The sequence below is a fragment of the Neltuma alba genome, unplaced genomic scaffold (genome assembly GCF_004799145.2).
Source record: "Neltuma alba isolate B1F8T4 unplaced genomic scaffold, ASM479914v2 tig00007387_pilon, whole genome shotgun sequence".
Taxonomy (NCBI): Eukaryota; Viridiplantae; Streptophyta; class Magnoliopsida; order Fabales; family Fabaceae; genus Neltuma; species Neltuma alba.
Genome location: NW_021634769.1, coordinates 57,489 through 126,644, shown reverse-complemented (window position 1 = coordinate 126,644; position 69,156 = coordinate 57,489). Strand labels below are relative to the sequence as shown.

Here is a 69,156-nt window from a genome sequence, read left to right as displayed (position 1 = left end):
AAAATTGATAAATATGAGAAAGGGCTCTTATATTTAAGACCAAAAACAACTCAAGAATTGAGTCCTATATTAGGACCGGAGGAGTATTTATTTTTACATCATTTTCTCAACCTATATGTTTCTAAACAGTAAACATTATTTGACTTAATGGTTGTAATAAACATGGTCGTAATATTTTTACACCATTTTAAAAAATTCATATATACTTTTACACCTAAAATAAATTTATGGTGTTAGATACAGTACACGCGCGGCGAAATACTCCACAAGTAAATATACACATTAACCCTTTAATTAAATAGAAGCAGAACCCATATTAACAAAATTTTAAGAAAATTGTCCGAATGCTCCTTCCAGAAAACACTGTCTGTGTGGTGGAGATAAATATCACAAGTGGCAGCGCAATCTGTGAAATATTTGTCAAGAAATTCATTAAAAAATGTCAAAATGTTAAAGTGAATATGAATTAACATATAGTGTTATTTCTAAGCTGAAAAGACGGATGAACAATCAATTTGATACTTGAAGCATGTGAACTATATAAGTATCGAACCTAAAAGACTAAAGCCAGGGCTGCATTCACAACGTCACCATGACTTTTCGTGATGATCACCAAGATTTCACAAAAATTGAATCTTATTCATGAATTTAGAGATAAAAGAGCTTGAAAATGTAGTTATGACCAACATATATCTAGTTTAAGATACTTCAATTGCCATGTTTGACCCCAAAAAAATGACAATTTCCATTTTTGAAAATGATAAAAAAGTTTTTGTTTGCGGATGAACAGTATTCAAATCAATTTTTCTATAAAATATTTAAAAAATTAAATTTACATATGTAAGATATTTTTAAGTGTACACTTAGAATGCGATGTTTTGCTTTGCAAAATGAAATTGACACTATTTATAACTTCATGATGATAGAGCTTTTATAAGATTTGAATTTGAAAAATAAATGCACTTTTTGTTGGAAAGGTGGCAGTTAAGAAGGGGGTAAATTGAGTCTCCTTAAAAACTTTTTTGAATTCTTATTTAAAAAAACTTCTTTAACATGTTCGCAGGAATAAAACTCATCAATCGGACAATAAACAAGTTGAACAACAGAGCAATAAAAAATGCGTTTTAAAAACAAGTAAATACTACATCCGATCCTTAACATAAGACCTGTTTAATTTTTATTTTAGTCCTAAATATAAAATCCTAATTCATTTTGTCTCTCATATTTACTCAATTTTTTTCAAGATAATTTTTCTAATAATTATAGTTCTAGTTAATACACTTGATCAATAAAGATATTTTAGAAAAGGCAATACTTATCTAGGACAAATAACTAACTCAACTTACTTTCTTAATCTTCAAATTAGTCAACTGGCTTTTATAATTAGGATCGGTACCTACAATTTATTACTATAATAGCAGTTATGGGACAAATCGCCATTAAATGGTCAATTTTTGACTTGCATAAGATGCGGGCAGTGGTGATGACACTTGTAGCAGTTTGGCAGGCAAAAACATTCACTACTTTACTAGGGTTAAAAGATGACCACAATTTTATTTCAGATTGCCCAGCACCAAAATTTGTGGTAGAAATTAGAAACGGTTTTGTCAAAACCACCATCAATGAATATTTCAAGGAAAATGACAAGTGTGAAAATACCAAATTTTAAAAAGAACTCAACCCTTATTAATAATAGAGAAGGAAGTAAACTTAAAGAAGTGGTTTTGGAATTTAAGAAAAAACACAAAAATATTCTTTTTTAAAAAAGAAAAAAAGCTTTGAATTCCCTCGCGAGACTTGCAGGAAGTCATGGCGAAGGATAGGCAATATATGTATTTGGACACTGGATAATTTTGTACCAGCGTGGGTAGTTCGACTTCTATCAAAAAAAAAAAAGAACTCACCAGCGGCCGGTGTTGGTCACCAGTGCGGTGGCTACTGACGAGAAGAATTTTTTATTTTGTTTTAATAGGAAAAAAAAAAATTTAAGAACACGGTGTGGTGGGATACTGAGATTTGAAGATCCCACCACCAATTGGTGAGTTGGGCCAAAAATAAGAATAACCATCAAGTCACTAATGATTTATTATCATTATAATATAAAACAGTGTATAATTTAACTACTTAATACCGGTAATTAATAATCATATGGATATTGATAATATTTTAATGGGAAAATTATAATCAAGTCTCATAAAAAGAGAAATAATTACCAAAATGTTCCAATAACAACTTCAGTAACTTATAATAACAAATCTTATAGTGTGAATGACAACATCTAAGATTTGTTTTTTAATATTTTTCTTATTTGGGATCTCATTATAATTCTCTCTATTTTAGTAAGTATTACAGTCCACATCATTGTGGTGACTGTTTGCTAATTTATTTTCTAATATATTCCAATTTTTCCCTGAAAAGTATTACTCCCTCCGTTCCTTATTATAAGAGACGAATCGAATTACGTTGATCAAAAAAATAGTTAAAATTAGTTAAGAACAATCAATGTGTAAAAGGTATAATTTTTTTCCAAAAAGGCCTCATTAATAAGGAGAGAGAGCATGAGAGAGAATAATGGTAAATTATTCAAAGAAGAGAGTGGGAAGGAAAGAGAGTGTGAGTTGGAGACAATAAATATGGGTAAAATAGGAAATCAACATAAAAAATAGAGACAACCTTTAAGTGTCTCTTATATATAGAAATATGTCACAAACATCAAATGTCTTTTTAATAAGGAATGGAGGAGTATTAGTTTAATGACTTTAATAGAGAAGCGACGAGTAAGGAAGGGTAAATTGATTGAAAGGGGCAATAAGGCAATGACGGCCACTTGATAAGGCGGGTCCCACAAGCCCGGACTCTCGTGTGTGTTGTCACTTTTTAACACGTGTCTCCTCGTGCCCTGCCCTGTGCTCATGCGGTCATGCTCCGTTTCTTTGGTTTTGCCCTCGCCACGGGTGGAAGTAGGACAATGACTTGTTAACAAAGCTTTTGTTTGCGATATTTTACAAATAATTGTAAATATCACCAAAAATCCATGACGAAACAACATTAAAAAAACGTACTTCTAAAATTCATTTCTTTCTGGTAAAAAAAAAATTCTTTCCATTCACCCAAAAAATATAGAAAAAATTGGGATAAATTTTTCATTGAAAATTTAATTAACGAATAGGACCTAGAATGATTGATTATACAAAGAAAGATTAGTTACACACAAAGGAAGATAAGTTACATAAAGAGAAGATAGTTTGCACAAAATATTATTTGGATATAAAAAATTAGTTTGTATATAGGAAAGATAACTTACACATAAAAAAAAATTTATTTGGATAAAGAGAAATTAAATTACATATCACACAAAGGAAGATCATTACACACAAGAAAAGATAAATTTCCATAAAAGAAGTTAAATTGCACACAATGGAGGTCAAGTTACACAAAGTTTTAGGTTCTATTGTCTAATTAAATTTTTAATGAGAGGTTTATTCTCAATTTTTCCAAAAACAAATTCATTTCTCTCTATCATGCAAGGATATTTTGATTACTGACATGTATTGATCAGTCATATCCATATTGGTTTTGTTGTCGCTTTCCATTTAAGGGGAAAAAAAATCATGCGTGCATGTTACCTCAACTCAAAAAATTGAAGAATAAGCTTAGTACTTTAAAGTATAAGTTTAGTCTAGTCCTTCAAACTTACATTAAGTTTTAATTTAATTCTTTTAATTAAAAAAGTATATTTTTATTTCCTTAAACTTAATGACGTTAATCTCACTAATAAAAAAATGTTGACTCAGCAATTTCGAAATGAAGACTCATCATTTAAATGCAGACATAATGGTTTCATATGAACGAATTTTCTAATATGGTTCTATAGTGTTTACTCTTAAATTTTCAAAAAAATTATACTTTAAAAATATTTAGAGTTGTAACTTTTTAATTTTTTTGTGACCAGCTTTTTTAAATAACGATATTGGTTTTAGTATAAAAATTAATGGTTAATATAATTTTTACTTCCTCAAGTTTGTTCTCATTTTAGTTTTAGCCCCTAAAATTTCAAATTATAAGTTTTGGCCTTTCAAGTTTCTTTTCATTTCAAAATTAGTTCATATAATTCAATAAATACTTGGACCATTTTGCCTTCTTGAGACACTCAAACTTATGGTTTAAAATTTGAGAGACTAAAATTAGAATGAGGGCAAACTTGAGGTATTAAAAATTATATTAGCCCAAAATTAATAATAATGCTAATATTTTAAATAATAATTTTTAAAATATTTTAATATAAATTCTGAATGTTTATCAGATAATTTTTTTGGTAAAATGACAGAAAAATGAGACTTAAGTTTGAAAATTTTTAAATAGTCACCTGAATAATAAAAATTCTATTTTAATCATATTTGACCAATTAGAAATTTTTTTAAGTTTACTAAAATAACCATATTGTCTTAAGTATTTTTAAAAGAAAAAAAAAGAAACGCAAGCACAAGTTACAACTCATTTAATATGGTCAACATATTTTTAACTCTATTAATAAGTTTGTTATCATCTTTAACAACAGGTTGCTAAAATTATAAAAGTGCTACTTTTTAATTTCTTGAAAAATCTGTTGTTAAAAATGATATCGAACTTATTAATAGCATCAAACAACTTGTTAATTGTATTACAGAAGTTATAAATTTTTCCACTTATGTTGTCATGACTAATCTCCCCGCAAATATAAGAAGAGATAACATCAAATGGTTCATCGCATCATGCAAATTGTTTATATCATTACATAATTTGTTAATAGTGTTAGTGAAGTTGTAAATGTGTTACTTTTTTAATTCCTTGAAAAGTCTATTAGTAAAGGCGATAATAAACTTATTCATAATGTTAAAGAACTTATTAACCGTGTTATAAGAGTTATAAAATTTTTCATTTATGATGTCATGTAGCATTACATGAGTTGTTCATATCATTACATGATTTGTTAACAGTGTTACTAAAACCAATGAAAAATGTCACTTTTTTAATTTTCTGAAAGGTAATAACAAAATTATTAACAGTATTAAAAAATTTATTAACCGCCTTACATGATTATGGGTGTGTATATTTGTATATATTCATATTCGTCGGTGCAAAAAATTAAATCAATGATGCTTACGTTAAACATATATGACGAGTCGAGTTACTCAATCACATCTGGCCCATAAAACATTTGTTTTCTTTGATATGGGAAAACTTTTAAAATAAGTTGAGGTTTTGCAATCATTAAACCATTACAGGGTCAGGCATTCAGGCCATGGGCATAGCTTGATTCTGTTGGAATGTTTGTTCTCCACACAATATATATACTCCTCTGATTTTTTTTAATAAAATATTTTCAGTATATTTCATACGGACAAAAAAGATAATTACCTACACTAATAAATGAAAGACACAAATAGTATATTCATGTTAAAAATTTAATAAAGTGATTTATAAATAAAACAAAAAAATTCTCTCTCTATCCTATAAATAGGACTAGATGAGTGTATATATATGTGTGTGAGAAATTAGTGTGAGGTCCAAAAACATTATACATAATTATCATAAAATGTTAATCAAAAGTGAGCAGTATAAATTTTGTTGTTAATTCTTATAATAGAATGTATTATTTATTATATTATCAAATTTTATGATAATTATATATATTTTCTGAGACGACATAGTAATTTTTTATACTCAACTTTGCAAGTGTATGTGCAAGAGAGAAAGAGAGAGATAGTCATAATTATTTATAATGATTTATATGCACACCTTTAAAAAAATTAAAGCTGAAATATTACCTTGACTCTTAGTTATAAGATTACATACGAAGAATCATAATTAGAATAGGAGGTTAGCTCCTCCAGCTAATTTACTTGGCTCAAGATAATAATACCCATTACCCATCTCATCTCATCAATTTATTTTGATAAGATGTGTTAATAATTGTCTAATGAAAGTAGATAAATTAATTTTACAAATAAGTTACATAAATTTAATAATGTTTTAAAAATTATTTCAACTTGTTATAAAATTGAATTAAATTTAATACTTGACGTTACAATCTAACAAATAAGTTTTCCTCAAAATGTTGAAAATGACATGATAGTTTGACCTGCCTTACTGGGTTTCGTTTGAGTGATAAATGCGAAATAAAACATGGATAATATTCAAGGTTTAAAGTGGTGTGTTAAAAAAACATAGTTTAAGCAGCTCTTTTCTTCCCAAGAGTTTGACCAGCCCATTAAGCTACATCGAGTTTCGAGTTTAAATACTAAAATTATAGTTTAATAAAAATTAAGTTTAAGCCGCCCTATTAAAGAACTAGAGCGAACAAGATAATTCGACCAAGAGAGTGTTTAGGTACCCCAATAATCACTTTTCAGAAGCACTTTTTCATAAATCGAGACAAACTATTCCACATATTTATCCGTATACCATAAAAGTACTTCTGAAACCATGATTTGAATCTTACCCAAACACTCCCAATTGGATCTGCTAAAGGCTTAGTGCCCGTTTGGATAATGTGATTGTAGATAAAATTATCTTTTATAAAATTTTATTAATTATTATGTTAATCAATAACATTTTCAGTTAACATACACTACTGCTTTTAAAACATTACTTCAATCATCAATTTAAAATAAATAATTGAAATTTTAAAATTATCTTACTGTAGTTTAAATGGACTAAAAAGTTAAGAATGTGTCATCTAACTTGACATAAAAAATTACTTATAACTCCCAAAAATTAGCTTTCATAAACATAAACTAGACTGGTTATCGAAGTGGTCCAAACAATTGTTTAAGGGTTAGTGATTCAATTAGAATTAAATCAATCATAATTAAAATAACATAATTTAATTAAAATCTATAAAAATATTCATGTATAACCGTAAAATAAGTAATATTTAAATAAAAAATTAATCAAATGAAAAAGTCATGCATAAATCACATGATCCAACAAAACGAAGTTATTAAATCATAAATATGATGAACTGGTATTTTTTTAAAAATTTATCACATCATTTCAAGTTTAATAAAGAAAAATTATATGAAATTTAGCACAATCAACCCATACAACACGTTCGGGTTAATTCTAGGTTAGCAGGGTTGATCATGAATCAATTAATTTCCAATTAAGCAGGTTGACCGGATTATTGGTTCAATTATCGATTCACCGGATCATTGGTCCAATTATACAGTAGGATATGGGTTTCAACTCTATAATTAAAATATTACTGGTTCGGATCTTGAATATGGAACCTAATTAGCGAGTTGTGCAAGACTTATTTCATATGTTTATCATTTTTTTACCAAATTAATCTTATTAATATTCTCCCAACAATAATCAAATAGAAGAGAAAAGGAGGAAATTAAGAAAAATATTTAGGGTGTTTTAGAAAAAACTTATCATATTAACTAATTTAACTAACATTCTTAATCTATACAAATTAATTAACTAAATTTATATCAAGGAAATGAGAAGTACTGGCTATCTTTTTTTACTTATTATTTATATAGTGCCTCCTAATGCCCGAAAAAGGCAAAACAAAACAAAATAGACATTTATATTATTTTTTTGAAAATTGAGAAAATCTCTTAAAAAACAATTAAATAACTTAAATTCTTATTTAGGTCATTGAATTTATCAAATTTCTAATTAGATCACATAACACAAAGAGGGATTTTCAAATTTTATGAAATGACTATAATTTCTTTTCATTACAGATCTAAAGAAATGAGAATTTTCTGTCATTTTCAATTTGTTAATTTAGAGTTAAAAAGTGTTAGCTGCATAATTAAACTTATTAATTTTTAAATTTGTATCATGATCATTTTTTATTCAAAGACTTCTTGAAAGTGTGTTTCAGAGACAAAAAATTGTTAATTTAGAATTAAAATATGTTAAATGTTAAATCTAAATATTACTTTTAATATTGTATTGTGATCAAATTTTATTCAAGAAACATTGCAAGTATTATGGGAACCTAAAACTATTAATTTAGAATCGAAACTTGTTAACTACGACCTCCAGTCTTTTATATAAGATTTTCTTTGACTTTTATTTTGGTTCTAAATATATGATCTTAATTTACTTTTTCTCATATTTATCCTTGTTTTTTTTAAGAGAGTCCTTCTAATAATCATGGGTCTAACCAATAAACTTAATTAGTAAAGATATTTTAAGAAAAATAACACCTATTTATTACAATAACTAACTTAACTTACTTCCTTAATTTACTCAAATGAGTCAATTAGCTATTATATTTAGGACTGGTGGTAGTATGTAATTAAACTTATTAATTTTAAAAGTTGTATATGGTGATAAAACTTTATTTAAAGACTTATTACAAGTGTTATAAAGACAAAAAATTATTAATTTAGAATTGAAATGTATTAATTGTTAAAAAAAAATTGGAAAAATTCTAGAAAAAGCATTTGGAATATAAGAAATTTCAGGTTGGGTCCTGGAATTTTAAAAATGATAGAAAGGGTCAATGACCCAATCTGTCATTTGCAAAATCAAAAGGAATTGACAACTTTGTCTTTGTTTGTATTCACTACAATGATTTAAGGAATCACTATAAGGGTTTAGGCATTACGAAAAAGTGAGTAGTTATTCTCTACACAAATCTAGGTAACAAATCTAGATAACGCCTAAACCCTTATAGTGATTCCTTAAATCATTGTAATGAATACAAATGAGGACAAAGTTGTCAATTTCTCTTGATTTTACAAATGACAAATTGGGTCATTGACCCTTTCTGTCATTTTCAAAATTTCACGACCCAATCTGAAATTTTTTATATTCCAAAGACTTTTTTTGAGATTTTTCCAAAAAAATTTGACTAGAAGTATTAACCGTAAAATGAAACATGTTAATTTAAAATTCTTTTTTAGTTTCTAATAAAATAAATATTAGAATCATTTTATAAAATTTTAAAATTATTTTTTGAATCATGTGACCTGATTAAATGTTTGATAAATTTGATGACTTAAATAAAATTTTTGATTATTTAAGTATATTTTCAAAAGATTTTCTCTTGAAAAATTCCCCAGATTGAAACAATTCTAGAAAGATTGCAAGATAGACGTATAAAAGCGATCAAAACATCTGCTTCACTTGCTACTCTCCTGATCGAGGCCCAGCCACATCCTCTCTACTCACACCTACCGTTCTTGCTCCAACAGAACAAGCAGAAAGAAAGAAGAGAAAAAATTTTCCATGGAAAATGAAACAGAAACATCAACGAATCATCATAATCTCTCAAACAAGTCGGCTTCTACTACTTCTGGATCGTACTTACCTTCCGATGGAGTTGAAATGCGAAGCTTCAGATCATACCTTCGATGGGTTTATGTCGATCATTCAAACATCTGCAGAACATCTCTGTCATGGTCTCTCTTCTTCTTCTTGGCCTTCGTCGTCCCTCTTCTCACACTTCCTCTTAGCTTGTTCCTCCACCTGCGACGCCGATCACTCTCGTCCCTATCACATTCCGGTTCAGATTTCTCTCTCCGTCTTCGCGACGCTCTCGTTTCTCAGTCTCTCTCGCTGGGATAGCAAGTATGGAATCCGCAAGTTTCTCTTCATTGATAAAGTCGGCGACGAGAGTCACAAGATCCGGCGAGGCTACGCCGAGCAGCTTCAGGTTTGTCTCTCTGTGAAATCTTTTTCTCGTCGCTTCTGGGATCTTCTTCTGGGATAAGAACGAACCATCAGCACAGTGAAAACTAATATAAGAACTAGCGAGAGAATATTTCAATTCCACATACAATTTGAATTCCATAGATAATTGATCGCAGAAAACACCACATAAGAGACGATAACGTTCTTCATCAAAAGATTAAAGATATATGAATAATCAATCTTCTGGGGAAATAATTACAACTTGAATCAGAGAGATGATAAGTACAGAAACCAGATTAAGAGAAGAGGATAGATCAAAGAAATTTTTTTTTTACTGTGTTTTTCAAAAGAGTAAAGATAAAAGGCGGATCAGATAACACGTTAGTTTTTTCCCTCCAGTTTTTTGGCCAAATATTTCCCCTCCAGTTTTACATGCTCCTTTCCATTTACTTGGCAGATATTATTTTGTTTTATTTATTGTAGTGTATATAATTATTTTTTTTAAAAGGTATAGATATTACATGTTGGAAATTTGTTATATTTTTTTTAAAAAAAGCTACAGATTAAAGCTTTTCTTAATTTACATAAAACATCCTGAAAATGTAAATAGAAGTAGAAGAGTATAAGAAAAAAATTACTTCTCATGATTACTAAAGTTAAAATTTTAATTAAAAATAAATTTAGAATAAACTAAATTATTTGTTATTAATTAAATAAATAATTAATAATTTTTTTGGCCAAAAAGTAATTAGTGAATTTTTTTTATAACTTAAAATATCTTTAAGTCATTTTAAACTTAAAACCAATTTTTATTCGGTTGAGATAAATCACCCTGGCTTGTGACCTTAATAGGGGGCTTAAGATGATGCTTGAATAAGCAGGTTCTAATGTGAAGGGACTCTTGTAATCGCAATTAATGAATTAAATTTAATGACTAAATTATTTAAAGGGAAAATCCCAGAAAAAGCCCTTGGAATATACCAAATCCCAGATTGGGCCCTTAAATTTCGAAAATGACAGAATGGGTCATTGACCCAATTTGTCATTTGTGAAATTCAGGCGAATTGACATTTTTGCCCCTGAGCAAAAGTGAGTAGTTATTCTCTAAACAATCTAGGTAACGCTTATACTGTTCTAGTGATTACAAGATTCGTTGTAGTTAATAATAAGGTACCTGACAATAATAAGATACCTGACTATGAAAAAATGAGTAGTTATTCTCTACACAAATCTAGGTAATGCTTACATTGTTCTAGTGATTACAGCATTAGTTGTAGTTAATAACAAGACACCTGACTATGAAAAAGTGAATAGTTATTCGCTATACGAATCTAGGTAACACCTAAACTCTTATAGTGATTCCTTGAATCATTGTAGTGAATGAATAAATGAGGACAAAATTGTCAATTCGCCTGAATTTCACAAATGACAGATTGGGTCAATGACCCATTCTGTCATTTTCGAAATTTAAGGACCCAATCTGACATTTCCCATATTCTAAGAACCTTTTTTGGGATTTTCCCTTATTTAAATGAATTTGAGCTTTTAGGATAAGATGAACCCATCAATGAGGGCCCAGCGAAAAATCGTTCAATACTTTTTCCTCATCTTAGTATTTTGCACCCGCTGAATTAAAACTTCCGCATATTTTGGGTTGGGAGATATTTTTTTATCTTTTAAAGATTTTACTTTGAATACAGCCCACCAAAGGGGGAAAACTATAATCAAAGACCAAATCTACTTTAATGGAGTTTAATCATTGTGGCGGCCAATATCCACCTTCTCAAAATTATGTAATATGATGTATACTAATTACCCTCAATAATCAATTACTCTATATTGTTTTCAATGCCACCCACTTTCTGTCACATATTACTACAATTTTAATGTTCACGTCTCATAATTTTTTGGGACATCACATATATTTATTACATATATCACAAACTTATTTTTTTTTTAGTAAAGGTAAATTGTTTTACGTATAGTATATTTATTTTTTAAATTTTTCTTAATCAAATTTGATTGATTTTAATGTTGAAGAAATTTTTAAAAAATTCTTTTTCATGGTTTGATTTTTCTTAATTAAATTTGATTGATTTTAAGGTTGAAGAAGTTTTAAGAAAAATTTCTTTTTCAAGATTCTTCTTTCTAAGACTTCATTCACACCTCTTCTTCTTCTTACATTCCCGGAAATTCTTTTCTTATTTTCCTTTCTTTCTTTTAGCTTTATGACTAAAATGTTGATATTTTAATGTAACTTTTTAATTTTAAAATACGCTTTGACTTAAAATTAGACCCCCCTAATTTCTATTTGTTTTTAACTGCGGTGTAGACATAATATTAATTGCAGTTATATTAATTTTAGTTCCGAGAATGCAAAATTATAATTAAATATTTATTTATGTAATACTTCCTCTAATCATAAATATAAGAGAGAATTAAATAATTTGTAGAGATTAAAAAATTATTTAAATTATTTACTTGTAAAAATGTGTATTAATTTTCCTGAAATACCATTTTTTATCCACTTACTGAAAAATTCACTTGATATATGTAATTAATAGAAAAAGTTTTAAAAAATATTATAAATTTGATAAATAAAATGAATAAAATTAAAATGTTGTAAGTCTCACATTGAAGAACCTCTCAAGTGTAGTGTGGTTCATAAGTTTAAAGTCTCTCCTTTCTAATAGACAAATCTTTTGAGATTATGCTTTTTATATTCATAAAGGCACTCTCATTGACAGTCCGATATTCATAGAGAGGATTACCCACGAAGGGTCCCATTAGCTCTCAAAGAAGTTGTTTGTTATTATTGGTTTCACATTGAAAAGCCTCACAAGTGTGGTGTAGTTTATAAGTTAAATAAAGTGATTCTTCCTCTTCATAGCTTAGTTTTTTAGGATTAGGCCGTTTTTTTTTTTTTTTTGCACTTGTATTCATAACATAAAAGAAACACTTTTGCTAATTCTTACATTTATGATAAGCCGGAGGGAGTATAAAATTTCTGAATTCATCACTAATGCTAACTAACTCACCAATGGTTGCAGAAAACCATGAAGCTCATTTTGCTTTGGGGGCTACCTTGTTTCCTAGCAGAAAGTGGGTACAAAGTATGGTGGTACATCTCAGGAGCACATGAAATACCATACTATGGTGATCTATACATTAGTGACATGACATTGTTCATACTTGAGTTACTTTCATGGCTGTATCGAACCTCCATATTCTTCCTAGTTTGTGTCCTCTTTCGTCTCATATGTTACCTTCAAATCCTGAGGCTTGAAGATTTTGCTCAAGTGTTTCAGAAAGAAACAGGAGTTGGATCAATATTAATGGAGCATCTAAGAATGAGAAGAAACTTGAGGATTATTAGTCATCGTTTCAGAGGATTTATTCTGGCTTCTTTGATTTTGGTCACTGCTAGCCAACTCATATTTTTGCTCCTCACTACCAGAACTGGTGCTGATGTTGATATACTTAAAGCTGGCGAACTTGTGGTAATTACCAATTCCTTCAACCTGACTTTTGTATTTAGTTTGAGTTTTAATCATAGCATTTTGGTTAAATGATTAAAGCATTCATGAGTAATGATTCATAGATTAAAATTAAATTAATAAGGATTAAGATGCAAATTTATCTTGAGAGTTTTCACTCAGGAATACTGGGCACTTGGAAGTTTTTCTTAGTTTACTATGACTCTGGAAGCTTAAAATAATCGTAGCAATTTTGTTTTTTACCGTTAAAAATATAATAGTCAATATTACTATTTTAAGAATTAATATTAGTTTTTTAATAGTAGGAAACTACTTTCTTGGTGGAAAACCCTTAATATGTGTAATCAATGAAAAAAATTGAAAAAATTATAAATTTGAAAGATAAAGTAGATTGGAGTTAAAATGAAAGCAATTTTCTTGATTGATTCTTACAGTTAGGATAAAAGGGAGTATGATATGTACAAGAAAAACTATGTTTCTTTTTTCTTTTTTCTTTTCAATTTGTTGATGTCAAGAAAGAGTAACTAATATATATTGAATTGTGGATGAAAAATAATGGATGCAGTTAGTGTCAATTACTCTTGTGAGTGGGCTTTTCATAATGCTGAGAAGTGCTACGAAGATAACACATAAAGCTCAATCTGTGACAAGCCTTGCAGCGAAGTGGCACATCCTTTGCACCATAAACTCATTTGATAACATTGAGGATAATGGAGAGACACAGCATGTGGAAGCTTCATCAGCTCAAGCTTTTGCACTCACTACAACTAGTTGGGGATCAGAAGACGATGAGTTAGGAGATGAGGAGGATGAATTAGATAACACAAAATTGCTTCCCATATTCACACATACTGTCTCCTTCCATAAGAGGCAAGCTTTAGGTAAGTTAATTTCTCCAACTTCATTACCAATGATTGCTACATTTTGATGTTCTTCGTTACCAAAAATAGAACATCATAGCTACTAATTTAATCTACAAAGAGTTTATATAATTTTTTGTTTCTAAAATTTGTGCCTATTTTAGTTTTAATCTCTCAAATTTCAAATATGTGGTTTTAGTTCTTGAAATTTAGTCTGTCTTAAAACATTAGTCTCTGTAAGTGTAAATGTGTTAAAGTCTATTGAAATGTCGTAAAGGGCGTTAAAGTAGTGATATGTGAACTCACCAATAAGACCTAAATAGATCATATATGGGTAACCGAGAATAAAAAAAGAAGAGTAGACCTCAAAACAATGTTGTTTAGCCTCTTTTTTCCTCATTATTCTTTTGAGGAATTGTTCATTACACTGCGTTTTAAAAAATCACCCTCTCTATGTAATCATGCTCTGCGTTGCATTTTGAGGATCTATTTTTTTTTAATCCTCACAAGATCTAACAAGGTGTCATCTGATGAGTTTATACTATCAATTTAATGTCACTTATGACACTTCAGTAGATTTTAATACTGTTACAAGTCTAAAGAATAATGTTGTAAGACGAACAAAATTTCAGGGACTAAAACAATTACTTTCAAATTTGAGAGAACAAAAATATAACAGGGCCAAATTTCAAAGGCCAAAAGTTATATTAACCTATCTACAAATGATGCATATTATTAATTTATTGCATGAAGCGGTTGTAACTTGTAAGAGATAGGGAGAAAGAAAACAATATTAAGATGGTTGTAACTTCTAATTCTTCATAATACTCTCTTGCAAATCTTGTGTTTGAATATATATGTAGCGTTTATTTTCTATTTTTGTTTGTTAATTTATGATTATGAATGTGGATGCAGTGACATACATGGAAAATAATAGGGCAGGAATCACAATGTTCGGATTCATGCTTGATAGAATGTGGCTTCACTCTATTTTTGCCATCCAGTTAGCCCTCTGCCTTTGGCTACTTAACAAGACAATTGGTGTTTAACCATCTCTCTACTTCATACAAGCTCATATATGTATGTAATTTTAATTTGATGCAGGAAACCAAGTTATATATTAATTTTCTCTTTTAGAAGAAAATTTAAACCTCTTAGAAAAATTAAGGTGAATTAGTTAGTTAAAATAGGCTCTATATAAAAAATCTTAGTATGAATGTTTAGGTGTGATGGGATGTGGAGTCCCTACCTTGTAGAAAAGAGTTAACTTGGATATCTCTCATAAGCCCGTAAGTGTTTAGGGCTGATCACTCTCCAAAGAAAAAGTGTTGATTGTTTCTGCTGTATTGCAATGCTGAATGTTTGATAATAAAATTTATTATAGGTTTATTATCATTTTTGGATACCTAGTTAACATGGTATCATAGTAGGTTATTTTGGGCCTGGTCTAGTTGTTTTTCTTGATTACCTAGTCAACATAACCCCATCTCCTTAACCTAAATAAATATTATTTTAAAAAAAAACCAAATAGTTAAGCTCTTTTATGTACAAAAGAGAGGGACTGTACAGAATCTATTTTTTCTCTTGTACAATTTATTAAGTGATGACAATGAATGCAACATTTATAAATGTATCTTGACTTAATATTTATATGGGAAAATTTTGTATAAATACTATTTAAATTCTAAAATTCTAAATAAGTTATTTCAATTTCACAAATGACAAATAACTCTATATATATTAAATTGGGATGTGTAAATTTTGACAAATTATCTCCATATCTTTTTTTCTCATTTCCCTTTTTGTCTTCTCTTTGAGTAATGAAATTGACAATACCTCTAGCTAATTTGACAAATTCAGTAATATCATTTACAATTGCTTTTAGTCACTTCATCAAAACTTAAGAAGAATTCAATTAGCAAGTCATTATTTAAGCCGTTTTTTAACACTTGCAATGAAATTAACAACACCTTTAACCATTTTTCCCAATTTTTTTTTTTTTGCCAAAACATTTTTCACAATTTCAGTGACACCATTTATAATTGTTTTTAATCATTTCAAAACTTATGGAAAATCAATCAAGGAGTCATTGTTTAAGTCATTTCCTAAACTTGAAACAAAATTGACAACACATCTCACAATTTTGGCAGCTTCGGTTGTGTTATTTACAATTGTTTTTAATCACTTCAAAACTTAGAGAGAATTAATGAGAGGGTCATTATTTAAGTTGTTTCTTACACTTACAATGAAATTAACATCTTTATATTTGTTTTAAATCATATCAAAACTTAGGGGGAATTGAATTAGGGGACATCATTTAAACCGTTTCCTACACTTGTAACAAAATTGACACCGCCTCTAATAATTTTGACAACTTCGTTAATGTCATTTGCAACTGTTTTTAATCACTTAAAAATTTTGGAGAAATTCTATCAGGAGGTCATTATTTAAGTCATTTCATACACTTACAGCAAAATTGATAACACTTCCGGCCATTTTCATAGCTTTGATAATGTCATTAACAACTCATTATATTCTTTTGCATTATTTAAGCCATTTCCTACACTTGTAATGATATTTACAACACCTCCAACCATTTTAACAACTTAGTTCATGCAATTTACAACTTTTTTTTTGGCAATTTTCAAACTTGGCTAATTATATTCAACCAGGGGGTTTATTGTTTAAGATACAAGTATTCATCTATTGTATTAATTGCATGCCATGAAAAAATGACTAACTATGCAATTTTATTGAACAATGCATAATAGTATGATTTACAACACTTTCAATGGACTTGACAACTGTACTAACGACATCTATCAAAAATTAAAATGCACATGACAGCAACTACATTTGTTGCGACTAGGACTAAGCAAAAAAACCTGACAGTCCAAGTAACCCGATCGAGGAGAAATTAGTCAAATCATGAAACAAGACCACACTGGAGCAAATCAATTGATCGGATTGGACCGAGTTCTAGACCAAGCATTCCGATCACTTGGTTTGGTCTAGTCTTGGCCAAGTATTTTTTTTTTTTTTGCTTTATACTCTACCCTTCCATATATTGTTGTTCTGCCAGTCTTATTCTGACTCATATGATCACTCTCTCTCACTCTCTCCAAGACTCTCAAAGACTCAACCTCATATGGCAAATGCAAAAGAGAGGAGACAAACTTGAAACTCTATCAATGGTGGCCTCCCTCTCGGCCTCACTCGCCCAATCACGGTTAGCCCCATTGCCCTTCAAATCTTCCCCTCATTAGCATTCCTCAAAAACTTGAAAGTTGAAACCATGCTCGCATTTGATTACTCGCTCACCCTTGTCAGTGTCGCATCTTGTGACAACCGTTCCTTTAAAACCCATTTTAATCAAAATTTTCAATTTATTTGAACGATTAACCATGATAGAAAAGAAGAAACCTTAAAATTTTTAAAATCGCTATCATGGTTAAAAGAAATAAACTTATATTACGAGCCACATCAATCGTTCACTTGGGCCTTGGACTTTCAAAGTCCAGAAATATCATTCAACCATTAGCCCAAACCAGACTTATATTTTCAACATACGAACTGATAAATCAGTTTAATATAAACTATAGAGCTCATTAGTCAAAAGTCAATACTTTCAAAGGAGCGTTACACGTAGAGTCTAAAATGTCTCGGGCCTCCTCACGGCCCTATCATACCAGATAGTAGTAATCAAAAGTATTCTTTTACATCATGATAGTAGATGAGCCCTATGTGGCAATATATAACCAGTCAACACATAGAACAAAAGCAGGGAGGCTATACAAGCTATAACAGCACACTATGCCTCCGGAGCCTTCCCTGATGGGCCACCACCAGAACTATCGCCTGAAAATGTTAAACCACGGGGTGAGACAAACGCCTCAGTAACCAACTTTCCAACTCATCATACATACTAACATGTGCTCGTGAGGTGTCAAGTGGGATAATTATTAAATCTCAATATATATATATATCAATGAAAATGCAAATATGTATATTCAAATAATCTCAATCATCCAAATCCTCATTACAGGAGCTAACACACAAGCCACATAAGTCTATCCCTCCCTATAGGGGATCAAAGCGACCTATAGGCCTATCCCACACTTTGGGGGACGATTAAATAGTCACAAAGATCCATCCCTTATTACAGGCCTATCCCACACTTTGGGGGACGAATAAAAAGCCACAAAGGTCTATCCCTTACTCTAGGGACGAAGGAAAAAGCCAACCAATGTGCACCAATGGCGGCCTTACCACGTGGTAGGATAGCGCTCAATCCAAAATCCAAATAACAACCAACCATTCACAATATAACAAAAATGTCTCAATCTTTCCCAGTATAATCCATAAAATATAAATCATATATATTTTCCAAACTTCTCAATCACAACTCCAAAAATCCCACAAGACAATTTTCATAGCTCAAAAGATATAATTTATCTACTCGGGTTTCAAATAACAAATCATTATACCAAAATAACAAAATACTCACAAACAACATATTAGCACATATAACAAGTGGAAAGTGGTTACCTCTCGCCAAAGCAATACTAAGGATTACCATAAGGTCAATCCTTTGCTCAACCAATAATTAATCTACACAGTCAATATAATCACATATTAATATAAACTAATTAATTAATTAATTAAACTTCTCTATATTATTTAAATTTTTACTCTAAATTCCTGCTACTCTCATAACTCAAAAATTATTAAGTATTTTAAAAACAACTTAAAATTTCTAACAACCCCAAATTATTTATTTACCACCTCCAAATTATTTATCTTAATAAAAAGGATTTTCAACAATTTCCAAATATAAAATTATTATGTTCTAAATCCTAAAAATCTTCATTTAAGTTTAAACCTCAAAATCACACTATCAAAAATTCAATAATACTTCAAATATTTATAACTAAATAATCTAATCAAAACTTTAATGGTACAACTACCATATATATATATATTTCCATAAATAATAGATTTTTTAGCTACAATAATTATTTTAAAACCTCCAGTCACCCAATAAATAAAACTAAACCGATTAAAATCTCAATAATATATCAAACAATCCAAATAAATTACTTAACTCGAATTTAATCGGTAAAAATATAATATAAATCATATATAACAGATTTTTCAACTAGAAAAATTAATTTAAATACTAAAAACCAACAAATAGAGAAATCTAAACCGATTAAAATTAACAACTTATTTATTTCTAAATTTCTATAGTCATCTTTTGTCAAAACTCAATACTTAGATCATATACAAGTCTCAAAATTTTCTCCAATCACTATAGTAATAACGTAAATAGGAAGCTTAAAATATATAGGAAATATTTATAAAGAAAGTTTGATGAAAAGAGATAATTTCATGTACCTAAAATATCTTCAAAGCCTAGCCTTCTCCTTCACGAGGACTGCTGCTACGCTCTTTCTATTTCTTTCTCGCTCTCTTTCTCTCTACTTCTTGTTCTCTCACGCACTCTCGCCTTCTGCCTCCTACTCTCTTTTATTCTACAATTCCAACCACCCGTCGCACAATTTTCCTCATTGCATTAACTCTTCATCCCCTAAGTCTTCCTTCTCTCCCCCTAAGTCTTCCTTCAAACCAATTTTTTCCACACGTTTGCCCATTTTCCACTCTCTCCCAAATTTTCCACCCTCAAGTTTCAACTTTCCACCGAAAGTTGGTGGAAAGTTGACTCTTATATTTTTTTTTTTTAAAAAAATAGGATATTACACATCTAGTCGCTCAACCCTTCCCTCGTTAACGTCTTCCTCGCATCGCGCATCTGGCATTGCTCACATCTCTTCTCTTTGTTGTCTCCCCGCCATTTTCCCTTACTTCTCTCAAGTTTGAAAATCATGCTCTATTCTTGTTCTTGTAGCTAAACAAAAGGCCAAGAATGAGCATATATTATGAGGTAGGATAATTAAACTATGCATGTAGACATGCGGTATGCGTTAAATAATAATTCATAGTTATAAAAATATATTATGACACAAGACTTCTAATTTTATATAGGAAAAAAGGGAATCAAAAACCCAATTTTATGATTAACATCTTACTAAATTTAGTATTTCTTTGATTTTTTTTTTTGCCTTCAACTTTACTAGAGTGAAGTAATTTGGAAATGAAACTTATATAATTGGTAGCTTTATTTGCGCATTTTGAAGAAATCTTTAGTGTATTTATTTTAATGGTATTTATTTGTGTTTTATCTTTCTGTAGTCATAGATATTGAGCAATTTTCTAGTGTTGACCAATCTCAATCTTGTCCTATTACTAGTGATAATGTGACTCCAACCCATAGTGGACCATCTTCTACACCTAGTGGTCTTAGTTCTCATTTTCACCAACCTCCAACCACTACAAAATGTGCTCCCCCTACTCAAACAACTGTAATTGGAAATGAAGCTTCCAAAGGTAGTAAGAAGAGAAAACAACTTGAGAAGAAATAATCACAAATGTGGGATCACTTTACAAAGTTACTCTCAAAGGAGACAAATGGAGAAATTAGAGCTGCATGCAAGTATTGCAACATAGATTATGCTTGTGACCCAACCAAGCATGGGACAACATCTTTGAAAAGACACCTACGAAAATGTCAAAGAAACCTACACAAGGCTACACAAATACCAAAACAATCTATGTTGAATTATATAACACCAGTTGGCCAAGGGGGAAGCTTAATGACTCATGTGTTAAAAAAAAAACGATGTCATAGGGCTCTTGCTGAGTTCATCATATGTGATGAAATGCCATTTAGGTTGGTTGAGAAGCAAGTCTTTAAAACATTTGTCAAAGTCTTGGAGTCGTGACTTTAGATCTCTTCAAGAACGACGGTTACTAGAGATTGTTGGAAATCATATCTTGGTAAAGCTAGGATCTTGAAGAATCTGTTAAGGTAATGTGCTAATCATATTTTCCTCATTATGAATTATTGGACGTCGGTCCAAACCTTCAACTACTTATGTCTCATAGCTCACTCATTGATAATGATTAGAAATTACATAAAAGGATTCTTAATTTTTGCATGACTAAGAATCATATGGGTGGCATGATCGAAAAAACAACTGAGAGGTGCTTATCAGCATAGGGCATACAAAATGTGTTCACTATTACTGCAGATAATGCAACATCCAATGATTCAGTCTTGCTATATTTGAAAAGAAGACTAAAGAAATGGAAGGTCTTGTTTATGGTGGCAATTATCTTCAACTACAATGTTGTGCACATATTCTCAATTTGATTGTTAATGATGGCTTGAAGGAATTGAAAGATACCTTTGAATCAATTTGGAATACTGTCAGGTATGTTCATTCTTTCCCTGCACGTCTCCAAAAATTTAAAAATGTTTGTGAATTAGAAATGTTAGATGCAAAAAATATGTGTTGCTTAGATGTTAACACTATATGGATTTCCACACACACACACACATATAATGTTCGATGTTGCTTTGAAATTCCAAAAGAGACTTGAAAGATTGGGGGATGAAAATAAATATTATATCACACATTTTAACAAAGGTTCAAGATGTGATATCACAAACATTTTTAGTGAAAGTCTTTTTGATGGTGATAACATAGATGCTTATTCTAGGTAAGCTCCTCATAAGCAAGTTGCTAAGCATAATGGCCCTCCTAACAAATAAGCTTGGCATAAGGCATAAGTCTTTCTTACATTTTTAAAAGTGTTTTATAATATCACCTTGTTGTTTTCTAGCTCAGTAATAGTTATTACAAACACATGTTCCCACCAAATTGTATTAATTCATGAGCTGCTAGATAAGGCTACTCAGTTTGATAACTTTTTTCTTTGGGAGATGTCTTTAAGCATGAAAATGAAATATGATAAGTATTGGGGAGTAGTAGATAATTTGAATCCTTTGTTGATTATTATTGTAATTCTAGATCTTCGATACAAGCTTGTCTATATCAACCATGCTTTTAAGCAACTTTTTTTTTTTTATCCTAAACTTTGCTTGTCCATGAAAAATAAGGCAAAAAACACTTTGTATTGCCTATTTGAGGAGTACTTTGTAATGACTGGTCAAAAAAACTTTTAGGTCTGGTAATTCCAGCACTTGTACTTTTTTTGTAGTGTTAATATTTCAAGTGCAAATGATGGTAAAAAAAGACCCTGGTCGTAGATAGTTGGCATCCTAAAAAGAAAAGAACTTATCAGTAGATACTCAATCAGAGTTGGATAGATATTTTGTAGCTAATTTATCTGAAGACATTCCTACTGATGATGATGCTTTTGATATATTGACATGGTGGAAGGTTAATTCTACCAAGTATAGAGTGCTTTTCATGATTGCACTTGATGTAATGACTATACCAGTATCTACAGTAGCCTCTGAATCAGCTTTTAGCACCGGAGGATGTGTTGTTGATGATTATAGGAGTTATCTATCTCCTAAGATGACTGAAACACTCATTTGTGCTCAAAATTAGCTAGTTGCTGGGCACTCTATCTCAGAATTTGCCTTTATGCTGACTGAATTTGACAACTTTCAAGAGATTTATAATGTTAATATTCCAGATGATATTTGGAATTATATGCTTCTCAATTCTAAATTCCATATTTCATTAATATTATTATTGATTCCTTCTTCTTATATGTGTATATATATAATTTGTTTTTGTTAGATGGATCCAGTATAACAGATGGTGGAGGAGAAAAATGAAAGAAATGATTGATGAACAACATTATGGAAATTAGATTTCAATTGTTTGTTGTTCACTTGGTATTGTAATGTGTAATATTTTAGACTTGATGTTATGATGGATTATATCATTATAACTTGTATTTTTATTGTTGTTGAATGCTGTTGGATATCTTTACCCACATGATTCAGTTATGTGGCCGCTTGAATAATTAAAGAAATTGTTGAAATGAGACTTTTGTTTAGATATTCTTTAGATAATAGTTTTTGGATTATTTATTCCATATTTTCAAATGTCAAATTTTGTACTTAGATAGATGGATACAAATTAGTGGGGAAAAAAAAGAAACAAGGTGAGGATTTGGACTGTCTGGACCTATGGACTAAGTCTAGCCCAACCCAACCTCAGGTTGGTAGCCCGAGGTCATACTAAGACCAAACCTCGAGTTGATGTCTAACCCAGTCTGGTCTGGTCCATACTCACCCCTAGTTGCAACCATGGCTGAGGAAGAAGAAGGTTTAGTCATTTCCTCTTTCTCTCTCTCTCTCTAAAGATGATGACCCATAGTTGTTGGTCTAGTCCCCAATCCTCCTAGGCTTCTTCGAATAAATAAAAAATAGAAGCAATAAAGCTAAGGTATCTCTAATTCAACTCAAGAGAACAAATCCATTATGGCCACCACTCAAAGAAGAGGACCAGCTGCAGAATGGTGTGCTCCCAAAGCTGATGGTAATCTCTGCTCTCCCCTCTAAAATAGTCCGATAGCATCTCCTAACTTGAAAAAAGACAAATCAATATGAAAATAGAAATCATTTGCTCTATTCCTTGCAATTGGGCCTCAATTGCACATTGGAGGGGAGAACAGGGGTTTTTTTTTCAAAAACAAGTTCAAGCATTTTTTTTCCTGGTTTAAAGGAAGGCATTCATTTGGCTACACCCTTTCTAGTTATAACCAATTAAAAAAAGGACTCCACTTTTACATTGGTTGTCTTTATAATCAGCATAGAAAGTTCACTTTTTGCGTCAGTTTTAACTTTTGTTTTTGATAAAAGAACAAAATGATGATAAAAGAACAAAATGATATTACTTATATAAAAAAAAAGAGAACAAAATGATATTAGTAGCTAAAACACTATGAAATGCTATAAGAAATAGGATAATTACATCATTATAAAAATTTAATACAAGGAGGAAGATTGGACTATTCTAGTTGTGATAGCTAGTAGAAAAGGCCAGTGGCATGCCAAGTATATCCTGCCAAACAATATATGTGCAAGCGATCCTATCCAAGGAAGCAAGGATGAAGAATTGCTTGTTGATACTTATGATCTCGAGCTTGTCTCTCCTTTCTAGTGAATAGATCCCAGATTTACACACAATAAAATACAACACGTAAGCAAAGAAACATATAAGGATATTTATTAGAATTCCTTTTCCATATAAATTGTAGCTTGGGAGAGTCATGAAGGTACACTAATATATGATTAGGTATGTCTAGCCCATCTACACCTAAGGAAGATGGTGGTCCATCAATCATTATTTATCTAACCATTATATTGGACATGAGGAGAAGAGATTAACCTCTTGGCAGAGCAAGTAACGATTACAAATCAATAGGGGGTTAGATTTAAAGGAAGGAGTTAGTCCCTTACAATATGATGAACTAAGGTTTGAATTCTCATGGGAAGAAGTGCCTATATCTAATACTTGATAGTTGTTTGTAATAGAAAAATATGTGTGCGCTTAGCAAAAGAAAAGAAAGTAATAGTTACAAAAGCTAATGTAGAAGATAAAATGCTAAAGATTTCATTGATAATAGATTGAGAAGACCATCCTTGTATAGCTAATAAAGTTGATGATAACACTGAAAAAGTTATCATCTTAGAACTTAATGTAGAAACGTTCAAATCAAATTGCATGCACATATTGACATAAGATAAAGAGATATTCCAATGTTTTTCTCATATTGAAATCCAAAAAGAGAGCTTTAAATAGAGTTTTAAACCATATCATTTGAAATTTTATGGAATTAGCAATGAATTTTCAAAATTTTTAGAAAATTCATTATTTATTGAGTGACTAGTGACTGGAAAATAGAAAAAGTTTTGAAGTTCTTTACTCTCCAACAGTTACATTGGGTCAAAAATGATTCTTATAATTGTCAAAATACTGTAACAAGTAACCTAAGATGAGTTATACATCAAAGTTGTTTGGATAATGACAATCACAGTAGAATATTGCTCTATTTGTGTAAGTGATTAATTTGGCCATACTTTTATTTGTTAGAAGTTAGGAATATTGTTTAGCTTTTGATAGTATATGTAAAGTTATAAAAGCTAAAGCTTTTATTATATATATTACAATTAAACACACACACACGCATACAAACAAATTAATGTCAGGCTCAAACTTATGAAGACCTCATCCAAGTGTGATAGCTGTCACTGAGACAACTAGTTTGTTGACTAGTGAAAAGTAAAATTAAAAGAAGAACACAAGTGTTCCAACAAATTTGAACAATAACTCCGAATTTTCAATCAATCATCTCATCATGAATCACATATTGATCACATGACACATGCAATAAAAATAACTCTTGGCTGATACTTTAAAAAGAAAGGATTAGAAGAAAACCAATACTTTTTAGCTTTTAGGTTTAGCTTTAGTTTCAAAGATCCAAGAGGAAAAAGATACCCATACTTTAAATATTTTTAAAAAATGAGGAAAAAGATATCCATGCTTTAAATGAAAATCCAATCAAAATCTATGGATACAACTGTGACAAGACCTTCACAATTTGAAACTAGCAAGCACTTAGGACTTCATTAATCCTAACCATCTTTGTTAAGCAAGGGAGAGAACTCTTATCATTTATCTATTTTCTAATGAAACCTCTGGCAACAAGTTAACGCCTGCCATACTTAAATGAGATCTTAAACTCAAGCTATCTATTTTTAAATGCTACATATTAGAAGTATTGGCATTAAATATGGTTTTGTTAGTTTAAAAATGTAAATTTACAATATAAGAAAGGGAAAACCAATTTTCCAGTCCTTATAGCTTTACTAAATTTTAAATCAAGTTCCTATAGTTTATTTTCTTTCTTTCTTTTTTTCAATCCTTATTGTTTACCATTTATCTATATAAGTCCATCAGATTTGAAGATTCCGTTAGTTTATGTTGAGATGGGCTGATGTGGTGTTTGACCAAGCATGCACAATGACACAGGGAAGAAGGAATGAGTGATTGAGCAAAGAAAGAGAGTCATTAAAAAAAATTATAAAAAAATACCTTTGAGAAAACAGGCGATGAGACTGAGCTAGAAGGTGCCTCTGCCATGGCCAGCACACCATCACCCTTCAGTGTAAATCCCCTTCACGTTCCACTGCTCACACTTCCCTCTTGTCCTCCAATCTTTGTGCAATTTCTTGGTGTCTCTTGGAATCCATTGAGACCTATGATTATTCTTCTTTCACTGGCCCTCTATTTTACCATGTGTACACCAATGGAAGCTTGATCGCTCGTCTCTATTAGATTCACGATTCTGTCTCTATTTGTTCCCTTATTAGTGAAGGAGAACATCGCCAACTGAGAGGAGGTCGAGGAGGGAACTAATGGGGAACTGGTTCAATTTGTATACACACCAATGCTTGAAAATCCAAAACATCTCTATTTTACAGTGTTGGTCTAGGATCTTCTTGGAGAAGAAAACTACTCCAGCACCGGAGATGTTGAGGAGGTTGGACCAAAGGGGAAATGACGGTATGGTTGTTGACTCTGGCTTGCCGTTCACGATGTTGCTAGCGAGCGTATATGACTCGATGGTGGCTGAGTTCGATCGCCAAGATGGATGAGTTCACAAGCATGTGAGTGAGATTGAAGACGAAATAGGATTCAGATCCTACCATTATATGGAGAAGGTGAAGAATGAACCAAAAGTTCCAACTGTAATGTCGCATTTTCAGGGAAAGGGATTAGACGTGGTGCTCAATCACTCTAGAAAATTAGTGTAGGTGCTTTGTTAGATAGCCACATCACCCATCTCAAAGGAAACTAACGGAATCTTCAAATTTTTATAGACGGAAGGACTTAGGCTGATAACTATGCAAACAATAAGGATTGAATAAAAGTTAAAGCGTATATTTGATCATTTAACTTTATACAAGGTTTTAATTTGTTTCCTTAACTTTAAAAAGTATACTTTTAGTCATTTAAATCTAAAATTTTTTTTTTAAAAAGTGATAGAATTAAAATCTTAAATGTTAATAAAATATTCTCAAATACTAACATATTAAATTTAATTTTCAAAATATCCATAATTGTTACAAAAAATCATCATTGAAGCGTAGTGATTTTAGGGTTAAAGGACCAAATGTGTGCTTTTTAAAGTTAGATGACCAAATTGAACCCTTGTATAAAGTTAAAAGATTAAATGTATACTTTAGCTTTGAATAAAAAGAAAAAAATACTATAAGGACTTGATTCAAAATTGGGTAAAATTATAAGGACTAGCAAATTAGTTTTTCCTATAAGAAAACTAGAAAACATAGACTAAAATATTTGATTAAATTTTAAATTCTAACGAATTGTATTATCTAAGGTATCTTAAGATTCACTTCTTATAGAAGTCTGATTTTTTTTTTAATTCATTTAAATGAGATTTGAATTAGAGATGCAGAATTTAGGGGGAACATATGAAAATTAACTATTTATTTCTCCATTTAAGCCTCAAATTGACATACTAGTTAATTATGATATTTTTCATTTAATTCAACATATTCAAATTTCAATTAAGATATTATTCAAATTCAAAATTAATTATTAATTTTTTTCATTTGAGTCTCTAATTGAAATCTCATTTAATAATGATGCTTCTCATTTAATTCAATATACCTAAATCCCAATTAAAATATTATTCAAATCTCATTAATTAAATATATTCAGATGTCATAATGTCATACCCGACCCGTGTTTAAATGAATCAAGTATTACAAGTTTTAAATCATATAGTTGAGATTTAGTTATTACTCAAGTATGACCAAATTTAATAATAAAAACAATCTAATCATCAACATTTTCTTAAGAAGAAAAAAACTTTACTCATTCAAAATAATCTTAAAAATTCGCAATCCTTTAGCATAAATAACTAATTTTTTATTTCTATCTTCCCTTTGAAATTGACATGCCTTTTCCTTTTTGAGTTAATAACAAATTGTTTTCAACTTCTACTACTCAGACCTATACCCTGGCTTCCTCACACCTTGATGGGATGCCTGTAATCCAAATTTTAAATTGTAGAATATATACAGATGATCGATAAAATTCAAGGCCTAACATTAAAACTAATTATAAGTTGTCATGAATATAATATCTTTATAGATGTCCATGTATCTATCATTATCTTTCTTATCTCCCAGTATCTTCAATATCTTCTATTATCCCCATTATCTACAAATGTCTTTTATTATTATGTTATCAGTAGATTCTATCAAAGACGTAAAGCTGTGCCTATAAATAAAGGTCATGTATAATGTATTGAGTACCTTTGAATGAAATGAGAAATACTCCTTCTTATTGATCTTCTTTTTCTCTCTACTATTCTTGTTTATTCATAACATGTTATCAGCACGAGTACTCTAACGTAGGTATAATATTATGATCTTCTTATCATTACCATGTATTATGTTTCATGATTCATCATCTATCCTCTATACTCTTCTATACTATGAGTATTTTTTCTCTCTTTCTTTTCCTAAATGGCTGGAAGCCATATGGTTTAAATTTTTCTTTTTTATGACCAGAAGCCATAAAATTTTTTTTTTACTTTATGGCTAGAAGCCATAAAACTTTATTCTTCTTTCTTATGGCCAGAAACTGTAAAACTTTATTATTCTTTCTTATGGCTAGGAGTCATAAAACTTTGTTATTCTTTCTTATGGTCAGAAGCCATAAAAACTTTATTTTCTATTTTATGACCAAAAACCATAAAACTTTATTTTCTATTTTATGGCCAGAAGCCATAGAATTTTATTTTCTTTCTTATGGCCAGAAGCCATAATTTTGATTTTTCTATTTTAATGACCAGAAGTCATAATTTTGATTTTCTAACATATGGCTAGAAGCCATATAATTTTTAACTCATGACCAAAAGTCATTCAAATTTGATTTTATCTGATTAAATGGCTAGAAGCCATGTATATATTAATTTATTTTTGAAAAATATTTATTGTTTATTTGTTAATTTATTTTGATTTGATATATATGATTTTAAAATGCTTATATCCGCAGAGACAATATATCAAATTTTGTCTCTTTCTCATTTAATTGTCTTTGCATTTGTTTCCTTTTGGTAGTTTATGATTCTTTTTCTTTTCTTCTCATTAACGAAGAATAGTGTAATTTCCATACATGCCAATTTTTTTTAATATTATATTCTTTTGTGATAGTGCTACCATGTCAAACCTTATAAAACTTGAGTTTATGGCCCTTGATATTACGAGGAAGAACTACTTATCTTGGATACTAGATGCGAAAATTAACCTAAATGCCAATGGTCTGGGAGACACAATTAAGACAGAAAATAAGGCATCTAATCAAGAAAAGGCTAAAGCCATGATCTTTTTATGTCATCATTTGTATGAAGGACTAAAAATAGAATATTTGACCATTAACGGCCCACTCATTCTTTGGAATAGTTTGAAAGAAAGGTATGACTACCAGAAAACTGTCATTCTCCCAAAAGCTCGTTATGAATGGATACACTTGCGCCTACAAGATTTTAAATCTGTTAGTGAGTAAATTCTGTGATATTTAGAATCAGTTCTCAACTGAAATTATGTGGGGAAAAAGTCACTGATGAAGACATGTGAGAGAAATCATTCTCCACATTTCATGCATCCAATGTGCTCCTGTAGTAGCAATACTATGAAAAAGGCTTCAAAAAGTATTTTGAACTAATTTCTTGCCTTCTTGTATCTGAGCAAAATAATAAGTTTTTAATGAAAAATCATGAATACTATCCAACCGGATCCACTCCGTTCCCAGAAGCGAATGTAGTAGTATATGGACCAACACGTGGTTGCGGACGAGGACATGGACGTGTACGTGGCCATCGTATTGATCGCGAACATGGTCGTGGTCATAATCGAGGTAGTTCAAATTCCTACTCAAAGAGGGTAAGGAATGATAAGAATCGCAAAAGAAAGACTAGTGGAAGTAATAACCACTCTGAAGACTTGTGTTATCGTTGTGGTGGGAATGGTCATCAGTCTCATACCTGTCATACACCGAAACATTTGGTTGACCTTTATCAAGAATCGCTTAAAAATAAAAGTAAAGGTAACGGCAAAATGCCAAGGGTAGAAACCAATTTTGATAATGAGGAAGGCGATTTTGATTATAGCAACATGGATGTCACTCATTTGGATATTACTGATTTCTTTGCTGATCCTAATAGAAAGATTGATCACCTGATTGGTGATGGGAATGTTCAACAATAAATTACTTTAGTGAAGTTAAATTTCTATGATTTTTTTTCCTTTTTCATCTTCTTTTATAAAATTTCTACTTTCAATGTTGTTATATTTCCAAATTAATAAAATTATGAGTATTTTCTTTTTTATTAATTGTTTTCCCTCCTCTCTTGAATATGTTTCTTGTAACGAAGAATGGCTCCTATTGACGTCGATCATGAAAATTTATGTCTTATTGACAGCACAACAACTCATACAATACTTAGAAATAAAAAGTATTTCTTTTCTTTGGTAATGCAAGAAGCCAATGTTCAAACTATATTTGGAAGTGCAAAATTGATTGAAGGCTCCGGAAGAGCCAATATATTGTTACCTAGAGGAACAATATTATACATTGATAGTGCATTTTACTCAACTAACTCTAAAAGAAATTTGTTGAGTTTTAAGGATATCCGCAAGAATGGATACTATATTGAAACAACAATTAAGGAAAATCAAGAATATTTTGCTATTACAAAGTCAACCTCAGGTAAAAAATACACACTAGAAAGATTGCTTGCATTTTCTTTTAGCTTGTACTACACAATTATTAGTACAATTGAAGTACATATCATTATAAACTAGCAGTTTATAAATAATAACAAATTTAATGTTTGGCATGACTAGTTAGGCCATCCTGAAACAATTATGATGCGAAAAATAATTGAGAATTCATGTAGACATTCATTAAAAAGTCAACAAATACCACAATCCAATGTTTTCTCATGTAATGCATGTTTCAAGGGAAAGTTAATTGTTCGACTATCACCAGAAAAACTAAAAATTGAGCCTCTCACTTTTCTAGAATGCATACATAGTGATATTTGTGGACCGATACACCCACCATGCAGACCATTTTGATATTTTATGGTTCTAATTGATACATCAACAAGATGGTCAAATGTTTGTTTATTATCTTCGCATAACCTAGCATTCACAAGATTATTGGCTCAATTAATTAGATTAAGAGCATATTTTTTTGATTTTCCTATCAAGAAAATACGTCTTGATAATACTGGTGAATTTACTTCACAAGCTTTCAATGATTATTGTATGTCTCTTGGGATTGATGTTGAACATCCTATGGCTCATGTGCACACACAAAATAGATTTGCAGAATCATTGATCAAACATTTACAATTAATTGCGAGACCATTACTTATGAGATCAAATCTCCCAATTACTACTTGGGGACATGCAATTTTGCATGCAGCAATGTTAATTCGCATCAGGCTAACAAGTTATCTCAAGTCCTCCTTTTTATAAGTGGTTTTTGGTCAAGAACCCAATATATCCCATCTAAGAACATTTGGATGTGCTGTATATGTTCCAATTGCTCCCCCACAATGTACCAAGATGGGGCTTCAAAGAAGGATAGGAATATATGTTAGATATAAATCTTCAGCTATAATAAAATATCTAGAATCTTCAACAGGAGATTCTCACGGCTCGATTTGCATATTGTCATTTTGATGAATCAATTTTTCCAACAATGAGGGGAGAAAATAAGAAGTTGGAAAAGAACATTAACTAGAAACAATTATCACTATCTCATCTTGATCATCGAACAAAAGAATGTGAACTGGAAGTTTAAAAGATAGTTAATTTACAAAGTTTAGCTAATCAATTGCCCGATGCATTTACTGACCTGAAAAGAGTAACAAAGTCACATATTCCAGCTGTTAATGCTCTTATTAAAATTGATGTTCCTGATGGACAACCAATTGTGAATGATTCTAAAGCACGCATGAAGCGTGGCAGGCCCATCGGTTCCAAAGATAAAAATCCTCGAAAGAAAAAAGGAGCTAAAAGTATAGATGGCCTAGTCAAGAATAATTTAGAAAAGTTAGCAATTCTAGAAGAGTTAGCGTAGAGTCATTAGACAACGCTAACATCCTAATTCTTAGTGAAAGTGAGGTACCTGAAATATGTGAAGATGATGAGATCTCAATTAATTATGTTATGAATGGGATATGATATGACCGAAATGAAGTCGACGTCGATGATATTTTCTCTTATAATGTAGCTCTTGATGTGATGAATGATAATAAGGATCATGAACCAAAATCAAGCAGTGAATGTAAACAAAGAAAGGATTGGCCAAAATGGAAAGATACGATTGAGGCAAAATTAAAATTGCTATAACAGTGAAAAGTTTTTGGACCAGTAGTCCTTACACCTAAAGATGTAAACCAATTAGATATAAATGGGTTTTTGTGCAAAAGAAAAATGAAAAGGATGAAATCATAAGATATAAGGCATGACTTGTTGCCCAAGAGTTTACACAAAGATCTGGTATCGATTTTGAAGAAACTTATTCACCAGTAGTGGATGCAACTATTTTCGATACTTGATTAGCCTCGCAGTAAATGAAGGGCTCAATTTACATCTAATAGATGTTGTTACAGCCTATATGTACAGCTCACTTGACAATGATATTTATATGAGACTCCCTGAAGGGCTGAAATTGCCAGAAGCATACAATTGAAACTCTTGAGAATGATACTCAATTAAGTTAAACAAATCCCTATATGGATTAAAGCAATCAGGACGAATGTGGTATAACAGGCTTATTGAGTATCAATTGAGGGAAGGATATAAAAATGATGCAATATGCCCATGTATTTTTATGAAAAGATCAGAAAATGAGTTCATTATAATCGCTGTGTATGTTGATGATATAAATATTATTAGAACTCTTGAAGAGCTTGAAATGGCAGTGAATCGCCTAAAGAAAGAATTTGAAATGAAGGATTTAGGAAGAACAAATTTTACCTTGGATTACAAATTGAGTATTTAAAAAATAGAATTTTTTATATATCAAGAAACTTATACAAAAAAGATCTTATAACGTTTTTATATGGATAAATCACATCCATTATGTACTCCAATAGTTGAAAGATATTTGAAGGTAGATAAGGACACCCTTTTAGACCTCAAGAAATCAAGGGAAAAGGTGATGAAGAGCTACTTGGTCCAGAAGTACTATATCTTAGTGTAATTGGAGCACTAATGTATTTTGCTAATCATACGCGACCTGATATATCATTTGCAGTCAACTTGCTAGCAAGATATAGTTCTTCACCAACACGAAGGTATTAGAATGGAATTAAACACATCCTTCCTTATCTTAAGGGTGCAATAGACATGGGATTATTTTATTTCGAATGCATTCAAGATTTTAGCCTGACCTATATGTTGGTAAATCACAAACTGGCTATCTATTCACACGTGGTGGTACAGCCATTTCATAGCGATCTATGAAACAGACTATATCTGTCACATCATCTAACTAGGCAGAGATTCTAGCAATGCATGAAGCAAGTCGGGAATGTGTATGGTTAAGGTCCTTACTATATCACATACGAACTGTTTTTGGCTTGTCTTCTGGTAAAATGATCCCAACAACACTATATAAAAATAATACTGCATGTATTACCTAACTAAAAGAAAGGTACATCAAAGGAGATAGAATAAAGCATATCTCCCCAAAATTCTTCTTCACTCGTGACCTTCAAAAGGATGGTGAAATCAATATCCAGCAAATTCGTTCCAGTGAAAATTTAGCAGACTTATTCACCAAATCACTTCCAGCCACCACATTCGAGAGACTTGTTCATGACATTGGGCTTCGCAAACTCAGAAATATCAACTGACATTGTCAAGAGAGGAAGTAAATGCATGCTGTACTCGTTTTTTCCGTGTCTATGGTTTTTCCCATTGGGTTTTCCTAGTAAAGTTTTTAACGAGGCAGCACTATAAAATATATCCATAAATGTTACACTCTTTTCTTCATACTAGGTTTTGTCCCATACATTTTCTTAGTAGAAGTTTTTTTAATTAGGCACATATTTAGTTATACATCCAGTGTTATGAATATAATATCTTTTAGATATCCATATATCTATCATTATCTCCCTTATCTCCTAATATCTTCAATATCTTCTATTATCCCTATTATCTGCAATTGTCTTTTATTATTATGTTATCTATAGATTCTATCAAGATATAAAACTGTGCCTATAAATAGAGGTCATGTATAATGTATTGAGTACACTTGAATGGAATGAGAAATACTCCCTCTTATTAATCTTCTTTTCCTCTCTACTATTCTTTTTTATTCATAACAGAAGTTATATTTTGAATAGAAACCAAAACATGATTTTAAAAGTGATTTTATAATAATAATAAAAAATATGTGCCACAAATTGTCTCAATTTACGTAAAAATACTTTTTAAAAAGTACTTTCATGACAAACCAAACACTAGTATGAACATCAATTTATTTTTCTATAATCATTTTTTCTAAATTAATTTATCTAACTGATAAATTGATAAATAATTTTGTTGGCAAATATATATAATTTGATATTATACAAGATTATTTTTTAAATAAAAAAAAAATTAAAAAATATCTATTAAATTTCAAATAATAAATAGGCGATTTTGATATATTTTAATATGTTAAAACCATTATAAGAGTAGTCATAATTAATTAATTATTACAAGAATAATAAACATAACACATTTGTTTTTTTAAAATTCAACAGTTTTTTTTATTTTTTCCTAAAACAATCATATTATATTTGTTATAATTAATTAATTTTTAATTTATTCAAATTAATTAAATAGCTAATCCAACAAAATGATTGTGACCTATGCATACAAAATCGAATATACCGAGGAGGTTCGTGTGATTTGGATAATATCGAAAATTACAATAATTTAGAGGCGGGGCTTTGTTTTCTGTTGCGAAATTACGAAATACGAACCCCAAAAATTGCAATGTAATAGAACTCACAAGTGAGTCAAATTTATAGACAAAAAGGCGGCTCATCGGACTACTACGAAAGTCATAGCCCCAGAAGAAATAGAAATGGACAAGTCGAAGATCGGTAAGAGATTTCAGGGTAAGGTCGCCATTGTTACTGCTTCTACTCAGGGCATCGGTTTCGCTATAGCCCAAAGGCTTGGCCTCGAGGGTGCGTCTGTTGTCATCTCATCTCGTAAACAGGTTCGTCGTTTCTTTCCTTTTTAGCATAAAATCTTAAAAAATTGTTGCGATTTCAATCATGTTCTGCTTCCTAAGTTCTTTAATTTGTTTGCATTCTTTGTCTCAATTGCAGTCCTGATTGATCTCTGTGAAGTTGCATAAAATAATATGTATTATTTTACCACCTGAGAACATTGCAGCTTGCTATAGATGTTGTGTTCTGTATTAAATACTGGTATTGATATGTTAATTAAGGCTATATGATGGAGGAAGAAGAGGAAAACGGATTTCTTGCTTCGTGGGTTTAATTGATAGAATACTAATCATTGGTTTGGATTTTTTCTGCAAAACTGAAATGATTTTAGATCAATTTTTGCTTTCCTCACTTTGGGAAATAGTACTGAATGAATACCCTGTATACCAGGTATTATTAGACCGGAGGTCAACTTCTTTACCCGATTACTCCGTCTGGAAATTTTTGCAAGGACTCAAATCTGCTAAGCTCACCCGTAAAAAATTCCACATTTCATTTCCTATTGAAGAACTTGATAAGAACTTTCTTAAAAGTTTTCTCGGATTTGCTCTTAGTATATCTACTGTAATGGTGAACTTTCTTAATTGTACATCTTTCCGTAGATAGAAAAGCCAATCTCTTATTGTGTTTACACTTCAAAGGATCATTAAATTTGTCCTGTAATGCTTCTACAGTGATGTTCATATTGCTGAAACTATTTTCTCTTTGGTTTAATGACCACAAAAAATGTAGATGACGCTGCTGAGAAGCTCAGAGCTCAAGGAATTGAAGTATTGGCTCTTGTTTGTCATGTCTCAAATTCACAACAAAGGAAGAATTTGATAGACAAAACCGTACAGGTAATTATTCCTTCAATAGCTAACTGATAAATGCAAAATTCGTTCACTAATAATTTTATAAAGTTGAAGTCTTGAAATGACATCAATCCTGCTACTCTAAGTTAGTTAATATTTTATATTTGATACTGCTATAAGCAGATTCGTCAGTGTATTACTACAAGTAGGCACTGATCAACATTTTACAGAAGAGTTAATCTGATCAGATTTTGTTGTTGTATTTGTTTCTAATTTGTATGGACATATTCTCCCTGGTGTTTATTCTCTGATGCCTTTTACTATCTCTTCACAATATCTTTATCTGCTGATTGGACTGACAGTTATTTTATGTTTCTCAAAGTGCATCTAATTTGTAATCTCCTTATTAATCAATCATCATAAATGCTTGTGTTCCATTCTAAGGTGTGGTTAAGCGTTCTGGTTTTTTACAGAAATATGGAAAGATAGATGTTATTGTGTCCAATGCTGCTACAAATCCCTCTGTTGATAACTTACTGCAAACCCCGGACTCCATCCTTGACAAACAGTGGGAAGTAAATGTCAAAGCCTCTATAATTCTTCTGAAGGTAATTTCAGTGACAGAGGGCCAAAACCAACTGTGAAAGAAATAGAAAAATCTGCTTTAGCATAATCCCTTTTGCCACCACTTTGTGAATTTTTTTTTTTTTTTGGCTTTTGAATCGTTCAGTGTGTTTTCTGCTTTGCGTTTTTTGCAGGATGCAGTTCCTTACTTGCAGAAGGGTTCTTCTGTTGTTCTTATTTCCTCTATAGCTGGTTTTAACCCGCCAGCTGCAATGGCTATGTATGGAGTGACCAAAACGGCCCTTTTTGGACTTACTAAAGTTGGTACTTCGGCTGCACCTGTTTCATCAATATTTTGATAAATTGAGATTTTTTTTTTTTAAATTTTATATGTTTTTTTAACTCATTGCTTAGGCTCTGGCAGCTGAGATGGCCCCAAGTACTCGTGTTAATTGTGTTGCTCCTGGTTTTGTGCCAACTCATTTTGCTTCCTTCCTTACCAATAATGAAGCTGTGGTGAGTATTTTGAACCACCCCACCCCCCCCCCCCCCAAAAAAAAAGTAAAAAATAATGGAAATTGCACAAGAATTGATATATGTCATATCTGTCTCTATTATCATTAGTTTACAGTAATTATCTTTTTATTACATTTTTTCATCTGAAGGCATAAAAAAGACACATCTAAAATATCAGTTTTTCCATTGCATTCACTTGTTCTATTTCGTTCCATTCTATGTACGAAACCAGCTCTAAATAGCTTCATCCTCTTGTTCCAAGTCTCCTTATCTGTTATTTATCATATGATGCGACTGTGTGCCACTGCAGAGGAACGAACTTGAAGGGAAGACATTGTTGAAAAGGCTTGGGACAATCGAAGACATGGCAGCCGCCACCGCCTTCTTGGCGTCAGATGATGCAGCTTATATAACAGGAGAAACTCTGGTGGTTGCCGGAGGATCTCCCTCCAGGCTTTAGCTTCAATTTGTTGTCACGATGTGCTTCTGTGGTTGGGTTAGTACAAGACTGGTCTCATGCCCTTTTTGTTAAATAATGAAATTATAGCTGCAAAAAAGAAATAATGATGAATATTTTCATTTACTTTTAGTTATGCACATTCTGTTGGAATAATAACTATAGGTGGGGTATGAAGTGGTATAGACACTTTAGTTCGTGATATGGAATTCATTATGCAATCAAGCAACCTAAACCTCAAATATTAGACCATGCTTGTACGCAGTGCCCAGTGGCCTAGTTCCACAGTGTCATCAAGATCCTCCCCTCGTTAGCTCAAACTACATGGGCCTAAGCCTAGTCTGCAAGGCTTTTATATAGGCATGAGCTTAAACCTGTTAAAAGCCAGTGAAAATCTGACAGCTTATATTTTATTTTAGTTTCGGTTCTGGAAAATAAAGACTAAAGGCATTGGGCTTTCCAATAGACGACAAAACAATGCTTGAGCTCTCCATTTACAGACCCTTAATGTGGGACTTTAACTCAAATCCCCTTCGCTGCAAAAACACCAGAGAGAGCAAAGCACAATTCTTCGTGGGGACGGCTTTCTGCGTCATTTTCACATCTTTGGGGCGGCTACTTTTCTACGGCCTTCATTTTAGAGTTAATCTTGTGGTTCAATCAAGATCCCTTGATGATGAATAGTGTAGAGTGTTGTGCTCGTTTGCTGCATAAAATTAAAATTGAATATTGTGGAATTAAAAAACCTATTGGGAATAAACTATTCTTTTATCTTTGTGCTGAAAAAAGTAATATAAATAAAACTAATAATAATTAAAATTACGAGTTAGCATAACACAGCAGAAGTGGTAAATTTCACATGCTGCAAATTGAAATTTTCACGGGATTTGGTTGAGAATGAGTTAAATAGTGTTAAGATGTCTCATTTTGGGTTTTTGATAAAACCAGACTTGAAAGAGTGTTTAGTGTGCGCGCGCGCGCGCGTGCATAAAAAGAAGAAAAATAGTTTCATATCGGAAGGTAATGTCACATCTGCTGAACTATATTTTCAGTCCGAATATAACAGTTAACCTGTATCAGTCTCCCCAAAATCTAATAAAACAGACGACCCAGGCAAAATGTATATTTTCTGCAGAGATGTTTTGAAAGCAATTCAAATTGAAAATTCAGGCAAAAAAAAAAAACATTCAAATTGCATTTTGAGAGTAATAAGAAGCGAGCAAGCAAGATCAGAAAATGAATGCAAAGTGAAGGCAATAAAAAGCCCGATCCAAGACTTTCCACTTATTGTAGTGGCATTCTACCAGCATATGAAACTCAATTTTTTACAGATACTATCAAATTGCGTTCTACCCAATATATTCGCATTAATATCAGCCATCATGAAACAATTTCATATTAAACGACAAAACTCCTTAACTGCTAGAATCAGCTGAAACGAAAGAATATTATGTTTGCCTATTTACATAATAAAAATCATAGGAAAGAGGAAACTGCGTGGCTATAGGACATTTTCTAGCTTCCTTCATAGTCAGAATCGATGGATCTCCATATTTATATGGACATCATATTAATCATGAACAAGATCATATCCTCGTTATCATCATATTCTGCTTAGCATCTTCTAATCTGATAAATCTCCAGATTCTTGAACCTGATTTTCCGTGCAAAGACTCGGAGGAGGTGTTCTACACAGGAATCACATCAGCATCCTGATTATCCTCACATAACAAAATAAGGCCTTCTACATACATTGGAAGGAGGCATCGCTTCCATTGACAATCTACTGATACAGGTCCGGTAGAGGGAACAATCATGAGCATATTATCTTGTCGGCGGACCACTCCCATCACGCTTACGGTGCTCCCTTCTTTTATGTACCTGGGTATTCCCGATATTTACTTGTTATGTAATGCAAAAATCCTATCAAGCATAAACAAGAGCAAGTGCATGTAATGATAAGACGTAAATCCCATGCTTAACCACATTTTCTTGCATCACTATCCCTCCAAAAAAGCATATAAATGGAGAAGATTCAAATTAGAGTGTGTGTTTTTTTTTTTTTGGGTTTTTTTTGGGGGGGGGGGGGGGATCGTGTATGTGACTCACCTATTTTCTCTTCAGAAGAATATATTCACAAGCAATTACACTCGATAATGATGTCATCCGAATAATGCACCGGGAAATTGAAAGAAGAAATGCAACTTGAAAGGAATGTAAGTCAAAATAATGCATCGCATACCCTTCCTTCAGGCGCATTATACGGTCATCACTAGAGAGTTTACGGTCTGCAAGCCAGCCTAAGAAATTTTGAGACAACTCTCTGTTTTCCTTGTTTACATCGACTACAGTAGCTGGCTTCACAAAAGGAGCAACCTTAACACCATTGCCTGCTTTCACTAAAGCTCGTAACCCAGACTGAAAGTCTGATATGTAAAAGTCTGCTACATATTTCTGTCCACAGTAAACAAAAAAATTGTTGACAATGAAGAAAGATGAAAGCAATGCAGAACATGGGAAGATGATATTGAGGCTATAAACAATCATCATGCAATTACAGAGGGCAAAGTAATTCCGATATGTTCACCAAGTTGATAAGATCTGCCCACTGATTCACTAACCGAAGAAGTACAATGCATTGATAATCATAGCAGGGATGAATCGTGACAGAAGCTCAAAATCTTAAGCAGGCAAGGACGCTCCAAATGATGGATAATGCTCCAATCTTGATGACGATAATTGTATTTCTGGTTCCTAGTGTTGATTATTTCATATCTTACTGACCATCCCAGAAGATATTTCAATCAGTATTACTAACATAATGGCTAAATAATTATAAGAATTGTAAATCAATACACCAGATCACTTTCCATAATTTGACAACAACGTATAGACTAAATAAGGTTAACTGACACAGGACGCCATTTGAGACTTAAACTCAGGACATATTTGATCCATTGCTTTACTGGGACGGGTTAGAAACTTTTTTTCTGGAATGAAGGAAAAAAGGTTTGACATTAGATTAGTAAGAACTACAGTGAAATTGTCAAAGCAATAAACTACTATTAAGTTCCACCATTAGCTTTTAAACAAGATGGGGCAAGGACATTAACGAAATCATGGAAATCAATACGCAGGCTTGCTAGCGGGTATCAAGTCTATCTAATAATCAAGGGGAATCGAACAAAGCCTTAATTCTAAATTCTACTTAATTTTATTGGGCTGTGTAACTGTATGATTTTAACAATCATGTTATTCCTTCATCATCTCACTATTGTACCTTTAATTTTGTTAAGCTCTTCAACAATCATCTTTCATACAATTATCTCAGTCCTCATAAGCTTTTTGGTTTCAGGCAATCTTCAAAATCGGTGGACACTCAGGGTGTAACTGGTTAAAGCAATGAAAAGACAATACATTTCCATTGCACCATAGACACGTAATGTCAATTATTAGCAACTTTACCCTATAAATTTAGGGACATTTATCTCTCAGGTAACTATTTTTCCGGTTTCATTCTTCTTTCCATTTTATTGCATTCTACATACCATATGGATTTGATAGAATCAATGAAGTAAAGGGCCTGTTCATAGGATTATCAGCGAGATAAATATTTGATACATTAGTTCAAACAACTAACCTCAGAATACTTAGAACCCCAGGAGAAGCATCGATGATTATCATTTGCTGATTTACCACCCCATCCTTTATACTCATATAGTTCTGCGGAAACATATACACATCTAGGTACTCTCTGATATGAGGATTCCAAAGGAATACTGCCACAGGTCACAATCTATAGGAAGAGAGAGGATACATCATCAGTCTGACTAAATATTCACAGTGGGATCCCAATGATTTATTCACTGGAGTTATCACCAAATTATATCAACGAAGAGTTCTATCACAGAAAAATTGCAAACGCAATTCAAATGTATTTCTGAAAAATGAGCAAACGGACAGACACTGCATGTATCTTTGTCACATAATCGACTTTACACAAAATGGTATTGTTAATTGCGTTACAGTGTGAACATAAAGAAAGGAACAAAGCCTATTTGTTTGGCATGAAAAATGAAATGAGATTAAGAGAAGATATGCAATGGAATTTTTTTCTTAAAAAAAAGGGTAATTTTACGTGAGAAATGACCCTTGTAACTCTGAAAAAATGTAGCAGCAGGAGACAATTATTGTTCAGTGATAACAAAATCAAACATAATAAATGTTACCGAAAAATCATTATAATAAAGATTATGTCGCAACTATGCATTGCACGGATTCTGAGTGTCAAAAGCAGCTTTTGGTGCATCCTCTCACATTTGCAATAATCAGGGTCCCTCTTTAGCATTATGTTTTTATAAATTATTTGTGAGGTGTTGTTAATGAAATAATGTAGAAAGCAAGCACCAAAAGTTGCATTAAATATCCAAAATTCATGCCTTGACCAGAGCACATGCCTGCTCAGTAAGTAATACCAATTAAAAGAGTAACATGAAAAACCTAAAATATCCCCGATGACCAGGACATATTTTTCTGTGCAGCCTGATAAAGGCATTCATTTAAATAGGACATTATAGTATTGCCAAAACTTGCATTGAGCAACGAGACAATGAGAGACAGTGAAGCAGAAAACAAGGTGCTCTGACAAGCAAATTCTGTGGCTTTCGCTTGTGAAAATACGACTTCACAAAACAAGACAATGCATTATGAATTGGGAAGCAAGAAGGAAAGACAAGGATTCCATTTCAGATTATCATGGTAGCCAAAATTTTATTATTTTTTGGGGACAATAAGTATTCTAAACAATCAGCTTACTAAGCTATACCCTTTCTGCCCTTCATTTAATACCGTAACGCATGGTCCCTGATCCCATCATTAGAAAAATTACCATTTTTACAAGCTAAATTAGTGAGACAGTTATGCTTCAATACAAGATATAATCACGAAAGAGGGAGTCACAATCACTAAGTAACTCTATTCGTCATGTACAATCAACTCCATACCTAACAAATAGTTTTTATTTTTAATTTAAAAAAGAAATATTTATTAAAAGGACAACGATCAGCATTAATCATTGTATGGACTCGATAAAATAAGTAAATAGGCAGTTGAAACAAAGCCATGACTTCAAATGCATAATTAATTACGAATATCATTCTCTCGCATTAACGATTCACAGATCGAAGGAAAACATTAACTACTCGGCGACAATTAAATTCTTAAGATTATGATAGAAAATAATAGGACTGAGACATTACCCCGGTAACCTTGACGTACTGTCCATCGATGGCGCCTCGGAGTTCAGCATCTGGGAAGCTCTTCACAAACCCTAATAGACCTCTTCTTTTCCACGCGAAGTTCCAAATAACAAAAAGCATTACAGGCATAATAATTGCCGCTACAGCCACCAGAACCACCGCTTTCTTCATTGCGACCATCAGAAACACCCCAACTAGCACGCTCATTGCTACAATTACTAACAAAACCCATACCACCGCCTTCGACGCTCTAAACCCAACCTTCACTTCCTCGTCCTTCAAACTTGTAACGGCTGAGCCGTAAACAGTCTTCCCAATTGAACCAGCTTGCTCCAGCGGACCCGACCTCCTTCCCCCACCTCCCGACGATCCAATCGGCCCGGATCCTATTGGACCCGACGTGATAAGTCCCGTAGGCTGCAGGGACAACGGGCCGGACGATTGCTTCTTTATCATCGGACCCGACCCACGGCGTCTCCCCGGGGCACCACCAGAATCAGTTCCGGAGCGCGCTGCTCCACTACCGTGCAAGGATTTAGACGAAGAAGAAGCATTCAAAGATGGATCAGCGAGTGGAATATCGAACATTTTCCCAAGCTCACCGGATTTCTTGATGTCGCCGCCGGTATAGGGGACGGCGCGCGACGCCATTGGGCTGTCGCTCCTTGAGCTGCTCCGGTGGACCCGAAACGTAGAGGCCACCGCTAAGCTTATGCGAAGGGATTCGAGTCGCCATTAGAGAGGGACAAGCACTAGTAACAGTGCCACAGTGCAGAGCTTCTTGCTCTACTCTCGTTTGTGGTTCTTTCAGTGAGGGGAGGGAAGAAGGTGGGCGTGCCTGAGCAATGGGTTATATTGAAATGGCGAAAATGGGTCTCAGCTTTATTACAATGACACCTATATCCTCCCCAAATCTCAGTGCCGACGGTGAAGGGTTGGCACAAATTTTGTCTTTTAACAGATTTTAATTTTATATTAATATTATTTATTTATGACCGATATGTTAGTATGTTACTATCTTTCTTTCCATTCTTGTAGAAAGATCTTTGACCTTCGTAATTCAAATCAAATCCCCAACTTGCTTCATATCCTTTAGATATTTTCTTCTTGAACTTGATTCTAATTAATAATTAAGAAATTTCCCTAATAAAAGTTTTGGTCTATTCATCCCATAAAACTTATTTACTATATTTATTTTTATATACTTACAGAAAAATATCAATCAATATGTATATAATTGGGATATAATCTTTGCAAGTAGATTATTACAGAAAAATTAATTTATTTAAATATATTAAAATTAGTCAAATTAGTTATTTGTAATAAATACGTTTTGTTTTTCCTAAATTACTCTCGCTAATTGTATATATTAGCTGTAAATACTATTTGATGAAATTTTTGACATGTGCAACTATTACAAGGATTATTTTGAAAAATAAATAAATAAATATAAGAAATAAAATGAACTAGGATTTTATATTTAAAATCAAATTGAATGTCAAAATAACTCTTATATTAAGAATAGGAGACAATACTACAATTTTCTTTCAATTGCCCTTTCGCATTTGCCCTCTGCATATATTTGCATATGTTATGAAAGCATGAATCATCATATCATAATGTCTTAAGATATGTTAACCCCACTATATGAATTTGGTTTATTTATATAAAATTTAAATTTAACCATGACAATACTTTATTGGGTAAAGATGTATCTAGCATCCCAATCTTTTTTTTTCAAGTGTGTCCAGCATTCCGATCTTTTTTTATGGCACGTCTAGCGTCTTAATCTTTTTTATGGTGCATACAGTACCTTGATATTTTTTTGTGTGCAACTAACACTCTAATCTTATTTTTAGTGTATCCAGCACCCTAACAAAATAAGATCAGAGTAATGGTTGCATCTGAGAAATAAAATCATGGTGCTGGATGCACCCTTACCCTTAATTTTGGGTTAACTTTCATGTGTTTATATGGTTGGAATGAATATAAAACCAAACAAATGTAGCCAAGAAAATATAATAAATTTATTATTCTACAATTATCCAACTATACTTTTTAAAGAAAATATGTTACAAATGAACCTGTGTGTATGAAACTCGATTCTCTTCTTTTATCTTTATTTTTATATTTTATATAAATATATTATAATTATATTCATAATTAATGAAATTGAATTAGAATTATGAGTACTTAACAAGAATAGGTTAAATTTTCAATTTTTTTTCTCATGTCAAAACATCATTATTTAAAAATGATAATTAAGATTATTTTTATTTCTTATTGTATACATTTTGATAAAAATAAAATAAAATGAAATATTAAGATTTAAATTTAATATTTTTTCCGCTGAATAAAGGATGGCGTTTTGGTCATCATAGGTTGATGGGGCCCAACTAGAATGATTCTCCAATTATCATAGTAATATGGATAATAATAGCCTCTCAATTATCCTTGAGTCATATGCTTTGTAAAGTGTTATATGCTTTTCTTATCTTATTTTAATGACTGTGACTATTTATTTGAGAGCTCAATGTAGTTGTAACTCACTATAAAACTAAGCACTTAATTAAAATGTTTTTACTTTTACAAAATAAATAACAGTCTTTTTAGCAATTGTTCATGCTTTGAAACAAATAAATAATTTTATACGATATTACTCTCCCGGTTCTAAATATAAAACTCATTTTATAGTGTAAATTACATTACAAAATAAGTCTTATATTTAAAATTGAAAAAAATATTTTGTCCAAATACTACAAAATAAATCTTATATTTGGGATTGAAAGAAATATTTTTCCTAAAAAAAAAGAAAATTAGAGGAGTAGTAACAATGAACATTTTTTGAAATTTATCCTTGTTTCCAAATTTCTAAGAGTAGATAAAAAGATGCACTTTAATCTCATTTTTTAACCAGAGATAAATTTTGCAATTCATTTCATTTACATATAATTTTAATAATTTAATTATCCTTTCTTAATTGTAATAAAATAATTAGAACTAAACTACATTTAGAGTTAAAGACAGATTTTTAATTTTAATATATTTTCCAAAATAAATTAACACATAAAATTTTGAGAGTTAGGGTAATTGAGTTGGTAAATGAATTCAAAAGTTCAAATTGTAGGCTATAATAATTCTCCTACATGCAAAATTGCCAATCAGTCTAAGACGATAAATATATGGTTTTTCAATAATAATTTGGTAGAAAAGAGATGTGATTTCATTAAAAATCATTATTCCAGAATTATATAATTTAGTATATATTAATTAAAATCAATATTAGATTATTTGACTTAAATAAAAAACGGAATTCTTTTTTTTTTTTTGGGAAAAAATTGTTGTTCATTCCAAAAGCCATGAAAGAAGAGAAGGCTGTTCGTTAGTTGACTGTTCTGTTAAGCAGTTAGTTGTCAGCGCTCCGTAGGATGACTGGGGTAATCCGTTATTATGGAGTGGAGGGCAAAATGGTAAATCTGTACCCTCAAGAAGTCGGTGCACATCCAGACGCCAATAAGGCAATAACCCCACTTTGTGGCAGTGTCGTTGCCTTATTTGTCGAACCTTCCATCATCCTTCCGTCGTGCTTTAAATGCAGGGAAAATTACAATAAGGTCTTGCAGAAAAAAATAATTAGTAAAAAAATCTAATAACAACTTGAACAGCATGTAATGATAAATCCTGCAATGAAAAATGATAACATCTAAAAAAAATTTTGTATTTTTTTTCCATAGGATTTGATTGTAAGTCTTCCTTAATTGTAATTCCTATTTTATTTGTTGGTAAATATTATCTTTAATTCCTAAAAATTTGATTTCCTTTTAATTCTATTTTCTCAAATTTAAGATTAATAGTTTTGGTTTAAATTTCATGGATATAAAAATACTTAGACAAATGAAATCAAATTTTAAGAACTAAAAACAATATTAACCCTTATTTATATATATATATATATTTAGTGTTTAATATAAAAGCTAATTAGAAATTTAATTTGATTTTAAATATAAGACCCCAATCTATCGTCTCCTATATTTATTCATTTTTTCTTAGAGTAGTCTCATGGTTATTGTATATGTTGAAGGGTTTTTATCAAATAATAGTTCTAACACACTTGGTTAATAAATGTATTTTAAGAAAGACAATACTTATTTATAATAAACAACTAATTTTTTGTAGTATTCACAAATTAATTATCTATCTCTTATTTTAAAAACCAAAGATAGTATTTATTTATTTCAATAATTAATATATTTAAGATAATTTTCTTGCTCATGACTAAGAATCGCGCACCAATTATATTTTAGGTGAATGACAAATTGGGGAAAAAGAAATTTTAAAATTTCAGTAAAGAACCTGTAATCTTAATGATCATATTATTCTTCTCCCCTAAAATATTCTATGCTGATTAGTTGCCGTATAGTCGTCTGTAATAAATTAAGAAAAATGAATGGCAAATCTTCCCAACAATTTTGTTTAATATTTCAGTCACTATCAAATTCTGGAGATTTATCATGAAATTCTTGTGTATATGTATGTACCAGTTAAATATTTTTATTAAACTTTTTTGGTTAAAAATTAAAATGCCAATTGCAAATTTTTAGTGTCGAATTTCATAAAGTCAATGTAAAATTTTGGGAGTATGAGTTGCTAATATTTGACATTCTTGTTTCATTATTTACTGATTACTATATAATAACTTGCAAATAATCTTTCAAAGTTTAACATTAAAGATTTTAAGGGTAAAGGTAATTTGTTATATTGTAGTTTCATGAAAACTAGGCGCTTCTAACCTATAAAAATGTTTTAATATTTTGGTCATTAATATTTTTAAAATCAATAGATCATTGAATAGATGAAGTGATGACTCAAAATTTATTCCACCAATTGTAGTTGAATTTGATATTCAAACGCATAGTTTATTTAGATATTATATACTGCTCAAGTTTGTCCTTATTTTGGTTTTGGTTTAAAATTATAAGTTTTAATCCCTCAAAAAACAAAATGGTTCAGATTTTTATTGAATTATAGACATCAATTTTAAATAAAAAGAGATATGAGGGACCAAAACTTATGATTTGAAACTTAAAGGATCAAAACCAAAATAATGACAAACTTGAGTGATAAAAAATAGTATTAACCCCAAATATTTATTTGCAAACTATCACAAAATTAATGAGAAATGTAATCACCCTTGCAATGAAGATGACACAATTGCCCCATTTGATTTAATTTCATATTCCTAGGAGAATTGTAATCTTAATTACATTACCATCATGTGTGTTCGTTTGATTGATTATTTACACTGGTAATAGTATTCAGGATTCATAAGAGTGGGGCTATGGGTCCTAACACTTACTTATGCTAAAGATACCACATTTCCTTTGCGTCTTCTAAATTTTGTGCCTCCTTCCTTTCACCACACTTCCTTCACTACAGACCATGCCTCTTCGTCAATAATTGTTCCTCTCCTTCCCCCTTCTTTCTCTAAGGCATTCCCTCTCCAGATCGTTATGTCTTCGCCTTTTCTCTAACTTCTTCCTCTCCTTTATCCATTTTCATCAATGGTCAATCCTTTTTTTTTTAGGCACATATATCATCTTATTAAAAGTAACTCTATTTGAAATACTATTGAATACTAAATGTAAACACTTCTCCTAACCGAAATTTAAATCTTGGTTCATCACATTGTGAAAAACTAAATTCTTCTATTAGATCTAACCCCGCTAATATGAGTGGTTAACTTTTTTTTTTGGGTTAAAACATAGGTATCCTCCTATTGAAGGTAATATTATTTGAGGCACTATCGAGTACTAAATGTGGGGCATCTTTCCCAATAAAAATTTAAATCTTGATTTGTTACGTTGTGAGGAATTAGTCTCTACTACTAAACCTGACTCCTATTAGTTAGGGGTCAACTTCTTCTTCTTTGAAGTCATGATGGAGATAAGAGGCCCAAGCGAGATGTCCTTGAAGGCCCATTTCCTGATATGAAAACCAGGTGGAGGACACTTGCTACAGTAACTTGTTGACGAAGTGGGGAAACAAGTGGTACCCTTAAATATGCCTCTAGAATGAAATCCTTAATCAATGGCATTAATTATGGTTATATGTTCTCTTTAATTAGTTTCCTATTTGTTTAGATTTGAAGAAGGCCTTTTGTTCCAAACATTGTCTTGAAGTTTAAGTTGTTTTGTTTAAAAAAGAAAAATGGTAATAATGGCGCACCCTACACGACAGATTTGGTTACAAGATCTTTCTCATTAACGAAAGAATTCTTGCAAAGTTTTCTAATCTTTGCCTATTTATAAGCCTCCTTTTCACATTTTCCAAGGTTTAAGAAATATATGAATAAGGAAATTCTTTTAGCAAAGTTATACTTTTTGTCGTTTATAATTTTGAAAGAAAACTTATAGGCTGTTTGATCAGCTCATTGTGCGTGCCTTAACCATATTTTCCTCATCATAGAAATGGAAAGGTAAATTAGACAGGAGAACCTGTACAGCCAGTTCTCTAGCAGAATAACTAGGGGGATTAAAGTTTGGATTCCATATCTGAAGTTTGCACCACGAGGTAATGGCCTTTTTTTAACCCACGGATTGTTGAAATATTTTTAAAATGAAAAGATGGTATTTTTGGAAAGAGGGTTATGTAATTGGAAAGAGGGTTATGTATTTCTCTCTCTCTATATATAAAGGCGTACAACTTGATGAAATGTTTAGTTGTTTTGTTACCTTACATCTTAAAAAGCGTAACTCTTCTTGAAAAGAATATTAAATATCTGTTAGTTATTTCAATTATGTTGGTCAATGAATTAACATATGGTTGTAACTTTTAATTGTATAGCTATTATTCCAAAAGACATCTCTTCAAAGACATTATTTCATGGTCTATATACCCTTCGCCATCACTCTATTTGGACCCAAAAAAAGAAAAAAAGAACAACACAACACATACATATAAACTAGATCAAACTTATTGCCTTTATTATTGAGTGTACGCAGAGATAAAATAAAATTATCACTTTGTAAAGATTATTGTTGTCTTGGTTTAAATTTTGAAAGTACAATTCATATTAAAAAGTCTTCATTATATTTGGTAGTACATTCGCTAGTCAACTTCCAACTTACACCCTATGAATTAGAAATAAGTGGAAACAAATTAAGGTTAAAGAAAAATGCTACCTAAGCCTTGAAAACATCATGCGCCACCTTTTTTTTCATCACTTCTTTTCATACTCTTCAAATAGCCATTCCTTCCAACACGGATCCTCACTAAACATTTTCTACTAGCAACCGTTTATTTAAACTTTACCAAGAAATGATTATTCTTTCCCACGTTTAACTTTTGATTTTTGATCTTCGAATGCCATCACTTAATGGAAAAAATGACTAGCTAGAATTGAGAGGCCGTTGCAGCTCCTTAGTCCGCGATCTTTGGCCTCTGCTGAACCCTCTCTTCACCATGTCTTAAAGCTGTCTTTTTTTTACAAAAAAAAAGAGGCTTTTTCCCCAGACTTTAACGGTGTTTAACATGTGCTTTGGGGTTAAATACTGCTGGGAAAACTTAATCTCGCTGGCTTATTTTGATTGGAGCAATAAACATAACGAACCTAATTAACTTCACCTAAGTTTTGTCCTTGGTTTAAAACCCGATGAATAGATACCTATAAATGGGCCTCCTTCTTGATAGCGGACACAAAAGCGAAAAGAAGACGCTCGACACACAGGAAAATAACTATCATACTTCTTTAATCCTATTTATAAGCTTTAAATTTAGGAGGTGTAATCCTTTTTACAAACTTCAATTTGGGTTTATCTTAATATTTAATATATTTTTTCAAATCTATGCTTAATTATTTATTCTTTCTCCTTTGCTAATTGTTATACTCTCCCTTATCACATTTTCCCACATATTCTCTTTCATACATTGTCTTATTTATTATAAAAGTATATTTAAAAATAAAAATATATTTCTAACCTATTTATTATTTTTAACTAATTTAACTAAGTATTTAAAACTCAACCCCAATGCAACCACAAAGAAAACATGATACAACAGAAACCGACAAGTAAGGGTGGAAACAGGTCAGGCCAGGCCAGGCTTTACTCTTAACAGGCCAGGCCTGTTTTGTAGCCTATAGGTCTGAGCCTGGCCTATGGCCTGTTACAGGCTTATCTTTCAGCCTGAGCCTGGCCTGTATAAAGGCCTGACCTGGCCTGAAGCCTGTTAAAAAGCCTATTCTTTAAAAAAATTCAAATTACAATAATTTTTTTTTAGAAAAAAGCTAAAATAAAAAAAGTATACATAATAATTAATTTTTTTAGTTTTGTCTTTTATTTAAATTTTAGTATCATAGGTACTGTTTTAAATCTTAATTACAATTTATAAGGATATTATTGAAAACTAATTCTAATTATATGTTAAAATTTGGGACAAAACTATGTTTAAGTACCAAAAAAATTAAGACAAATAAATAAAGAAAAAAACTATTAATTTTACAATGAATAAAGAGAGTATCATAATTTAATTAATATAATACATAAGTTAATTAATCTATCATTCTCGGAACAAAAATTTTCTTTCCTATTTTATTTATATTTTTAAGATTTAAAGATCATATTATTTATTGATATTTTTATTTTAAATTATATTTTTATCTTGTCAACTAAACTTCAAAATCTAAGGAAAAACTAAGCTATTAACTATATATTAAAATTAAAAAATAAATTAAAAGTACACATTAACAATACCATTAACTAATTTTTATATATATTATAATTATAAATTTCTAACAGGCTCAGGCCGGCCTAACAGGCTTAATAGGTCTTTTAGAAAACCTAAGCCTGGCCTATTAACTTAAACAGGCCTTCAAACAGGTTTGAACCTGTCTTTTTTGGAAAACAGGTCAGGCCAGGCCAGGCCGTAGGCCCCTGACAGGCTGCCTGGCCTGTTTCCACCCCTACCGACAAGGCTTGAATTCGGAAACAGGCCCAAAGTACAGGTAGCGAGCATGAGACAACCCAAAGCACTCGTGCCTCCCATTTTCCTCCATCCTTACCCCATGCATAGCAGCTCTGCAAGCTTCGTGGCAATGACGTGGATGAGGAGATGATGTGACGACATAACATTCTAAATTTTTATGCCTACAATTTAATTAAATTTGTAAATAAATATCTTTTAGCAAAAAGTTAATAGAGGTTAAAATATAGGCAAATTTAATTAATCATAACTTTGTGTGTGAGAATGTGTATGTGTAATATTATGGAAATAAATAGCATAACATGATATAGAAGTTTCACATCAACTAAATACTAAAATAAGGAAGCTCTAGCATCCTATATTAGGAGGTAGTAGGTAGAGTTAAAAGTAAGTAAATAATTTTCGTACACATCTGAGACAGTTTTAGAAAAGTGTTAGTTTTGTGTTTGTAAACCATTGGATTAGCCTTAAATTTGATCAACAAGTTTGGGACATCCAACTCGTCAATTTTAATGGTTGGATCGTCAATCCAAGATACATTTTTAACTTCTTTTTTTTTTTTTAGATTTGGTTGATAGAACTATGAATAGTAAATTAGTGTTTTTGAATTCATTCACCGTTGGATCGATCCAAAATTTTAAGAGTAGACTTGTGACATGTAAGACATTAACTTCAACGATTGGATCAATAATTAAACTTCTATAGTGAGAATAAATTAACCCAAATTAAATATATTTGTCTAAGTTCTTCAAAAATAAAACATAAGCTATAAATTGGGGTTCTACTATCTAGGTTACAAAGTTGGTGATTCTAATAATATAACCTAATAATTAAAGGATAATATAAGTTAAAAGAACCTAGGATTTGAATCTAAGTCATTACATATATATTTTCTTACTACAAACCTTAGAAAAAGCCTTTTGAGTTAAAATTCTGAGTAACAGTGAATTTGTTATAGAGGGAGTTAAAGGCTAGAACTTTGTGAGTAATTTACTCTAACACTATAAAGATAACATTTTAATTCTATTTATAGATATAAACCCTATTGTGGCATGTTCAAGTACGAGCCTCATTTGTATTTAATTGTTAGCTAGAAGACTAAGTAACTGAATTTCTATCAGCTGCATGTTCTGGTATGTGTTGGTGAGTGGTTTTTATAATTGAATTTTTTTATACGAAGTTTTTATTTGCATAAACTATTTTGTGGGATACTGTGGTGAAGGGAAATGAATAAATTGGGTTTGAAAATAATTGATCTTTGGAATATGATGCATGATTTAAAGTTTTAATGAGTTATGTTCCTGTATATATGTATATTCATTTGAATGTTTTGAATCATGTGCATTTGTTGTGGGTTGTGGAGGAGATGATCAAAGTTATTGAGATCTATATACTTGCACGTGGTATTGGCTTCCATACAGAGCTCTATAGTTGGCCACTATTATTGTCTTACTAGTTTTTCGAGAGACTACAACACCCCATTAGTTCTTCGAGGAGAACCCATGGTCCACTGAGTGTTTTGTGTCTTTGGCTGGTCTATATCACTCGTGTAGTGGGCTTGTAAGAATAACTAGTGAAATGGAAAGAACTTAGCCCATGAGTCTGGTCGGCAAAAATAATGAGGATATAAGGGTAGGTTTGGATTCATGAATTACATGTGCATAGAATTTTCATTGATATTTATATCTTTTGAATAAATGAAAAGTATGCTATCTCTTCTAAAATCATCAACTGTATGAGACTAGCAAAAAATATTTGACTTATATGGTCATTGTGGATTTAACTGTTAAATAAATGTCTATTGATTGTTATTAACTATGTGTATCCCACTCGACACATTGTTAGCCCATGTTAGTGTGTGTGATCGGTAGGAATTTATTTACTGAGACGTTGTCTCACCCCTGTTGTTTAACATGTTTTAGGTAAAAGCTTTAGAGGAAGGATGTCAGAGAAGGCTCAGGAGGAGTAAAACTACAATAACGAATTGTAGTGCCTCCTCGATCTTTGAGTTATGTTGTTTTCTATATATTGCTATTATAGGACAATTTGTGTTTAACTGATTCATGCATTATTATGTTTTTGTGTCCTTTATTTCTTCTGTCATGATATACGTGTTGGTAGTTAGCTAGAGGCCTAAGATTACAGATCTGTTTATTATGAATTTATTAGTCTTACTTTTTCAATTTATGAGTTATATAATATGTTATTTTATAACCATGTTAGATAAAACTGATCCTTTCTAACATGGTTTGCTTTTGAACGAGTTAAAGAAAGTTCTTATATCTGTGATAGAGTATATGATTAGGTGTTGCTCTTTTTTGTCACAGATAACCTTCCTATATAGTAACGTAGTTTATATGATTGTGATAGATTTGAGTTTGTTGTTAGCATGGTTTGGTTATTAAAAAATTATTTCTTGAAGTTACTTTAAAAAAAGTTAAATTTATCGGTTTATTTAGAAAGGTTGTTTCAGGCGACATGAAATAGAGAGGAGGTGGTTAGGTGACAGTCACGAACACATGGCGATGAAGTGGACGAGGGGATGGCATGGCAGCATGGAGGAGAGAAGAGGTGGTGAGGTGGTGGCCGGTGGTTAAGGTGGTGGTTGTCACGTGGTATTTTAAATTTATATAATAAAAAAATTTTAGCAACGGATTAGTGATGGGTCACTAATTTGCGACGGAATTTTCATTACAAATATGTTCTTATTTTGTGACAGAATTTTTGTCAGATATCTGTCATTAATTGGTTACGGATTAGTAATGAAAAATTTTCAGCACTAATTTTTGTTGCTAATTTGCAACAAAAATTTTTTTATCCCTAATTTCAAAATAATTAGTGATGGTAAAATTAGCGATGAAAAAAATTCCATCGTCAACTAAATTTTGTCATTAATTCGTTGTTAATTTTGACTAGTGACAAAAATTTCATCTCCAAATTACATCGCTAATTTGATTGTGTTTTTTTTTTTTTGTAGCAGTTGAAATACATCCCAAAAATATACACCAAGAACTGAAATATATTGAGCATGAAATTAGGCCAAAGCTAATGAAACTAGCTGACTAGAACTAAAACAACTATTGTGAAATAAAGACCGACGAGCAGGAAACCTAAACCAGGCTAAAAGTAAACTGAAAATAGAGAAGCAAAGATTAACGATGAGCAGCCCAAGGAGACCTTCGATTGCTACAGCACTACTCATTTTGTAGCAATCACTAGCTTTTTTGGTAGTAGGCTCTCAATACCAAATAGCAAAGTCTAGTTTAGCTAAGGCCCATCCACTCTCAGTAGCTTCAAATTGTGCAATATTGTCTCACCAACTAACTCCTCTGTTAGAACGTCCACTTGCAGAAAAATTATGCAAAGAACCATTTAGTGACGTTACTATTTCAATAGTCCATCTTAGTTTTTTAACAGTAGAAAGCAAAATTACTAAGATTTTAAATTTCTGACACAAATTTGTACTCAAAAGAACTTCAAGGTGTCCAAACACTTCCGAGTAAAAACTTTTTGGACAAATTTGTACTTTATCTTTTTTTAAGTGGTCAACCCAACTCTAAAATTTGTTGATAATAAGATTGGTGCTATTAGGTTCGAATATCTATTTAAAAAAGTGTCAACATTTAATGCCTAATAATACTTCAAATAGAAGAAAAATATAGGCGCTATTTATGAATATAAATATGTTCCGCGTAAACCACTGTTTTTCTTTTTTTGGGCATTCACACTTATTTTACTGATGATGAAAATTGTTGGTTTTTGTGTCCTATGGTTTATGCAAATGGCTACGTGCCACATTAAGAAGACACCCCTCCTCTCAATTTAGGATCTCAGCATTCAAATCCCCTCCCCTACATCTCGTCTTTCTTACCCTTTCTCCCTCCATCAAATTCTACTTCTCTCACTCTCTCTCTTGCTTACTTATCAAATTCTTCTTCTTCTTCTTTTTCACAGTCTCCTTCGTCTTCATCAATGAACCAATGATCTTCATCTTTGCAGTCTCCTTCATCTTATTCCACTTTTGATCAATGATTTCATAATTTCTTAGAGGTTACAGTGGCGAGAAGGAAGTGAAGAGAGGAAGAACTATCCTTTTCCTCTGCCCTTATCAGAAGCCGACGTTTGTAATCACTATAGAAGAGGTTTGTTGGTTTAGCCACTCAACTTTTCAATTTAGTTAACAAGATGGTTGGTATTTCAATCCGGTATTCATTTACAAATTTTTTTTTGAAAACAGTAAAAGCTCATTTTGGACCAAAGCTTCTTCTTCTTTTTATCTTTATTAGCATGCCGTGCTGCATGTTTAATCAAAGCAAACTTGACTTACAAGTTATTTAATTTTTTTGCCCCGACGACTTACAAACTATTAGTATAAGATTCTTAAATAATTGTACAAAATTTCTGAAATGATAATAGTGATTTCTAGGGAAACATTTTATTGAATAGAGTATGTTTTAAAGAAAATTTTCTTGAAACTTCATTGTCTTACAAATTATTGATATTTGATTTACTAAAATCATTAAAGCGGTAAAATAATTTTAGATTGATGTAAAACTTGTTTAACATGTATTGAATCACGTTATAATGTGTCAAAACATGGTTTCATTTGAAACAATATAGGCTTAATCCATAGCTCCTTATAATCTCATCTAGTTTCTAATTATTATTTGTTATAATTTTTTACTGAGTCCTTATAATATCTGCCGAAAGAAGTGGCAACTAATCCCTTCATACGGTAGACTTTCTAAAAGGCTTTCGTACCAGCCACGAGACTCTCTTCATACACACCACCAGATCGAACCCCTAACTAGATATTTAAAAAACCTTGCTAAATGCCAACTATACTAAGCCTCTTGATTTACAATTTTTTAATTTATATCAGAACCATTGTAACTCTCACTCAATATACAATAGGAGCATTTTGCCAGATGGATATAAATAAAATCAAAACAAACCAAAATTATAGATTATATATATATCCAACAGACAATTATTAGCATACTTTTTTTAATTTTATGTTAACAATAAATAAATTTTATTCCATTATATTAGCTTAAAAAATATTTTTTTTATTCCATTATATTAGCTTAAAAAATATTTTTTATCTTTTAGTTTAATGCAACTTATATGTCAATTAATCAACATCCACATCAATTCTAATTAACATATTATGAGTATAGGAACTAATGTATATACTCGACAAAATTATAAGGTGACCTGATAAAAAAGCTAAAAGAATCTAAATGCAAAATTATAAATACTGAAAATTAATTTTCCCTGGAAGCAACAAGAATATTACTTTTATCAAAACATAGTTTTAATAAGGTTCTAAAATAATTCCAATGACGCTAAAGACTAATGTTTTTTATTTTTTATTTTGACCAGAAAAGACTAATGTTTTTTATTGTTTACATGTACATCATATATGTGCATTTATTACAATGTTGTCGTCAGGAGTCACAATATAACATGAATGGCTGTAAAGTAAAGGACATTTGAAAAATAACGTCCTTAGAAGATATTAAAAAAATAATAATGTGCTTTTTCATCACTGACTTTTTATCCTTTTTCTAAAGCAGGTGCAATAACGGGCCTGATTGATGTGAGAAGGAGCCAATATAATCCTCAGCTAAAAGGAGTAGAAAAGTACAAACGGGGCTAACAAGATAGAAATCAGAAAAAGCATAGGCTAGTCTAGTGGTATCGGTTAATTGGATTTGGATTGGAACATATCTCAATTAAGAAAAATTTTTCTGAAAATGAGTTTTTTTTAGAAAAAAATCTACGTTGTTATGAATATAATAATATCTTTGTGGATGTCCATATATCTCCCTTTATCTCCTATACCTCCTATAATCTCTAAGATCTCCCATCATCTCTATATCCCACAATTATCTCATATTATCATGTGATCTGTAGATTCTATCAAAGATGTAAAGCTGTGCCTATAAATAGAGGCCATGTATAATGTATCGTGTACTCTTGAATGGAATGACAAAGACTCTCTTTTATCAATCCTTTCTTCCTTTGTATGATTTTTCTCTATTTCTTCTTTATTCATAACACGTTATCAGCACGAAGCTCTAACCAAGGTGCGTATGATATACTTTTGTATTCCAGCATAATTTTAGAGCATCATCTATATTATTTTTCTGGAGTATCTCTTGCTTTGTTCAAATAAAAATATCTTGAGCATCACATATATGGTATTTCAGAGTATTCGTATTCCTATTCAATTTATCTAGGATAATCTAAGCCATTATATGGAATTAAAAAAAAATTATCTACCGTTGTTTTAAACATCGGGTTCCATGGCTATGATTGGAGATTTTTTTTCCCCCTCTATTTCTTATTGACCTGATGTTACTATTTCGATGGAACCCGAAGTTCTAATGGATACTAGCAGTATCTTAAAAGAGTTACCATCTAAAGTTAAATGGCCAAAAGCCATATAGTTCTAAGTTCTCATCTCATTGAGATTAAATGGCTAGAAGCCACATAACTCTGATTTTACATTCTTTTCAAATTAAATGGCTAAAAGTCATATAATTTTGATTTTCTATATTATAGCCAGAAGCTATACAACTTTGAGTTTTTATCTTATGGCTAGAAGCCATATATATATGGTTAATTCTCTATTTTTTTTTAAATGACTTGAAGTCATATATATTTGATATTTTATCTTATTAAATAACTAAAAGTATTTACGTATAAATTTTCTATCTTATGGCTAGAAGCCATATATATTTGATTACTGTTATCTTATTAAATGGCTAGAAGCCATGTAATTTGAATTTTCTATTTTATGGCCAGAAGCCATATATATATAATTTTGTTTTATCTTATTAAATGGCTAGTTGCCATATAAATTTGATTTTCTATCTTACGGCCAGAAGCCATAGATATTTGAATTTTTTTATCTCATTAAAAGGCTAGAAGCGATATAATTTGTATTTTCTATTTTATGGCCAGAAGCCATATATATATTTAATTTTTTCTTTATTTATATATATCATGTTGAATTTTCTATTTTATAGCCAGAAGCCATTTATATATATTTAAATTTTCTTTTATCTTATTAAATGGTTCGCATTCATATAATTTTGATTTTCTATCTTATGACTAGAAGTCATAAATATTTAATTTTGTTATTTTATTAATTGGCCTGAAGCCATATGACATCAAAGTTTTATCTTATGGTCAGAAACCATATATCTTTAATTTTTTTTTGTTTATTTTGAAACTAAATAGCTAGATGCCATGTATCTTTATTTTCTTTATTAAATGGCATGAAGCCATATAATTTTGATTATGAGAAGGATCATTATATGGTTTGTTATAAAAAAAAAAATTATGATAATTAGAATTATAAATAATGTAGCACAGAAAACTAATGACTATATAGTGAATGATGTATTGGTAAAAGAGTTTATTTGTTCTTTTTATTTCATGTTACATTTAATTAATTTGAAATTCAAGTTTTATTTTTATCTTATTCTCATATATTTTTGGCATTCAATTTGGCATTTATTAATATTATAATTTTATTATTAGTAAATGGCCAGCAGCCATTATACTCATGTTATTGAATAACATGAAAATAATAACTTATGATGTTTTTAAAACCCTGAAGGCTCATGGTTTAAACATGAAGTGACACAAATGATCTTTAAAAAAATATATATAATTTCCAATATAGAATCTTGAAGTCTAATGACTTATAAATAGCCCTGAAGGCTTATGATTCAAATCTTCCTAACTAAATAGTTTGATTTTAGTCCTTATAGATTTTTTTTTGTTGAATTTATAAATTTATGAATAAGTTTTGAAGCATTATATGATATATACAAAGAAATAAAGTTTTTGAATAACGAAATATCGAGAAAATATATATATTTTGTTCAAAAAAAAAACCTTCATATTTTGAAAAAAAAGGGGTATAACAAAAAGTGAAGTATATCATATAGTGAAATAATAATATATTTTAGTTACTGAAGAACTATATAGAGCATTTTTTTTGAAGAACTATATGTAATCAAAAAATTGATATAGTTCCAGAAGGACTAATAACAAAAGATTGATATAGTTTCAGAAGAACTAATAGCAAAATGTTGATATAGTTCCTGAAGAACTAGTAACAAAATCGATATAGTTCTTGAATAACTAATGTAGTTTCCCCCCCTTTTTTTTTGTGGGCAGAAAAGGAATTGATAATGAAAAATTATAACCCACAAACATTTATATGAGAATATTTACTTATTATAGGGTCTTAAGGTGATAGCTCAATTGGATTTAAATCTATTATTATATATAAATCAGGAAGCATTTGGATTTCCAAGTTAAAAATATGTTATTAGCTTACTATATATTATTCACTGTATTTGAAATACAGAAATAAGAAAAATATATTTATATGACTCACACTTGAGGGGGAGATTGTTGAAATACAAGTGTGAATCATGTTAGGTGGAATTTGTTATTATTAATATTAATTTCATTCCTTATATCTCATGTTCCTTTTGAAAAAAGCTCCAGAAGAGCCAGTAGCGCTCAACCTTCCATGAGTGCACAGGTTTCTACCATTTGGGTAAAAGATAAAAACTAATGCTCTAGAAGAGCTATATCATTATTTATTATCCTGAAGATAAAATCTATAATTGATAACATATTCCTTATAGAATATTAAGGAGAAAAATAAATAATATGACATGGTAACAAGAAGTTTACCAATAATTGAGAATGATTTTACAATAAACCAGAAGTTTATGCATTCATAGTTTGGCATGACCGGTCAGATCATCCCGGATCATAATGATGCAAAATATCATAAAAAATGTGCATTGTCATTTATTAAAGAACCAGAAGATTCTTTAAAATGATATGTGATTCCAGAATTTTTATGTGTTGTTTGTTCTCAAAGAGAACATCACTAGCTATGCTCAAAATCGGATCCGTACAGATTTATAATGTATCAAATTTATATATGGGCCCATTTAGACACCATTAGACCAAAGTAATACTCTATAAGTGAAAGATGCATCTATAAAATGGTCACAGGTGTTTATGATCAACTTGCAACCTGAAGTTTGCAAATATGTTCAGATAATTACATTAAGTACATAAGTTCTTGATTATGAAATCAATATGATTCTTGTTGAGATTGCTAGTGATTGTTCCTCACGTTGCTGATAATTATATGCTTAGTAAAAGCCTTCATAAGTAGCTAGATCAGAGTTTATGAGAACAGAATTCCTACTTGCGTGTTGGGATGATTGATTTTATATATTTTTGCACATAAATGCATCAAGCCAACAATATATTGTGAATTCTCCTATTATATTTGGCTTTTGGTCAGGAGTCAGACATTTTTCATCTTAGAATATGCAATATTTATTATTCCACCGTAATAATAGACATAGGTGGATATTAAAAGTAAGTTGGGATCAATATTGGATAAGAACCTCCTTATTCTTGTTTGTCTCTAAATGAAACAAAATAATGTTTCTAAAGGAGATTTATGGATTTGGGAGACCTACATTGCATATTCCCAATATGAGGGGGAGAAAATGTATAGCTGGAAAAGAGAACACATAGAATGTACTTTCACTATCAAATGTAGATCCTCGAATATAGTAGTATGAACTAGAAGTTCATGAAGTATTGCATTTGTAAAACATTACTAATGTCTGCCAGATGCAATTACTGACCCAAATGAGAATTTTTAATTCTTATATTTCGGCTAAAAATGCTCCTATTCTTGAAGACATGCTGAAAGCATGATATTATGATCGGTTCCAAAAGAAAAGAAAAGAAAAGAAAAAGGAGCAAATGATAATGATGATCATACTAAGGAGGCATGAATTGCAAAAGAGATTAAGACATAACTCTTTGACCCCTGAAGAGGTTTAAGTGTCTGAAAGCAATAAAGAGATCTCGATATATTATGTCATAAAAGAAAACGGGATCGACAAAGGAATAAAATTGTCGACAATAATTTGATTGATGATATCACATGATCAAGTGAGGATCTTATATATAAATCTGTTATGAGATACAGACAGAAAAATGATTGGCCAACAGAAAAGAAAAGACGCAACATTATAACAGGAGATTTGTGTATTTCTAACCCAAACACCTGAAGTGTAAGGGGTATTTGTACAAGAAAAGAGAAAGAGAATCTTGTGGTGAATTAAAATTTTTATGTATATTATCAATCTGGCAGTTTGATAAAATCTCATATGCGTCTAGAAATACAGTGACCCACTATGTAGTGAAATTATATGTGAATTCCAGAAGGATTCAAATTCTTGTATAAATATAAACGATCCAATACATGAATAGATATGGATCATAATGTATGAAAATTCTTGAAGGATTTAAGTTTCTAGAAGCATACAATTATGTTCTCAAGAACATCATTGAAGTAAGTCTCTATATGAGACATATGTGGTTAATATCAACTGAAGGAATGTTGTAAACTTATTCCAACTTGTCTGTTTATGAAAAGATTCAAAATGAGTCTGTTATCGATACTATTTATAATGATAGTATCACAACTCCTGATGAGTTTTCAAAAACTGCAAATTACTTAAAGAAAAAGTTTGAAATAAAAGCTTTGAGAAGAATACATATGGATAAATCACATCCATTATGCGGATAAGTAACATCCATTATGTGTTTCATTAGTTGCAAGATCTTTAGATATGGATTAAAGATCGATTTAGACCTTTAGAAGGTAATGAACAAATACTTGGTCCAGAAGTACCATGCTTTAGTGTCACTAGAGCACATATGTATCTATCTAGCCACACATAACTCAATATATCATTTGCTAGTTAGCATAATATAGTTTGTCGCTAATATAAAGATGATAGAGTGAAATTAAGAATATTTTTCATTTAAAGGATACCGTGGATATCCGAAAGTACCCACAACTAATTTTACTAGCTATGTAGATAAAGTATTTCTGTTTGATTCTCATGTTAAGAGATCACAGCATGATCCACATGTGGGTAAACTATAAAAGGACTATTCGCCTCATAATTTTTAGAAAATTATGAAATTCATATTTGACGTTTTTATCTAATTACAATATTTGGAAGGGTTGTTCGTTATATTAGACTTTGCAGGCTCCAAGATGTCAATTGATGTTGTCAAGAGGGGGAGTTGATACACGCTGTACTCTTTTTTCCTTGTCTATGGTTTTGTCCCACTGGGTTTTCCTAGCAAGGTTTTTAATGAGGCAGCATTGCATAGTGTATCAATGAATGATGTACTCTTTTTCTTTCGCTAGGTTTTTATCCCATAGGGTTTTTCCTAGTTGAAGTTTTTTAACGAGGCACATTCATATATATTGGACATCCAAGGGGGAGTGTTATGAATATAATAATATCTTTGTGGATGTCCATATATCTCCCTTTATCTCCTATATCTCCTATAATCTCTAAGATCTCCCATTATCTCTATATCCCACAATTATCTCATATTATCATGTGATCTGTAGATTCTATCAAAAATGTAAAGCTGTGCCTATAAATAGAGGCCATGTATAATGTATCGTGTACTCTTAAATGGAATGACAAAGACTCTCTTTTATCAATCCTTTCTTCCTTTGTATGATTTTTCTCTATTTCTTCTTTATTCATAACATACGTATCTTTATAGTTTACATCAATTTTAAATCAGGTTCTGCTTCTGTAATTTATTTTATTGAATTATGCCCTTATTATTTGATTGATTAATTTTAATTTATAGACTTTAAGAAACTTTATTTATAGAGTTGTATGGGCGTTATAACTTAAAATAATGTTGTGAAAGGAAATGAAAACAATTCTTTAAACCCAAATGGTGTAAAAGGAAATCAAATGAAGAAAATTCTCTAAAATCCATAAAAGTTTGTAATAGATCAAACTACAAGGGTCCAATTTTTTTTTTAAAAAATTCAAAATGATATTAATAAATAAAGAGTACACTACAAAGTACCACAAGCATGAGGATAGGGGGAGAGATTAACAAGATTATCAAATAAGGGAGGAGGCAGCGAAAACAAAAAACATGAGAAAACAACTTATAAGGGTCCAGTTTAAATAAAATAAATTACATATATCTAATTTAAAATTGAGGTAAATTATAAGGAACATGTATTTACGGAACTTGAATTTAAGACCTTCCTTAATAAAGTGCTAATTGCTTACCAATTATGCTGGCAAAAAAATTTTGCTTGCTAGTTACCATAACTTTTTATGCCAATTACTAAGAAATTCAATATGTCCTTCCAGCATCTAACATTGAGTAAGATTTTGAATATGAAGATGGAGAAGTCATAGTCACAAGTATTGATAAGCACATTTTACATAAGTTGAGATAAAACTCATTTCACACAATTACCTTATATTTCATAAATCATGATTGAAAAGTTGCTTATAAGCCATTCCAAATGGGGTCACATCTCTTAGTTCCTTCCATTATATGTCATAGGAGAATCTCATTCCTCAGCCAAATGTTAAAATCCATATTCTTCCTAATAAATATGAGAAACTTGTTCTGGCCATAGCTTTCATTGATACTGTTTCATGTAGGATGGTCATGAAACCCCACATTCTTTCTCTAGAAAAATGGATACCCTTCAACCAATGTTTCCTCCTTGCTGATGGAAATATATTCAAAATTAATCATATTACTTAGAGAAAGATTGGTATACAATTCTTTCTAGGATATGTCCTATCACTACTGCAAAATATGCTTGCAACATCGGATTTACCATTAGTTATTCACAAAAGTGATGTTAAAAAAAGGCAATGGTTTTTTTATTATAATGTTTTAAAGTTTAATTTTAAATATCGTTTATTAGCTAAACTAACATTAAAAGTTTAAAAAGCATTACTAAAAAAAACATTTAATCCCCACAAGAGATCAACATTAAAAGTCCTATTTGCAATAGCGTATGGATGAAGGTATTAGAAAGAGATCTACTAACAAATAAAAGATGTTTTTGTTGAATTTGATGTTTATTATCATACAACGGGACTCCAAATATTGCCTAAAGGAATTAAATATAAAAATTTCTTTAGTGCATATATTGATGTTCCTAGAAACCTTGAAATTCAACAACCTCCCCCACAATACGAAGATATTAAAGATCACCTTCTCATATTATGTGTAGAAGGCCATGATCAATTCCAACATCTTAATCCTTTTTGGAAAAATGAAGAATTTTTCATAAAGCTTCCTTTTCAAAAAAAACGAAGACGTCGATCCCACTGAGGTGCCTCATCTGGGAATGAATCCAAAAGACTTAGCACTAGCATGGAAAGAATGTGTCGCTTTTCTCAAGTAAGGTCTCATTAAACCAACAAAGTCATATTGGGCTTTTCAAGTATGTGGAGAAAAGATATGAGGTTACAAGAGGAAAGAAATGTCTAGCTATTGATTATATGCCACTTAACATCTTTCTACAAGATGATAAGTTTTCTCTCCCAAAACCTAATACTCTTTCTGTCTATTTAAAGAGGATAAGATCTTCTCAAAATTTGATTTGAACGCAAGTTTCTAACAGCTATGCATTCATCTTGAAGACATATATAAAACTATCTTTTGTATCCCCAATGCAAATATCAATAGACTGAAACACCATTTAGTCATAAAGTTACTTTTTATTCCAAAAGGACATAATGAAGATCTTTGAGCCAATCCCCCACAGTGCTATTATTTGCATAGATGATATTTTACTCTTATCAAAAGATAAACTATCTCACAAAGAGTTTTAAGTCCAATTCTTAAAGAGATAAATGATTTGTAAGAGTAGGAGGATCACGTAACCTCATTGATGCATTGGCTTATTTATTTTTTTAGGCCTATGATCTTCATTGTCTTCTTTTTTAGGCTTCCTACAAGAATGTGTAGGTTTGACATGCTTCTTTTGTTTTCCCTTAGAGAAATATTTTTAGAAGTCTAATTATCAGCATCTTTAGAGATATCCTAGAAATCATATTCACAGTCAAGATCACCCATTTTAGGGGCATAATCTCATATAAAATGACCATTGATATGGGAGACAAATTCCAGTTTTGAGTCTTTCTACATAAACAATTAGCATAATCTTTTGGGGATTCAATATAAGCTGGATTAATTATCAAGATGATCTATTAAGATTGAGAAGATCCTTCCTATAACAATCCCCTAAAGATCGATTTAACAGTGCCATTTGGTAACTTTCGCAAAATAGGAGAAGTAGTATGAACATTACGTTGTACCAAATGAAATTGCTTTTTGCAATTTTTGATCCATTCAAGAGGTATCAACTTGAAAAAATTCTTCTCTTAGTAGCTGTTTGGGAATCAATATAGCTAATCAATCTCTTCTACTCAAGCCGGTTCCAAATTGTGGCTCTATGTTGACTCTAGGCACAAATCACTATTCATAAGAAAATATGGCTTAATGGACAAACAAAAAAAATTGCATGGGGCTTTGTTTTAGCCAAGTTTTGCATTAATGAAGCCTAGGGCTTTGTGTGAGCCAAGGCACTCTCTCTAAGATAATTTTTAAATTTCAAAATCTCTCACCATTTACTTTTTTTTTTTGTTTTAATCCTTACACTCGTTTCTTTTCCTGTGACATCTCATCCTTTCTATCGCTCCCATATCACTCTCTTTCCTTCTCCATATCCTAACGTCTCACTTCTCAATCACTCTCCCAAAATCTCCTTCCTCCCAACCTTCAACTATCAAAGTCTTTTTCCCTACTCTCTCCCCATATTGTCATACGAGTTCATAGTGTGGGTTGCTCCATTTGACTTGAAGCAAGGTTGCGACAGTAGGGACTTGCTGCTTTTGCCGATCAAGAGAGGAACCGATGAGTCTCATATAAAAATTGGAAGATTAATAATGTGAAAAGCTTCTTCGTTTGTTCTGTCCTAATATCTCTATTCTCTATGTAAGATGAATTGGAGCAAAGGATTATGAGAGGTGATGGATGTAGGTATATAATCATCCTCTTCATTTTCACCACCTAGGAAGTTTTACATTCATGAAATGAAATGGCATGTTAAACTCTATTCATCTCACTTGTGTGGTATTTTGGAGGAGTCCATAGTAGTGAAATGAAATGGTGAAGAAGCTACACTTGAGAAGTACAAGTTCGAAGAGCTCTACACCAAAAGATGAGATGGTGAAGGAAAAGGAAGGATAAGGAGGATGAACGTACCCACCATGGTTGGTTTTTCTTTACATGTTTTTCTTCTTCTATTGTTTTAGGTTTTGACGTCATTGTGGGAGTTTTAATTTAAACTAATATAATTTAGCTTCTTTTGACTTCATTTCACACAAAACGAACATGAAAGATCAATCTATTGGTTGTTTAATTAATTGCTAATTTTTTTGCATTATATTTGTAGTCATGTGTTTTATCTCTATCTTTATAATCATATGATATATTTTATAATCATTTTTTTTATTCCTCTTCAGTTTGGTTTTGGCAATGGTGTTTCTAGAAGAAACCACAGTGGATGGGTCTAATACTTTCTATCATCAACACAATGGTGGTATTTAATTTTTTATTATTTTATTTCATTTTGAGTATTCACTTTATCTTTAATACTATATTGAGAAACCTTTTTTCCGCTTTGTTAATGCATGTGTTTCTCTTCTCTCAAGTAATGCCAGTTTGGTGAGATATTGTTTCAGCTTTTGACGCACTCAACTAATCTTTGTCATTGATTATAATCTTGGTTATTTTCTTGACTCTCTATATTATTTCTGTTCAATTGTTTTTTTTTTTTAACGTTGCCACCTTGCTTCTTATTAGATATGCGTGGTTTGACTGCGATGGTGATTTCTACGTGGCTTGAGACAAAATTGATTGATTTTTCCTTGGCTTTTTTTCCCCCTTTCATTACTTAACTAAGTGGTTTTGGACAGTGAGAAATTGATTGCTCAGTTTCTATACCAAAAGAATGAATTAGTGATAAAATATGAGAACTTTTCTTGAATAGTATAAGTGGTCAAATGAAGTTTTGATAGATTAGTTTTGAAGTTTTAGTACACAGAGCAATTTCTAACTATTAAGTACAAATGACAAGAAATGGTATAAATATAATATTACACTTCTCTGCATATTAAGTTCAGAGGTGATGTTGACAGCGAATATAAGATTCCAGGCATTTGAATTATGATATATTTGTTTTTTAATTTTGAATAACAGTATTGTTTTGTTGACATATTGCACATTGTTTCATGTTTTATGTTTGCTTTGAATGGAAGTGTTTTGTCTTATGCATTATGATAAGTGTAACTATTGTAAGAAGGCATTAGAGGTTGTGAAGTCATGGGGTGCTATAAGCTGTAGTATTGAGCCTTAAGAGAGAGACAAGCTCATAGACTTAGTTAGTCCAAAAAGAATAAAAGCATTGTATTATTTTCATATCAGAATCTATTGCTACCTGACAATAATAAAGTGAAATTTTTCATCTTGTGCAAAACATAGAATCTTAATTAATGAAATGATAAAAAGTGGTAGTTTGTTGGTTAGAAATGTAATCCTTTTTTACTTATTCCTTTTTCTTGAAATTCTACTGTGCTTGCTGAAGTAAATTTACGCATTATATTGAGCAAATTTTCAGGGCAAAAAAATAATATGAAGGCTACTCATAGACAGGAAAAGCAAAAAAAATGAGCAAGACAGTCCTACATTTGTTTCTGCATTGATAGTAGAAATTCTTGCTTTTGAGGAGACAATAGAGGCAATGAAATAGTGGGCTTAGGGGAGAGTTTGTATTAAAAGGGATAAATTCACTGTGTTGAGTACTTGAAATATTTGCAGTCTGCTTCGTTTGATTGGAAATATGCTTCTCTAGTGGATGATTACAACAAAAAGTGAAGATTTTTTGCTATAGGTATATTTGTATAGGTTGTCTTTTTTATATGTTGTAATATAGGTTTATAAAATTTGTTTGCTTTTGCTTTAATTTAGTATAGGTTGTAGGCTAGCACTATAATTCTCACTTGTACTTGCTTTCTGATATTAGTAAGTGTAATGTGTTTTTTAAATTAATAAAAATGAATTTTTGCCCAAAAAAGATCATCATATGGGAGGTGGATACTTCAATGGCAATTTGCAACCTACTCACATGAACTTCATGTTCTTCACACTTGCATCATGGCCAACACTTCTCTAGATGGCCAGTTTGATATTTAATCTTATCTTTGAAACTTTGTGAATGTTCCCTTCATTAATATAAATTGATAGTATGACAAACCGTATTATGTACTTGAATTAATGCACTCACATAAAATACTTATTAACGTACTCCCACTTGTATATATTTTAATTAGTGCCTTCATGTTAGGAATAGATTTTCAATAGTAA

At 31.1% G+C, this 69,156-nt stretch overlaps 1 protein-coding gene and 2 pseudogenes across 1 annotated transcript; 2 read left to right on the top strand and 1 right to left on the bottom strand.

Moving 5' to 3' along the window:
- The first annotated feature begins 9,221 nt into the window (after window positions 1–9,221).
- Window positions 9,222–15,374, top strand: LOC114752451 (uncharacterized; annotated as a pseudogene).
- A 19,659-nt stretch (window positions 15,375–35,033) lies between these two features.
- LOC114752448 (tropinone reductase-like 3) lies at window positions 35,034–37,767 on the top strand. The gene is made up of 6 exons (XM_028941189.1): window positions 35,034–35,216; window positions 35,952–36,066; window positions 36,495–36,629; window positions 36,780–36,905; window positions 37,000–37,101; window positions 37,412–37,767. Exons 1-6 carry the CDS (start codon window positions 35,077–35,079, stop codon window positions 37,559–37,561), a joined length of 768 nt encoding a protein of 255 aa, XP_028797022.1. The 5' UTR covers window positions 35,034–35,076; the 3' UTR covers window positions 37,562–37,767.
- A 1,042-nt stretch (window positions 37,768–38,809) lies between these two features.
- On the bottom strand, window positions 38,810–43,624 carry LOC114752447 (uncharacterized membrane protein At1g16860-like; annotated as a pseudogene).
- Between the last annotated feature and the right edge of the window lie 25,532 nt (window positions 43,625–69,156).

Coding starts and splice junctions, on each gene's coding strand:
- LOC114752448 (XM_028941189.1), top strand. CDS start 35,077: ATGGACAAGTCGAAGATCGGTAAGAGATTTCAGGGTAAGGTCGCCATT. Junction 36,067..36,494: donor TGATAGACAAAACCGTACAG/GTAATTATTCCT, acceptor GGTTTTTTACAG/AAATATGGAAAGATAGATGT. Junction 37,102..37,411: donor TTACCAATAATGAAGCTGTG/GTGAGTATTTTG, acceptor GTGCCACTGCAG/AGGAACGAACTTGAAGGGAA.